The sequence below is a fragment of the Sycon ciliatum genome, chromosome 5, assembly GCF_964019385.1.
Source record: "Sycon ciliatum chromosome 5, ocSycCili1.1, whole genome shotgun sequence".
Taxonomy (NCBI): domain Eukaryota; kingdom Metazoa; phylum Porifera; class Calcarea; order Leucosolenida; family Sycettidae; genus Sycon; species Sycon ciliatum.
In genome coordinates, this window is record NC_088647.1 from 18,161,464 (window position 1) to 18,231,674 (window position 70,211).

Sequence of the window (70,211 nt, forward strand, 5' to 3'; positions counted from 1 at the left end):
TTAAAAAATTAATTAATAAAAAATAATTTTAAATAAAGTTTAAAAAAAAGCATTAGTACAGTGCATGCACTGGCCATCGCGGCATCGGTACTCTCAGTCTGTTCTGTGGCAACCTGTTCACCGCTACACTGACACTGTCTAGTACTAGCGCTCTATGACCCTGTTCAATGTTTGACCCTGCCAATCGCCACTCTGCTGCTTAGTGCATGCTGCTAGGCATCTCAGCACTCACCCGGTAACACAGTTGAAAAGAGGTGCAATCATGATTGTAATGTTATCACGCCCTTCTCTTCTAACTTTCGACCTAGTAGTACCTGGCGAACTTTGTACTGGCTTTCTACTGAACCTGCGGAAGTACAACAATCATCCTGTATTGGGACGATCCACCACATCACGACAGCCATGCCCAAGCAGCCCAAGGCTGGAAGGCACGGTAACCCATGATCTTTCCTGCTGCTGTTTGACAACACAACTGTTGCACCTAGGATGTTTTCGCTGCTGATCCGCTGTTTCCAGAAGACGGACAGAGTGCAGATTGTAAATGGCAGCCTACCCTACATATTAGGTTAGTGTTGTGTGATCGGTAGTGAGTCGTGTTAAAGGGGAAGTTAAGGCAAAAATTAAAATTTCACCAGTTGTAGTCTTCGGGGTGCTGAGTCGAATGGTCTTGGTCCGAGGAAGCTGAGACGCTTCCTTCCTACTTGAATCCCAATCGAACTCGCGCACTTCCACCGAAACTGGGTGACTGCGCCCTACTAGATGGGGATTTGTATGCAAAATGTCACTAAAAGCGCCATTGCGTTCTTATAAAAGCACGGATGACCGCGGTTGGCCCATATGTTGTAGTCTTTTGGACGCTGAGTCGACTGGTTTTGGTCCGAAAAGGCTGCGATGCAGCGTTCCTCCTTTATTCCCAATCGAACATGGTTGAAGAAGCGGTCACGTGCTCCTGGGTGCCCAAATCACCTGGTCACCACGCCAGCAGGCGACAACTTTCACACCAAGGTTCAACTCGAGTTCAACTCGAGTGACAGGACTGCACCCAAAAAAGGTCAAACAGGCTAGTAAGTTGTACCCTGCAGGCACGGTGACCAGGTGACTGGTGTACGCAGCAGCACGTGACCACTTGTTCGACCATGTTCGATTGGGAATAAAGGAGGAACGCTGCTTCGCAGCCTTTTCGGACCAAAACCAGTCGACTCAGCGTCCAAAAGACTACAACATATGGGCCAATCGCGGTCATCCGTGCTTTTATAAGAACGAAATGGCGCTTTTAGTGACATTTTGCATACAAATCCCCATCTAGTAGGGCGCAGTCACCCAGTTTCGGTGGAAGTGCGCGAGTTCGATTGGGATTCAAGTAGGAAGGAAGCGTCTCAGCTTCCTCGGACCAAGACCATTCGACTCAGCACCCCGAAGACTACAACTGGTGAAATTTTAATTTTTGCCTTAACTTCCCCTTTAAGTAAAACCTACATTGTGGATGCACAGGGCGAGTAGGAGCATCACGACTTTACTTCAAAGTTAAACGTACTTCGAAATACATTGCACAGGACTGAGTAGAGGCACGTTCACTCGGTGAACATTTCCTTAGCTTTGTGTGGGTTTCCTTGGTTGCAAAAATAGAACAATGACAACTATTCTAAAGATCATTCACAATCAGCAACACCAATCCATATCATGATACATAATTTATCATAAAATCCATGTAGCGGTAGGTGCAACCCTCACCAAAGCATTCAGATTCCAGCTTGCGTTCCACTCCTGTTGCCAGGTGACTGAACGTTTGTAATCGAGAATACAGTCAGTCATAAAAAAAGCAATTAAACCCTTCGTTGGTACTTCTGGTGGGAGACCGGTTAATACTAGTATACTGCAGATGCAAGGCCAACCATGAGTGTGCATTCAGGTTTCCATAGAGACGACAAAAGGGTTTCAGTGTACTGTATGATTCTTATGTAAGTGATGGAGCACCTGCGTGCTGAAAATTCAAGCTTCCATGCCAGGCTGCACTTGAAACTGACAGGCTGTACACAACGGGTGGCATGCGTACTGATATGGATGGTGCAGTGTTCAATGCAGACAACCACATGTACATGTGAACCCCATGTGTCCGCAGTGTCATAAATTGCTGCTTGAACTAAATTGGGAAATTCCAGGCGGTGTACACCAAGTACTGCTGTGTACCACAGCATGCTTTGTACACGTACGCACGCACGCACACACACACACACACACACACACACACACACACACACACACACACACACACACACACACACACACACACACACACAGATAACCCAAAAGGGAACACAGAACAATCCCCCTAGGGCATGCCCGCATAGAAGCACAGTCAGCAACGCCAATCATGGTTGTACCAATCAAAGCAAAGTGTCCGCTTTTGACTCTCGACAATTTCACAGGAACATGCGTGAGGCTGATATTTCCAAGTTCAATGACAAAAATGCAGCCTTGGACATACGCAGGCATCACATCACATTTTGCAGTGTAATAATTCTGTCTCCAGCTCAGAATACATGTACTGAGCATCGACCAGTGTACACATGCCACAGTGACCAGTGTAGATTTGATCGGCGCATTAGTCGTCTCCCACGCCGACGGTGGGTTTCGGCACTCCGCACAACACCTACGCTTTGGCCCTCAGATATACGGAACAATGGCACTTCGCACTTGGATAACATGATACACTCTCTTCAACATGCCACAACATGCCCCACACATCACCCTGATTATCCACACGAAGGGAGGGGGGGGGGGGGGGGGGGGGACAGAAGGTTTACTTGTCCATTACAGCAAGCTAGCTTTGAGTAGATTTCACTTACTATTCACGAGTAAGGGGAAATCCCCAAAAATTAATTAGTGTCATTTTTAAAACGTGATGGTAGTCAATATCGAATAGAGCAGCCAGCAGTTTATGTACACTGTTTACAATGCGAAATCAAATCTTGGGTAAATAACCAAGGATGTATGGTGTTAAGGCTCATAGTCATATCACTCTACAACCAACAGTTTAGGATTTATGTGGCAAACTGGTTGTGCAGCGGCCGTATAGTTCAGCTGTGTCCTCTGTTGAGGGATGCCCTCCGCAGCTGAATGACCGGTAAATTCAACCGTCAAACTATTTTAATATCAGAAACGATATTAGTGCAGGTCATAAAATTACAAATATCACAAAAAGATTATTGTTCATTCTTGTGATCATCGCAATAGCAGTTAGCAGTACGTTTGCACGGCGGCTAGTTGTGCCCGCTGTCAAATGGTGAGCCTAGGCGCTGGATCTAATCAGATTCGTCAGCAGAGCTCGACTCTGAGCTGGACGTAACCTAGAATTGGAGAGAGAATCGAGCAAAGTTCACACGGATATGAATACCTCACCATGAAGTCTTGTGAAGAGGAACTGATATCACATGTACAGATGTGCGTGTGGATGGCAAAAGAGCGCATGTGTAAGAACCTGAAGCCCCAATGCAGGCTTCTCATGGTCTCACTGTACCGTAAAACAAATGCTGAGAGAAACCATGTTTTTCAACTCACGTATACACAATGACCGGACCCGTTTCTTTCCTTGCATGGTTATGATCACTATGAAGCTGATTCTGAGCTCAGTCCACGGTGTTGGTTCTTTATTGGTTGCCATTCAAAGCTAGCATGTCAAGCACAGCCACTTCCATCACCCCCTCCCCCTCCCCCTCACTCCTTGACTTGCTGCACATCGTTGTCTTCAGTGTCTGCTCTAGAGTTTCAAACAAATCGGGTACACGTGTACCAGGCGCAACTCTTACAACCGGGTCAGAGCCGGATACTTTCAATAGTGTGTGTGTGGGGGGGGGGGGGGGGAGGAGGCTACTACTCCACGATGGACAGTGCAAGTATGATCAATGCAAGCCTGCACACACCTTCAACGTGTCACCGAGAAATCAGTGTGTAGACCTACCATCTCGAAGTACACAAAAAGTACTTGACATGACGTCATCATGTGTACTAAGCAGGGAGTAGTAAATATACGTGTAAGTGGTAATTTACCTGGTATTTTACTACTCCTGATACTGAGTGTACCCCTGACCGGTTCACAAGCGACCCAGTGTTCTTATTTGAAACTGTTCAAAGTACCCCCAACCGGGTCGCTGACCCACCTGACTCGACACTTGTCTTTCAATACACTAAATTCTCCTCTCAGATTTACCGAAGAGGACGAGGTACTTTAGTGTGGTACGATCAGCCATGTGAAGTACAATTTGCACGTGGGGGAGGGGGTGTCAAGCCGAAAATTTTGGAAAATTAGAGCCCAGATCAGTGTGTTTTATTGATTCACAGGGAACCTGGGGCAAATAGTGGTACGGTCAATACCGCAGTGACCGTACCGTGTATGACGCCTCTGCTCTCCCTCTCCCTCTCCTTCTCTCTCTCTCTCTCTCTCTCTCTCTCTCTCTCTCTCTCTCTCTCTCTCACACACACACACACACACACACACACACACACACACACACACACACACACATACACAACTCGCCCGCTCAGGTGCATGAACATTGCCACAGCATTGTATGCATCTTTCAGTACATAATTCTGATGCCCCTTCACAGAACCTGCACATTGCCAAGTACAGTTACCTGACAAAATGCACAATAACCTCTGCACTTAGTGCCTGATAGATACTACAGGCAGACATCGCATAACCGCACACATCCATTTTCCACAAAAATATCCGGATAGGCGAGGGAACCGGATAATCGAACACACATACTGTATGTATGCATGGCATATGCTGTAAATCGGTAACCAACGATTTTCTTCCGGGTGGCGGGGGATCCGGATAAAAGAGGACCGGATAAGCGAGGTCTGACTGCAACAGCTATAGACCATGGGCATGCTTACCAGGAGCTTGGTAGCTTGCGTGGCCTTGGAAAAAATACCTACAGAAAACCCGAAAGCACACGGAATAAGTATTTTGAATCAGATTTCTGCAAAGAAAGCCTGTGTTTCGGTTTAAAATCTTTTCTGCCACCTCCAGTAAAATAAGAAACCTAGAATGTGAAATACCACGGGAGGTTGGCAGTGGATTACTTGTAGGAAAGTTTATATGTGCGGGGGATCAGTCGGTGACTTTGGTACTGGGAATCATTCGGTGAATTTTGTACTGGGAATCATTCGGTGACTTTTGTACTGAGGATCATTCGGTGGCTGTGGTATCACACAGGTGATGGCCAATACTGGAAGGCTTGGTGAAAATGTAATCGATCATAGCAAATAGTCTAGCAAGCTTGTGCCTGCGGCGGTTCGAGCGAGTGCTTCACAGTTCGCAATATTCAGCTGAATAAAATGCTGCAAATCAGGAATATTTTGTATTTTTCAAATGCCGAGGCTTCGTACGAAATCTGTATTAAACCCACATTTTTGCAAAGAAGGTATACCGTTAGTGAGCACTTTACACAGACAAAGATAATATGCACGCGAACGGGCCTTCATGAAAACAGAAGACATGTTTCGCATACAAAATCTTTTCTGATTTGCTGGTTTGCTAAACGCTTACCTTTGACTTCTTCCTGACTTGCTGGAATATCATCTTGAACACTTTTATCATCATCATCATCAGAGCTGTCTGAGGACGAGAATAGCTTTCGTCCTGCATCCGTGGGTTTCGCCATCTGAATTCGTTGCATGAGAGGCGAAGCACGCGCGTCTGGCAACGGTGAGGGCGAGGGCTTGCGTATCCGGGAGCTTGGGCTTGGCTCAATGAACAGAGCTCTGCCGCGGATGGGCAGCGGTGACTCCCTGTCGCTACCAGCAGCTTTGTCTGATGCTGTGCTGAGACGATTGAACCGTGCGGGAAGAGTAGCAGAACGGGCTCTTGCATCCGCACTGTCAGAAACTTCATCTTCTTGCGTCGGTCCGCCACCGGTCTGCTCCGCGTTGTCAGAATCATGAATGCTCTTCGTTTCCCCATCACTATCCTCAATCGTTAGCAGTACCATCGAGTCGACAGTTTTGGGTGGAACGTCCGGAGAGTCATTGGCAGCGGCAACACAAGGACTCCCTCCGTCTGTGTCTTCAATTGCCCCTCGGTTTATCAATGAAGTTTCTTCGTCGCCAAATTCCTCATGGCCGCTTGACATCATCATTCTGAGTTCGCTGTGGTCCATGTCTTTGCCTTGCTTCTTGTCCGGCCTGTGACCCACGGTGTTGCTACGAATTTTGCTGAGCAAGCGCATGGGAACAGCGTACGGGGTATCCGTGTGACCGGCCTTGTCTGTCGATTTCCCCGGACGTGGACTGGGAGGCATACGAGTTCTCTGTAGGAAAGAGAGAGAGAGAGAGAGAGAGAGAGAGAGAGAGAGAGAGTGAGAGAGTGAGAGAGAGAGAGAGAGGAGGAGGGAGAGAGAGAGAGAGAGAGAGAGAGAGAGAGAGAAAGAGAGAGAGAGAGAGAGGAGGAGGGAGAGAGAGAGAGAGAGAGAGAGAGAGAGAGAGAGAGTGAGAGAGAGAGAGAGAGGGAGGGAGAGAGAGAGAGGGGAGGGAGGAAGAGAGAAAGAGAGAGCGGGGGGGGGGGGGGGGGAGAGAGAGGAACGATAAATAACAAATCAGTTCACATGTCATTGGAATCATTTATGGGCCAACACTGGTAGGGTAGTTCTTCATTGACTACAGTTAGCTAGGAACATTCTGATGAAGATGTTTGTTGGATTTGTCCAGTCACAGCTACTAGTATCAGTCATAGTAACAAGGCCCAAGGTATAACAAGAGAGGCAGAGAGAAAGAGACACAGAGAAAGACAGGCTGACAGATAGACAGGCAGACAGATAAACAGACGGAGAGGCAGATAACGTTAGTGTGTGTCTGAGAGAGAAACAGACAGAGACAGAGTAAGACAGAGAAAACAGACACAGAGAGAGAGAAAGAGGGAGAGAGAGAAAGAAAGCACGAAAGAGAGAAAGAGAGAAAGAGACACAGAAAGAAAGAGAGAAAAGAGACAGACAGATCATAGACGGAGAGAGAGACAGACAGACAGACAAAGACACAGTGCCAGAGATGAAGATAGAGACAGAGACACACAGAACCAGAGGAAGGAAGAAGTGTGCGTATATGAGTGTGGAGGGGGACAGGGAAGAGAATAACGAGAAATACCATGAGATAATGCTCAGAACAAAATAGAACTATCTTCAAGTAAAAACATAATTGTACCAAAATATCATGAAAAACCCACATTCAATCCAGCTATTTCGTACTGCCTTTGATTTTCAATCTAATTAGTTTTTCAAATATCGTAAATCATCCATAAATTATACTTTTGAAGTTTACCTGTGGGTTTGGTAATGTGCCTGCTCTCTGTAATGCGTCTTTTTTGGCTGCCTCAGACACGGCTTCATCTATGTTGATTTCACGCGATGACGACTTGGCACGGTCATCCTGTGTCAGGCCCGGCATGTCCTCTCTGGGTGGCAGTGCCGGGGAGCCATCGTTTGTAGTGAACGAGGTGGCCGACGCTGCTGCAGCGGCGGCCGAGGCGTGAATCTCTTCGGCTTCGTCATCGCGGAACGCACGATTCTGCCAGGAGGCCTGTCGTAGCATATCGGCGGCCCACTCGCGACACTTGCTATCGGTACTGTTGACGGCTAGGTCGACGGCAGTGAATCCATCCTGTGTAGATAGATACATTGGGAAATAGAACATGAGCAATGCTATTAAATCACTATTATTTGAAATCGTTTGGCGTCAAAATCTTATTGTTTTGATTATATTATGAACCAATGTAATCATGGATAATAAGGAGAATGACAAATTGGTACTAGTTACGACTAACTACTTACGTTGGCTGGCAGTTAGTCGTAAATTTATACCATTTTGTCCTTCTCCTTTTTATTTATATTTTACTCTGCAAAGTCAAATGGGAAAATAGCCCAGTAGTACGAAGAGTAAGAGAAAAACCGGCAACCGGCAAACCACACGTCAGTCGAACCACCAAGAAACTAGTCTCTCTTAATGCTGCAACTGCAAGTAGCAAACCACACGTCACGTATGCAAGCTAACATTGCAATGATCATGGGCGCGCGCGGGCAGTAACCGTAATTGGCGCGTAATAACTTCATGCTATGAAGTAATGATCATTCGTGAATACAGACAATTTTCACGTTAGCGCACAGTTAGTACAGACAAGCAAACAAGTAAACATGTCTAAGAATGTCCACAATGCACACAGCAAGGAACAACAGCACACTTCACACTGAGATGTCACCTCAGGACAGTCGTATTGATTATTACAAGAGTGAAGGGGGGGGGGTGACATTGTATGACTCTCATGGTAACATGTGTCAGTATGGAGGGGTCAAAGAGCAGTAGCAAGGCAGAATATTAAACTAGATCTCTATCATGGCCAGCAATTGAGGACATCTGAGAGTTGTAATTTTTGTACTCCTCCGAGGTGTGATTTTTGGCGTGCTGGGCCAAGCACAAGGAAGCCATCTGCAAAAAAACTGCAGAAAATGGTTGTTGTTTGATCCTTTGGTGTAATCTTTGTTTCTAGTCGAAGCTAGTTGCTGTTTGGAGCAGAAACGCTGAAATTGACTATTTTCTGCATGTACTCATACATGTACTCATGTACTCAGGCATGCAGTCTCACTCGTATTTTAGCTCTTTTTCTGGAATGGATGCTGCTCTGCGCTCGTGGAGCAGCTGAAAAGGACCACTGGTATGTCTGGTTCCTGGTTTGAAAGTGGAGAGTCGACTTTTGTGCCTTGAAAAAGGAGTAGAGAGCGATAGAGGTACGTCTGTTGCTTATTTTTGAGTGCTCCTCGTACATTTTTGATCGTGATAGAAATTCTCAGACCAAAGTCAGACCAAAGTCAGCGCGATGATGGTCGTACAATTTTCTTGTGGATTTTTTAGTTGTTTCATCTCGTATCTATGTCAGTATCGTGATGGTGAAGTGGAGAGGGTGATTTTCTTCCTCTAGGCTTCGTTCGGCCGACTTTGCTTCGTCCTCGTTGAAAAGTGATCCTGAAAAAAAGGTCGATTCGAAAAATTATGTTGATTTTCAATGTACGTGATGACATGCGATTGCTGGCTATGCTTTCGGTCATGCCTGGGGTATTGCGCTTGATAATTCAAGGCATTCACTCACATTATCTGTTGCTGACATATCAGCTCCGTGTGCCTTCAGTATGACCAGACACTGTAGCTGACTGCACGTACAGGCAACATAGGAGGAGTACACACAACATGATATCTGTCAATCTAAGATGCATACTACTGCCGCGCCGACCCGGCCTTTAAAGTTACTCTGCATTACTGACAAATGTGACACTTCAAAACTGTGGTATGATCTTTTCAACGCGCTCATGTGGACTCTGCACACTGAAATGTACTTTGCTGCCAAGGTTCAAGTCTTTCCGACCTTCAGTGTTCAGCTTTTCACACTCTGATGTATTGCGTATAACGACAGCATGTATTCCTGTAAAAGCCAGTGTGAGGGTAAGTCTTCTATTCAAATCAGGCATGGTTACTTTTTTTTTAATTCACACAACATTTTGGCAGTTTAAAAAAAAAATTTGGCTATACTAGTATTCGGCACCGACCCACAAAGCCGAAATTAAAACGCTGATGAAATGTCTAACATCAGGTTTGGTGATGTATTAACCCCGTGCCGAAAATAAATCGCTTCCCAAACGTCGAAAATCGTGAAATGCTGAAATTTTGCTGCGTCGAAATTTTGTATATTTACAGTACTCAAATCTGTGGACAGGAACTGTTTCGCTCTGTTAGAGCTCCTCGGCACAGCTCAGAGGGCCGAAGCGCAGCTCTCCGCAATGAAATACGTTTCCGTGAAGCAAAGCATTTTTATAAAGAGCTGCAAACCGCGCCAAGAGTGCTCGAAATGCTCCAAGTATTTACAGTACTGTAAAATGTCAGTCAACACAAGCCACTGGATTAGGACTGTGATAAAGATAGTACGTCTTGAGACTCTGCTTGTACTCAAAACAGGTTGGTAATACTTCTCAAGTACGAGGTAGGCTTTCACACAGGACAATGTGGTATGCTGTGTGAATGCCTGTAGTTCATCAGCTCATGCCATGAAGGAGTATGATCACTATGCGCAGTGCGACTGAAGAGCTCACGGGTGCTTGGTACACAGAGGCCACTCGCTCCTTTAGGACAGTCCTATGTGGCTAAGTATATGTTATCGCATGGTTGCAAGGGCCTTATGGCATATTATTGCCCCGAGAGGTTAGCCCGAGGGCCGTAGGCCCGAGGGCTAACCTCGAGGGGCAATAATATGCCATAAGGCCCGCAGCAACCATGCGATAACAAATTTATCACATGGCCCACAGAGCAGACCATTGGGCTGCTGTTGAAACTATCCCAAATGCCAACACATTATGACCACAATGTATATTGATGTGCTATCATTATCAAAACAGGAAAAATGAAGATATTTCTCCTACACCCTAACAAAAAGTCTGCTACAGGCCATCAGAGAGTATACAGTACTGAAAGACGGAGACAGAAAAAAGTGCCGGCACGGCATCGTCATGGCAATAGACATGGCAACCACAATAAAACACAGCAGAATCATAATTTCAGTTGAAAAGAGTGCTACCACTCAAGAGTTTCTTCATGTTTACATGTGTATCAGGAAGGTGTCAAATACAGTACTGCAAGTATTTGACGACTCCCTGGTGTGTAATTCTGAGGACAATTTTTCTTCTTTTTATCAGCTCCAGATAGCTGTATTTTTCATTGCAAAACATTCCTGAATTGTTGTGTTTGTTGTTCAAGCAAAGGTGAAGGCAGAGGACAGATGACCCTGGTAAGAGTTATGCGTGGCACATGAAGACCACACACAGGCAGTGACTTTTCGAGGATCTGAAAACGCACGATGCTGAGTTGAATTTATTTGTGTTATTTCAAATAATTGTTTGTGATCACAGTACCACATGTGCACATCGAGCAGAAATGAATCTTATCCACAAGCTTACCGACGGTCAGGCTGCCAACATGACTGAACAAATGATCCCTGCAAGCACCACACGGCAGACGTCCGAGGCCATGTCCATTGCCGGGACGTCCATCTCCAAAAACAATTCCATCTTCGTCTCAATGATACACTGCGACACGTCGTAGAGTCGTACAGTCTACAGAGTCGTCGTAGACTCGTAGTACAGTCTAGTCACGCGATCACTGAAATAAACTATTTTTTTGCGGGCAAATAAACTATTTTTTTGCGGGCAATATCGCATATTATTGCCCGCGGCGCGAAAGGTGCTGATTCGCTGGAGTACGGGCAACAATCACGTGCCATGTGATAATACTGTAATAATGCATGACTGTGGTCCCAGGAGGCCTTACTCTATGTGCACCCTGTTCCCCCATCATGTGGGCTCCAAAATTGATCATTTCACGCTGAAGCCACAGTGCTGTTGCTGTTCCAGTGTTACACACAGTGATGCCACCAATGCGACGCACTGGGCGAGAAACTTTGATTGGGAAAAACCGACAACAGGTGCAGTGCAACCTCCTTGGACCAAGACGGGGGCTCAGTACCGAAAATCTAAATGCCATGCGTGCAAAAAAAAACAATCACAGTTGGCTTGAGACTCAATTAGACTGAGTTTTCAGTGCCCGTAGGAACGCCATGTGCGTGTGCGCAAGTACAACACATTTTGCGGTCAAGAGATGCAGAGCAGAGCAAAGAATAGTACTGTGTACATTTTTGCTTCAAGTTTCTCCCGGGCGTTCAGTTGAAACTCACCCGTTATCTGCTGCATCATGAGCTGGTGTTCCGCCGTCCAAGTCGGTTGTGTTCCGCGCCTGCTCGCCAATTTTGGGCAACGAGAGGATCCACTCGAGTAGCTCAGCATGGCCCATAGCTGTACCCGAAGATAACACATTGACGCACGTACAAACAGAGCACAGCCAGTCATTACACCATGGACCTGGACAAATCAGTAATAGGTGTATGTGATATTCCTACCAAATTGTGTGTGTGTGTGTGTGCGTGCGTGCGTGCGTGCATGCGTGTGTGTGTGTGTGTGTGTGTGTGTATGTGCATGCGCGCACTCGTGTGTGTGTGTGTGTGTGTATTTGTGTGTGTGTATGTGCATGCGCGCGCACTCGTATGTGTGTGTGTGTATGTGTGTGTCTGTATGTGCATGCGCGTACACTCGTATGTATGTGTGTGTGTGTGTGTGTGTGTGTAGTAGTAGTAGTGTGTGTGTGTGTGTGTTTGATCTTTTGAGGCTCTGTCTAGTTCCCGTCTTCTACTTACTTGGAGCTCTCCCTAAGTTAGTTCTCGCCCCCCCAGGGCTCTCCTAGCCTTGCTAGGAGAGCCCCTGGCGTCCAGATAGAAATACAGGTCGGAGAGGCTCACGGCGCGTCTTCCAGGACAATTTAAATTTTGATATTGTCACTGGCGCGCCGCTCTCCGTCCTCCATCCGCAGTGGGCTAGCTACCCCTCGGATGTCGCCTCTACCATCCTCAGCTTTTCAGCAACCAGAAAACGGGCGACGTTGTCGCAGGCAGGATCCCCCCAGCAGAAGCGATTCTCTACTAAAATTCGCTTCGTGGAATGTCAGAACTCTCGTGAATGCTGACGGCCCAATCGAAACTGCTGCGTCTGGACATAGAGTAGTCGAGGACAGGAAGATCAATACCGTCATAAATGAGCTGAAGAGACTCGACATCGAAGTGGCTGGACTTCAGGAATCGAAGTGGTTTGGAGCTGAGATCTACAATGTCGCGGATTCGATCGTGTTGTCGTCTGGACGTCCCGTACCATCTGAAAATTTCAAACGCGGAGAAGGAGTCTGCATCGTCCTGAGAGGCCGTGCACGAAACGCTTTCTCGGCAGGAGGAAACCAATGGACGGCGGTATCGTCGAGAATTGCACAATGCAAGTTGAAGTTCGTCCACCACGGAAACAAAAACACCTGGATCAATGTGATTGCATGCTACGCTCCAACTTTCAGATCAAGTAGGGAGTCCAAAAATGAATTTTTTGCATCCCTGCAAGCGAGCGTAAACTCAGTGCCACCAAGTCAACAATTGATTATCCTTGGCGACTTCAATGCACGGGTTGGTCTCATCCAGAGTGCTGATCCATGGTATGGGACTTGTGGAGATAATGGGATAGGGGAAACGAACCACGCTGGACTGGAACTGCTCCAGTTCTTGACATGCAACAGCCTCACTGTGTGCAACACCTGGTTTGCCAAGAAGCGTATCCACAAGTATACATGGCAGCACCCACGGTCGAAGAAGTGGCACTGTATCGATTATGCCATTGTCAGGCGGCAAGATCTGCTAGCCTGCACAGACTGCCGCGTTATCCCTAGTGCGGAGTGTAGTACCGACCACAATCTTGTATGCTTATCGTTCTGTCTGTCGTACACCGTCAACTTTCGCACCGGAGTAGCACGGCGTTCACGCTTTAATATCCAAGCTCTCATGACCCGCCCTGGTATGACCGACGAACAATCTAATGCCGTGCAGGCTACTCGGCTCCAATTCGCCTCCGGTGTGCAACACCATCTGCAATCGTCTGGGCCAGCTGATACCGTTGATGCCAAGTGGTCGGCATACAAATCTGCCTTGACCTCCAGCGCTGAGGCACACCTGGGCAAACCCGTTCGACTACAACCAGACTGGTTCCTAGCAGCAGCAGACATCCTCCAACCTCTTTTTGCTGAGCGCACACGCCTCCATCAACAGTGGCGTCAATCAGAGCTGCCAGCGGACCACCGCCGCTTCCTCGATGTCCGAGGTAGATGTCGTACCGCAGTTGGTGCAGCGAAGAGTGCATGGTTGGAGCAGAGAGCTAGCACTGTGGAGCGTGGCAAATTTAGTGGTAAGCACGTTTGGTCCGCCATCCGAGACATTCAACGGTGCTATTCGGGACTCCGATCCGTCACCATCCATCCGGTCCGTAATGCTGAGGGCATAGTTTGCACGTCTTTGGAGGAGCAGGAAGACTGCTGGTCCACTCACTTCTCGAACTTGCTCAATGTCCCCAGTACCTTCAATGCCTCCACCGTTGCTAACATCCCTCAACGTGAGCCTGACGAGTCTCTGGCAGTCACACCAACAATGGAAGACCTTGTCGTCGCCATCAGACACCTTGCAAATGGCAAAGCTGGAGGTTCCTCGCGTATAGTCCCCGAGCTTGTGAAAGCAGGTGGCCATGATTCCCTGGACGCATTGCTGGATCTCGTCCAACTTGCTTGGACGACGGCCACTGTTCCGCAGGAATGGCGCGATGCCGAGTTGGTTCCTGTTCCCAAGAAGGGCGACCTGTCCAAATGTGATAATTGGCGGGGTATTGCCCTTCTTGATGTTGTTGGCAAGGTGTGTGGCCGCATGATTCAAGATCGCCTGCAGTTGTTGGCTGAGTCGGAACTCCCAGAGTCCCAGAGCGGCTTTCGGCCAGGCAGGGGCTGTGTTGATGCCATCTTCTCGCTCCGCCAGCTAATCGAGAAAGCATACGAACATCGTCAGCAGCTCTTCTGTGTGTTTGTGGATTTGAAAAAGGCGTACGATTCTGTACCACGCGCTGCTCTCTGGGTGGCCTTGGGCCGACTTGGGGTCCCGCAACAGCTAGTGGCCCTGATTAAGGCTTTCCACACCTCTACCTCTGCCTCGGTCCGAGTTGGCAACTCCACCTCTGATGAGTTCCCTGTGGTTAATGGTCTCCGACAAGGATGTGTCATGGCACCCGTTCTCTTTAACCTGTACTTCGGGGCGGTTGTTGAGACATGGCGTGCCCGGCTAAAGGATGCAGGTCGTAGTCACTCTGTCAGCATCCAGTTTTCCATCGATGGCCAACTCTACCCCCGCTCATCATCGCGCAGGGCTGGCGAGTCACTGTCTGTTAGTGACCTGGAGTATGCTGATGATGCCGTTCTCGTGTCTGAATGCCGTAGTGATGCTGAGTTTGGTGTGGAGCTCTTCTGTAGTGTTGCCCGAGAATTTGGACTAACTGTGAGCATCGCCAAGACGAAGATCATGACGGCGGGCCATGGGGTCTCTGCTGAAGACTCGGCTGACATCGTTCTCCCCCTTGGCACTATCGAAGCCGTGCCGAAGTTCACCTACCTAGGATCCATAGTGACCCCTGACAGTCGTTCTTCATCCGACATCAAGCGCCGTATTGCCGAAGCCTCAAAGGCCTTCGGAGCCCTCCAGAAGGTATTCACTGACAGATCTCTGTCCCTCTCTAGTAAACGCCACCTGTACATGGCCTGCGTTTCCTCAATATTACTGTATGGCGGAGAGTGTTGGACCCCACTCCAACGGGATATCAGAAGTTTGGATAAATTCCACCATCAATGCATCCGGACTGTCCTCAGCATCACCAAGCCTCGTCAGTGGTCCGAGCGGCTGTCATCCACAGACCTGCGGAACCGTTGGGGAGACCCAGTACTGATGTCTACACGCCTCCGCAATCGGCGTCTGGAATGGACTGGGCACGTTGCGCGTATGGATGAGGATCGCACCCCCCTCCAACTCCTCTTTGGGTGGCTGCCTGTGCCTCGGCCGTTTTGTGGTCCCCGGCGACGGTGGAAAGACACGGTGATGACCGACCTCAAGGTTGCACTGCAACAGCCATCTCAGTGGTTCATCCTTGCTCAGGACCGCCAACAGTGGAGGGAAGTACGGGTTGCCCCTCAGTCGAGCTCCACCATGCCCAAGTCTGTGCATTGCGCAGTGTGTGACCGGAACTTCTCACGGGTCTCGGATAGGACGCGGCACAAGTGCACCACTCAGAGACGGCTTCCCATCCAGCTCCAGCGTGGGTCAGTGCAATGCCAGAACTGCCAGAGGTGGTTCCGCAGCAAGGGTGGCTACTCTGTTCATCGATGCCAGCCTGTCACGAGTTCTCCTACACCAACAGTCAGTCTGTCTGTGCCACTTTCAGCTTGTTGCCAGCAGCACTGCCCAACATGTCAGCGATGCTTCCGTTCTGCGGCCGGGTTCAAGCGTCACAACTGCAATCGTGGTGCGAGACCATCTGCTGCTGAGAGAGCAGCTCTGCCCCTCAGCTGCCCACGTTGTAAACACAATTTCCGCCGGCAGCAGGACCTAGCCAGACATTCGCGGTCCTGCTTGTGATCCGTGTCCCGTTTTCTGGTCCCCTTTCCATAGGGGTGACACTTGCCCCTCTGGGCAGTCATGCTGCTAGTAGTAGTAGTAGTAGTGTGTGTGTGTGTGTGTGTGTGTGTGTGTGTGTACAATATATGAAGTGTACAAAGCATGATGCTTATGGAGACCTACCAGCAGCGAAGTGAACCGGTGTTGCACCGTCCTGTGTTTTCGCCAGCACGACCTCCTCTCCCTGAGTTGTCACCAACCACTGTGCACGCAAAGTAACAACACCACAGGAAGCCTATGAAGAAGCAACAGATGACATCCAAAATTACGTATGAACGCTTCAGCTGTTTTTCTCTCTGTATAAAGTTAACGAACGGTCGCAAACATTTACTTCAAGCAGGAACAGAGTGAGTAGAGAGATTTCGAATTTGCCATTACAGTCGTCCCTCTCTAATCCGGCACTTGTTTATCCGGAACCCTTGCCAACCGGCGCACTTTCTGACGAAACCGATTTTTTTCGTTCAATTCCTACATCTTGATCCGGCACTTGAATTCCGCCTCCGGCAGTGACTTTTTGAAACGAATCGCTCAAACTGCACGTAGTTTGATTTCATAATCCGGCAGTCGTAAATCGCGTACCGTACAGGTGCACTCCTTGCCAGGCCAGGCTAGGCTTGTCCAGGAGACAACGGCAGTCAACCATACTTTCTTATTTTAGCAAGGAGTAGTGTCCTGCCAATTTTCAGGTGTGTGTGTGTGTGTGCGTGTGTGTGCAAGAGTACATGTGAACATGTTCTCTGTTTTACTTTATCACTTTATCACTGTGTATATTCCCGGAGAACAATTGAGAACATATGATACATGGATGCAATTTGGTAGGGCCGGGTCAGAGGGCAGGATTTCTTAATCCAGCACCCTCGTTAATCCAGCAGAAAACGCCGTAGCAAAAGGTGCCGGATTAGAGAGGGAATGTATCTTCAGTGCCAAAAAATCACATGCTTGAAGTTTCAACTAAATTTTACACGATTGGCTCCTCAATAGTCCTTTCAGACTACGTAATGTGAATCCAAGCTGCATAAGCCTTTTGACAATTACGACTCGAAGCCTGACTATCAAATTTATAGTCCAAAGAGAGTTTGGATTCTTCATTATGTACACTGGGTGAAGTGAGCACTGCCTGGAATTCCGTGAAACCTGGCCAAAAACGTCTTCCCAACCTTTTTCCGATTTTTTTCAAAATTTGATTGAAAAACCAAGGCACATTCTTTCCCGAAATAGACCACAAACCAGTCAGTGCACACATTCCTCACGTTAACCCTCTGCGTGCTGAGTACAAGTTAACTCGCGCTTTATGCATGACCTGATCCACTACGTAAGAGTTAACTCGCAAAAAAATCCGCGCGATATATCCCAGTGCATAGACCAGTGTACAAACTTTCGTTACTTCGTCAAACATGAACGCATCGCGACAATCAATACACCGTTGGAAAGGCCTTGACCTCATCTTTCCGGGGATAGGATAAGAATTCATCGAGCGGGAATTAGATGAACACGGAAATCACGGGCCAGAGGGAACGCGAATATTTTGTTCATGATTTCTTTTTGTTGAGGAGCGTGCCAGGGGATTTCCCTTTGGCACGGCGCATGCGTGACATCAAATGAAGCGCTTGGATCTCAGCTTTGCAGCGCAGGTTTAATCGTGAAAATCGGTTGAATTTGGGCAACAATCCGAACAAGAATGTAAAATTGAGTTGTTGTGCCGTTCCGAGGCACGGTGGAGTAGTTTGGAGAGGACGTGGAAGTGGCCCTGATGTGTCTAGGGAGCTGAGAGCTGCCAGGATGGATTCGTTTGGTCCTGATCTTTCCAACGAGCCCAGGATGATGAAAATCCATCATGGTGGAGTAAAATGAGAATAAATTTCGTTCGGAGCTGTGAGTGCATACTCCACCAAGAGAGTCAGTGCGCTGGAAAGCCAGTGGAGGATTGGAGAAAAGGTAATAACATAAACTACTGTCGACTCCTAATCTAACGAACACCGTTGTGCAGGAGAAATAGTTCTTTATAGTCCAAGTTCGCACCTACACTGTGGGTTCAAACTGGGACATCATGGACAAATTCAGGACAACGGTTCGCTGTATCACCAAAATTTGTTACAATTATGCGAGTTTGTTATCAGTGGAGCTGGCTGTACCTGTACAACATGCAGGTGTCCCCCCTGTGCAGCGCAGTGCACCGTCGTCATGCCATCGTCACAGCGCGAAATCGCATCCGCCTTCACGTTCTCCACCATGTGCCGCATGCACTCCAGCCTGCCTTCTTGAGCGGCAAAGTACACAGGTGTTGTACCTGTAGGTCAACACAATCATCCATCACAGCATAGCAAACAACACAATCACCCACCACAGCATAGCAAACAACACAATCATCCACCACAGCATAGCAAACAACACAATCACCCACCACAGCATAGCAAACAACACAATCACCCACCACAGCATAGCAAACAACACAATCATCCACCACAGCATAGCAAACAACACAATCACCCACCACAGCATAGCAAACAACACAATCATCCACCACAGCATAGCAAACAACACAATCATCCACCACAGCATAGCAAACAACACAATCATCCACCACAGCATAGCAAACAACACAACCATCCACCACAACATAGCAAACAACACAATCATCCACCACAGCGTAGCAAACAACACAATCATCCACCACAGCATAGCAAACAACACAATCATCCACCACAGCATAGCAAACAACACAATCACCCACCACAGCATAGCAAACAACACAATCATCCACCACAGCATAGCAAACAACACAATCATCCACCACAGCATAGCAAACAACACAATCACCCACCACAGCATAGCAAACAACACAATCACCCACCACAGCATAGCAAACAACACAATCATCCACCACAGCATAGCAAACAACACAATCACCCACCACAGCATAGCAAACAACACAATCATCCACCACAGCATAGCAAACAACACAATCATCCACCACAGCATAGCAAACAACACAATCATCCACCACAGCATAGCAAACAACACAACCATCCACCACAACATAGCAAACAACACAATCATCCACCACAGCGTAGCAAACAACACAATCATCCACCACAGCATAGCAAACAACACAATCATCCACCACAGCATAGCAAACAACACAATCACCCACCACAGCATAGCAAACAACACAATCATCCACCACAGCACAGCAAACAACACAATCATCCACCACAGCATAGCAAACAACACAATCATCCACCACAGCATAGCAAACAACACAACCATCCACCACAACATAGCAAACAACACAATCATCCACCACAGCGTAGCAAACAACACAATCATCCACCACAGCATAGCAAACAACACAATCATCCACCACAGCATAGCAAACAACACAATCATCCACCACAGCATAGCAAACTTGCAACACAATCATCCACCACAGCATAGCAAACAACACAATCATCCACCACAGCATAGCAAACAACACAATCATCCACCACAGCGTAGCAAACAACACAATCATCCACCACAGCATAGCAAACAACACAATCATCCACCACAGCATAGCAAACAACACAATCATCCACCACAGCATAGCAAACAACACAATCATCCACCACAGCATAGCAAACTTGCAACACAATCATCCACCACAGCATAGCAAACAACACAATCATCCACCACAGCGTAGCAAACAACACAATCATCCACCACAACATAGCAAACAACACAATCATCCACCACAGCATAGCAAACAACACAATCATCCACCACAGCATAGCAAACAACACAATCATCCACCACAGCATAGCAAACAACATAATCATCCACCACAGCATAGCAAACAACACAATCATCCGCCACAGCATAGCAAACAACACAATCATCCACCACAGCATAGCAAACAACACAATCATCCACCACAGCATAGCAAACTTGCAACACAATCATCCACCACAGCATAGCAAACAATACAATCATCCACCATAGCATAGCAAACAACACAATCATCCACCACAGCATAGCAAACAACACCATCATCCACCACAGCATAGCAAACAACACAATCATCCACCACAGCATAGCAAACATCACAATCAGCCATCAAAGCATGACAAACAGCATAAGCCGTAGAAGTGGCTGCCATCACCACCAATTACAATCCTGTTTATGCAACAATTCCCAATGAGACAACCAGACGCAGGACGATGTGCAGAATGACGATCTGAACATGACAGTGAGCACCGTGCATCATTACCTGCAGAGTCCACATAAAACACGCCTCGCTTGTCCTTCTTTGTGAGCAGCTCCAAGATATTCAGATGGCCTAAGGGTATGGAGGTGACATGGAACAAGGACAACACACGACATGGCTCAGTTAGAGTATGACACACTACAACACCGCTTGGCAGAAAATGCTGGGAGAACACCGGCAGAATTTTGTACTTTTGCTAGTAGGCTTATGCATATTTGGTATGTGGATAAAGAAGAAGAGCAACATTCGAAGGAGTGCTCATCATCAGCTCTATATGGTTCTGCCATTTTTTTTGCTTTTGAAGCAGAATCTACCAATTTCTCGAGCATTATCCACAAAAGCCCATGCTACAAGCGAGTTCACAACATACAATTGCACATGTCCAGTACGGGCGTGACAAATTCCTTTGGGAGAATAGTTTACCTGGCAGTTTCCTTACCAGAGGCTGCAGCAATGTGCACCGCCGTGATGCCCGAACGGCTTGGGTGTATGACACACGTCTTGCCGAGGACTTTCAGTATCCACGCGACCGTGTCGGTGCGATTCTTCAGCGCTGCCAGATGAATGGCCGATAGGCCGCCGCTATCGATGTCCTCGGACAGCGATGCCTTGACCTTGGGCTCGAACTCGAGGAGCATTTCCAGGCACTTTAGACGTCCTTGAGCTGCTCCCACCAGCACAGGTGTCTCCCCGCCAGTCGCCTTCTGTCGGCTCTGGTTGGGACAGTGTGTGAGGATCCAGCTGCAGGCACAAGAGTACAGTATTTTCCGGTGTATAAGCCGCACTGGAGTATAAGCCACACTGGAGTATAAGCCGCACTGGAGTGTAAGCCGCACTGGAGTGTAAGCCGCACTGGAGTATAAGCCGTGCCCCCACCCCGTTTTTTTGCCGCGAAATACAGACATCTACCCTATTTTATGACTGTTATTTTGATCATCGGAGTATAAGCCGCACCCCCATTCTTGTACTGGGTGAATTTTGAGTGTTGAAAGTGCGGCTTATAATCCGGAGAATACGGTAGGTGTTGTGAATCAGTCATGTGCTCTACAACCTACATTCCATAATTTCACAACAAAAAACTTGTTACAGAAGTTATCAAAATGTCTTGCTATTCCAAACAATACAAAACCCTTCAAGAATTTTAAAATGTCACACTCAATGCTGACCAACTAATGGAGAAAATTGTAACATGGAGAAATGTAGGCACAAGTTATGCAATCGAGTCCACCAACTATAGTCCATTCAGAAAAGAGCGCTGGCTCTGGAGAGCTCCCGTATTTGGCGATTTTGTGGCACACTGTGCAGTGCCGCAAGATTCGAAACTTGAAAAAGGGTCCAAAAAAGGTACCTCAAGTGGGGTTCGAACCGCAAATGTACTGTTATGCAAGTGGTGTGAACGGCCTGGAAGATTTTCCCAATTCAGTGCGTTGGGGGCAAAACCTGGCCGAAATCCTATTCTTGTCATGGCTTGCTCTTTGGTGAAATAGACTTCAAAAACACAATTGGAAGAGCATTTCATTGGGGGATTGCCAAAAACATTGAGACGAAAACTCAAAATTTGACCCGTTTATGGCCAAAAACTAGGATATCATCTTTTTCTGAATGGACTGTAAACCAGATGTTGAACAGTCAGACGTGCACAATCGAGCACAAAACTGACTAGGATCTCAATGTTACAATGTTTTCCTTGGCTCACCATCTCAGTTCTTATCGCACAACTAATGGAGGGATAACAATAATGGTTTACAAGTCGGAATGTTGTGGGCTTTACGGTGACCTGAGAGTGGTGCATGAAAGTCTCCAGTGTCATGTATTGTTAGTATGAGGAACAGCAATGTAAGTGTATACCTGCTTGGAATTCGGGCGCATTGACTTTGATGCTTCCTTCATAGTTTCCTTATGTTCTCTCATCCCCCCCCCCCCTCCCTGAGGGTGCGTGCAGGTTTCCGGAAGGCTGAGGCCACTGGTCAGCCGAGTCCGCTGCACCTCTGCCGCACAGCTGCTATCTGCAGCCCATATCCGCACTAACTGCCCTTCTTTGTCTGTGCTTTCCCTTCTCTCCCCTCTATTCTTGCTCCCTGAGCTACGTCTCTGTGTGTATTTCGGAAAATTGCAGTGAGTGCAAATGCCCATGTAGAGGCGACGGTTCGATACCGGAACGGCCTGACAGCCAAATTTGTATATACCCAAACCGATCATCAGCGTTGATTGTTCACTTGAAATATGCTTGTGGAAGGCAACTGGCATGTTGAAGTTTGCTCCGAGGCCAGAGTCAATCGAACTGAGCCACTCCTTTGTGTTGACCCATTGCCTCCAAGTTGCCCAATGTTTCGCTCCAAATCAGAGGTGGCTCCAAATCGGACAGATTTTAGAGTGCCCGTCAAATTCACTCTGGGTCTGACATTAGGTAATTGCTATCGCTCCACGACGGCCAGTACAGAGTAACAATAAGCCTTGTGTGTGCTTCCATTAGTTTTGATTGGTATGCAGTGCTTTATTGGCGAGAGCCGAGCCGCTGTTTACCTGCGACAAGAAGTTGATTTTTCGAAAGTCGTAAAACTCAAGTCGCAGTGCGAAGCAACACGTCAAAAACTCACCTGCTTGGTATGGCGCTTCTGGTCGTCGCAGAGCCATGAAATTTTGGCTCGCAGTATAACACATCGTAGTCTCACTGAGACATATGTCTTCTAATCAAAATACCAAGAGAAAAAGTGAATATTGAGTCCGTTCCGGTTTGCAACCTATGTCCTATTTGAAACCGTTGCCTCTACCATAATCTTATTATGTGAGAGGTTCACTTAGATGATGTACTTGAGAATCATGTACTAGACAGTGTGAATCTAGGTCCAGTCAAGGCCATAGTTCATCTACAAGAAGTGACTGTGTTGGGTTCATACAATGAAACTGATGAACATCTACGTTTCATGCTTTCCTGTTGCGTTCATGACTACAAATCAGGCTCGTTGGAACCGGTCCGGTTGTTTAGGTTATCATCGGACCAACTTGTTGGCAACCAATGCATGTTCACTGCTGAGGAGGTTTTTTTATCCGCTATAGCACAAACTGTATGAAAGGCTGTGGTTTAGCCGGACCAATCAAAGACTGCTTCCAGCGGTCCTGCAAATATAGACCACTGTGCTATACCCGCAGCTGCTTCTGCTGCTACTGCCCATAAGTATGATAACTATTATTGTGTGTGCGCTGATAGAACTGATGTGAGGCAGACATCAGTGCAGTACATGATTGTACTGCGAGCAGAGTAGGAGGAGAATGGCAACGAGCTTGTGCAGCACCACTCCGTGACCGTGCTGCGATATACATGATGTCACATTGTGTATCCAGACCTGGCTGAGGGAAGCTATCTCGCAAGCACCTTGTGACAATGGACGCAAGGCTTACGTCACGCTGTTTTACTGCCAGAAGTCAGTCGTCTTCATTATATTATAAGGAGGCAGATATGCCTGTTTGTTGTACGACTTTAAATAAATCCAACCAACCAACGCTATAATTGTAAGCCTTGGGCGAGTCCATTTCGACATTGAATGGCCCTTTGTGGAAAACCTCAATGAAGAGAACATTCTCCCCCAACCTCCTTTCAGTGCTTTTTCACAAAAAGCTAACAAGAAAGTGCCGCAACTCCGACACCGACTAACCTGACTGCCTTGATTCGATTTTGGCGAATGGCCAGCAGCAGCGGGGTGGCTCCATTTCGGTCAACGCTATCAAGCTTCTCGGGTTCTTCCCTCTCCAGCCAGGCTAGGCAACCAACATGGCCGTAATAGGCAGCTCTGTGCGCTATGAGCGCACTGGCTCGACACTGTGCGCATCCGTCGCCTTCGAGGTCAGCATCTCCCAGGAGCTGCGTAGCGGATCCAGGGCGCTTACTGCGGAACGAACCCCGCAGCCGAGAGAGAAAGCTGTTGCTGCGCTCCATTCAAAAGTGTTCAGCGGCAAGCTATCCCAGTCTCGGCCAATCTTTTGACCTCCGTTGGCGGAATGGTCACCTTCGCGATGCTGTTCGCGCGCACCGTAGTTTCTGTTGATGTTGCAAGTGCCAGACATAAACAGAACTCACACCTTCTGCCCAAAGGCGTGCGGCCCTTTCCCGGGCAGTGGGCTTGTGCTGAATGTCGACCAACCCTCTGGCACTGGTCTGTTGAGGGGTGTGCTACGCTGCTAGCCCTAGCAGACCAAATCACACGGTGTGTGCATTAGAAGAAGCTGGCTATTTGAGCTGAGGAGGTTGAAGAGGAAATGTTTGAAAAATGATGTTCTCGGTCATCAGAATCTACAGGCTAGCTCTCTATGAGTATCACTATCAGATTATGACTACCGGTATGAGTACGAGACAGATCCGAATGTGCTTTGTGGCGCCACGACACGTTATGCATGTTATAGAAGTCAGCCTGCCAAGCGAAATCTACGCTGCACGCCCAAGTCTGGAGTGCTCGCCTCTTTTTTCCGATACATGACAGACTCAGTAGATCTAGCATGCCGAGATCTCATGTCCTCGACAGGTCAGGAATACACGGAGTCGGTACACAAATATTGAGACGGATCTGAGTAGTGATTCAATTGTTTATGAGCAGTGTACAGTGTAGCGAGCATGTACATGATGTAGGTGTCCACCCCAACACGTAACAGTAAACACGGCCACCGAGACTCCACGCACACACAGCAGCAGCATCAAAACAAAAACAAAACAAAAAAATATAATCATGCTTGAACTGCCCGAGCAGGCGATTGACCATCTTGCAGCTAGCACTGCAGCAGCGCCACTGTCCGTGCACGAATTCAATGCCGATGATCGTACCCCGAACAAGTCCTATTCAGGTCCTGTAGTACTGCACAGTCGGGTACATTCTACACTGCGGATCGAGTGTGAAAACGTTTCAACTCAACATATAGGCAGTATTGAATTCTAACTGACCTTTCGATTCGTAATGCCCAGCGGACCCCAGTTCAAATCTATATGTAGCATGCCTGGCCCTCCAACTTTCATCCGTCTTACCGGTACAGTAAAACCTGCCAAGGCGACCAATCGGACAAGGCGACCACCTGTCCTAGGAGACCACTGGAACCAGGACCAAGGGATGCTATTTCCAGTCAATTGACCCTGGATAAGGCGATCACCTGGTAACAGAGACCACATTTTCCTGGATAAGGCGATCACCTGGTAACAGAGACCACGTTTTGAAGGTCCCTTGAGCGGTCGTCTTAGACAGGTTTCACTGTACATTACAATTTACACCCTCATTGGACGGACCCCTCCATTCTCGTTTTGCTATCTCCAGCTCACACTTTGGAACTGTTGTCATTAGACCAATTTTAACGGACCGATTCAGGGCACTTTTAGCAGCATAGACGTATTCTGGATATGCTGCGGGTCACAACAATCATGAATAATGACTTACCACATGGACAAGATACATGTACATGTGTACATGTGCACTGTAGGTAGGGACCCAGGAATACGGGAAGGGCTGCTCCGAGATGTTCACTCACACATTGCAATCAGTGGTTTTTTTACTACAAAGTTAATGGTGAAGTGGTACACCCCCTTTTTTAAACGAAGTTTACCCTAAGAGCAGCGTGTCAAATTGTCAGACCTGAAGGACCCGCAGGCATGGTGATCCAGCGCAATTTTACAATGTAATCTCTAAGCAATTATATACAATGTAATAGCGTGACTATTTCAAAGCTATGTACATGTACATGTACAATAGTACATGTGTACGAGTACATGTATACCCAATGCTGTAGACAGCTACAATTATGTACATGTAGCTGTTCCGGCCATCTAGGCCTCGTCAGTACAGCTACGAGCTTTTAAAAGTAAGCCGAGCTACCGCCCGTAGGGACCGGCGGATTCTGCTCGAAAAGGTGGCGGATTCTGCTCGAAAAGCAGTGAAATTGGGAGAACCATACAAACCGTATGGCGGGCAATTCCTCGAATTCTGCTCCACTTCTTTATACACATACCAAACATGCTTGAAACTTACCAGAAAAGTACCGAATTCTGCCAATTTTTCTGCCGGCAGAATCTGCCGGGCCCTAGCTACCGGCGATGGCACACATACATGACTGCGTATACATACATGTACATGTATGTAGCGATACATTGTACATTGGATAACTTTACATACCTGTTTTAATAAGAATTCTTTGCAGGTTTGATGAGTGGACGGTTTGACAAGCTTCTCGTATGCTCCAGATGTAGCAGCGGTCTTGAGTAGGTCGCAGCGGAAACACGACTCCAACGTTAGGAGCAGCCACCCTCTTCTAGTATAACCGCCCGAGGCCATAACATCTCATAAAATACAAAGAAGCTACATTGTAGGGGAAACAATTATCGCACTGGATAGGGTAAGAGGCGCAACGATAACTAGCCCTTGGCGGGTAGTGTTCGAACAATCGGTGGATTCCCTACAGACAATGGCATTATCCCAGAATCGTTTTCCCGAGCGTTTTCAAATCCTTCTCATCAGCGGCATTTCAGGCAAGTTGACAAAAGAGAATGACAATCTGACATGAAAGTAATACGAGTGCGATAGTAAATTCCTGTTGTCACCGTGGTAGATTACCGCGGACAGTGAGAAACTAATGTAAATGCACTAGTTGAGGCACACCACTCCCGATACGAACATAATTACATGTATGCAGACAGAGACAACACAAACATACTCACGGTGCAATTGGTTGTTGACTAACATTTTCTTTGCTTGATATAAATTTCACGTGTCACCTGCTTTTTCTTTCCCTAGTCTGCCTCTATTTGTACAACCATTTTAACTTAGTCTGTTTCCATGAACTTCTCACCATTCGCAATGATCTATCGCCTACTGCACCTACATGTATGGCTGTCATTCCCTGTTTCAAATCCTTCTGATGATAAGGATTCATATAAACACTTCAGAATAATACGATGGTACTTGTTGGTGCGCCTCTTGCTCTATTCATTGCGATTATTTTTTTCTCGTGTCCATCCCGAATGGGACACACGACGGCATAATTGACGGTGAGCATGTGTGCGTGTGAGAGTGGGACTATTGCGATTGCTTGTGTATTATCTCTTCGTAAATAACACAAACGTTTATGCCCAATACCATGATGGCAATAGAATAGAAGATTCTTTGTTTCACACATGAAGCGACCATTAGACAGCTGTATGGGCGAAACTATGAGTCCAAGCTTCACAGCATGGTGCCCATATGTGTTTGTGTATGAGGCACTAGGCCACTGTGTATTTCTAATTTTCTATTTGGAAACTCTCGTGAGCTGCAATGTTACATCATCGTATCCAAAGCGCGGCTGCGGATGAAGATTCTCAAACGAATCCATGGGACATTGAGACTTCACGCCAAGCATGTCGACCCAGTAGCTGGTGATCATTCTGCGGTAACCAATTCCAGCAACAAAAGCGCATCAGGTCACCATCTTATGCGATGATCTACAACTGTGTCTCCCAGGATCCGCAAGAGTCGATGGTTCAGACATAATTTCCGCAGCGAATCTAGCCCCCGCCGGTCCAGCTAATGCGCAGATGTGTTAATGTTGGCGGACCATAGCATAGCTGCTAGGAGCAATACGGTGCGTACTAATAATTGCGATTACTATGTGAATCGGACCAACGGAAGGATGCGGATGGAGACAACAAATCGATGGCAGTGGGGTGCAACACTATCGACCACCACTGCTCACAGTGGGGAAATCTTTCTTGCAAACCATCTGATTATGATTTACTTGACACATGCTCCATCCAATCGACGGATGCTTTGTGCCTCCGTCTGCTCGATAATTACCCACATTTTATTGGCAACGCAGACCTTGAGTTCGGCGACAACATTCTCTCTGGCACCCTCAAAGTCGTCCATGCAGGCTCCATGTGACGGTGTTGTGGATGTAGTTTGAAGCGATCTCAAGATGAAGGCCGTATTGCAAGGACGCACACAGGTGATAGAATGGTATTTGGAGTGTAGTATTTGAGGAGCAGCACCATTCGTACTATAATTATACCACCGCCTGGATCCAAAATATATTGGAGACGACCTTGTTATGTGCAATACTGTAAGAACGTGTGAACGGATCTACAGGTACTTTGAGATACATGTAACTACATGTGCATTGAAGATCTTTCACGCTATGGAGTCGTGATTCGTGTGGTTGGTTTGTGCGCTTGTAGGACAGCCTGAGCAGCAAGGGTTGAGAACATGCACTCAGTCGCTGGGTCCCCTAGCCTTGGTTTATTTTAATTAAATGTGATGTATCTGGTCACTGTTGCGTTGCTTTGTTACAGACCATGTACATGAATGATACCTTCATGATGAACGTGTCATTCATGTACATGTACTGTAACACAAGCAACACAACCGTGACCAAAATACCTCACGTCTGTGTAATAGTCTATCCACTCTGCCCCAGAGAAAATGCACTACATAGGGTCCGGCGGATTCTGCCGGCAGAAAAATTGGCAGAATTCGGTACTTTTTCTGGTAAGTTTTGGAGCAGAATTCGAGGAATTGCCCGCCATAAGGTTTGTATGGTTCTGCCAATTTCACTGCTTTTCGAGCAGAATCTGCCACCTTTTCGAGCAGAATCCGCCGGTCCGTAGCACAGTGCACTACATGTCCTCGCAAAGAGGAAGATCACAGACATGTATTTGTGTATTGTAACACCCTGCGTGTATAGCCTCTAGGATGCCATGTTCAGTGAAGGGACTATTCAGAAATACAGTACTACATACACGTTCATTATACATGTAGCCTAGCCTACGGGCGGCAGGGACGAGGTCCCGCCTGAACTGATACAAGGGAACCTTAATCCATAGCCATCGTCATAGGAGCTGGCGAGCCAGTCTGTGTTACAAAGAATGGATACGGCATGCACTGGGCGCAGGACAATAGCTCCAAACTTACTTAGTTAGCAGGATATTGTTGGAGCCGTCCACCTCCGAGCCACAGCCTGCGCACACAGTGACACGCATTCAGTGTAGCATGTCGCTACAAGGCGAGAATGCACTGCGTACCATCCATGCCATCTGTAGCGCAGGGAGCCATTTCAATGATAGCTATTTGTTCGTCTGATTCATCATCATCTGATCATCAGTGCTATGGAAGGTCACCATGCTTGACCATCTTCCCCCGTGATGGACTGAACATAAAGCGGATATGCGAACAAATCGCTGCAACATCTTCTGTTGGGCAACAGCACGCTGCCCATTGCCATAGCAGGTGAGGAGCTCGTCGTTTGCGGCTACAGATGCGCAGGGTACCTACCCCACCATCGGCTAGCTCACTCGCATGTCCTCTCCAACACATCCAGACCTTATAGCACAGCTCACACGCTGCACGCTTTCCAGTTCTGGCGAGCCTCGTATAAGACCTTACAGCACGAAAAGGAAGGTTTCACTTTGTCAAAGTGCTGTACACCTGTCCTGAGCGTTAACGTTGCGCCTCTGAGTTATACGTGCACCTACACGTGCAGTTTGAGACCCAATGGATCCTTTTGCCAGCTGAACCAACCTTATTATAGTAGTCGGATTGTGAGCGGTCTCACTCACCTGCAGTATTTTCAGTTGGAGGAGGATCTATCTGATTGTGCTATCGTAGCAGGTGAGTTCTGTTGTGTTCGCCCCTATAGTATACTTTTAAAAGTTTGGGGCACTAGTACAAAATCTGTCTTTGAAGGTCGACAAAACGTGCGTTCAGTGACAGTCCATACCCCACTTGAGTACAGGATAGGACGTGCGTGGTTGTGTGTAAACTCTTGATACCGCAGGAAAATACATCAAACTTGGCGCTACACGCAATCGTGATAACTGAACAGAGGTCTAGACTTTGCATTGTGCCCGGAAACCTTTCATCGAAGTAAATTATCGGATATGGTTGGTTGGATAGCTCACCAATGAACAAGCCTTAGCGTGTGGCATAGGCAATAGTGTGGAATTATCGGGACGCATTTTCACTGTCACAGACCGGTCCTGGATTCATGCTAAGCTTATTCACTTCGCCTTACTGTAGTGAAACATATTATTAATGTGCAAAAACATTTTCAGACTGGACAGGTATCCATTCCACCTTTCTGCAAGAGACGCGTCCCCATCATAGAATTCGGGATCAGTTCTTTGAATATTTCCGTAGTTTTGCGGCCGCGCATTCGGTTTGGTTATTCGGCTAATGTTCACCTAGAAATCAATGAGTCGCTTCTATATACAGCCACGAGTCCACGACCCTCGAGTTGTCGGGGTAAGATGTCTATGTATAGTGGTTTCCACTCTGCCTCTGCTGTGGGGTTGACCGAAATACCTTATAAAGTCAATCAGACAACACTAGAAACTTCACTGTGTTCCGTCAGGTGTCATTGAGCGTATTTGTGTCTCCGACCGCCTTCACCATTACCGGGTCAAATTTACGAGATGGTAAGTCACCGTGCACCTTTGAGTGCTATGTAGCTCGTTCGCTGTGGTGTAGGGCACGGTCATCGCTAACCGAGTTCACCATGGCTCACAGGACACGGGTTATTCCAACATGGCATTGCGCAATGAGGTGCATGCTGGCAGAGCATACATGTACGTGTTATGTCCCTACTGGCCCTAGCCTAGCCACAGGCAACAGTCGTGTCACATGACTACGTACATTGTAGCTGTGTCGTTGCACAACTGATATACGCGTACCGGTTGCAGAGATTCGACCAATGGATAGCTTTAGCAAATGGATGGAGGATCTTGATCTGTATACGCCTGTTTACCCTTCCGTCCTTTCCACGCTCTCGTTCTGTCCATGCAGGTGTATCATGTGTACATGTATGTATGTACAATTCATGTACATATTTGAGTACACCGAATCCTGCCTTTGAGTTTGAGTTTCCCCTCAGTAACACAATCATGATGTAGATGTACATGGGCCAGTAACACACGGCACCGGCCAAAACTACGTGTCAGACTAGTATTACATGTATACACATATCCTGTTGCATAACGTCATAACACAATATACATGTGTAGCGTGGCCCAAGTGGTTGGAGTGGGCACACAACAACAACAACAACAACAACAACAACAACAACAACAACAACAACAACAACAACAACAACAACAACAACAACAACAACAACAACAACAACAACCAACAAGTCTCACCAGAGCAAGGAGAAGTTACTTGTAGCCTTGACGAATGAAGAATGAATCGTGCTTGTTAGAACCAGAGCTCGTATGTGCAAAGACTCAAGAGTGTCCATATTTCACCTACATGACGTATTTTTCAGTCTTTCACCGAGCTACATGTACTAGTAGCATCATGTATATTGACACAGGTGCATACTAGATGGAAGAATCTGCATCCTCTGACAGTTATTATGTACTTCAGCAGCGCAAAGCAAGTCTTCAGGAAGTACATAATAATAGGTAGCCTTCCACGACGCAGCTCGCGACAGCAAGATCAACCGGCTAGAATTTCCGCATTGTAGATATCACAATGTACACTCAGGGCCTGTGTGTACGCGCATGCTCACAAAGCCTCACATTCACCACGACTAATATTGTCTGCGGAATAATCCAGTATGGCCTTTTCGCCACTCGCCCAGAGGCATACTAACTTCATTGGGACACGTTTCTGTTTAGTGGCTGAAACACATGGGATCTAGACCAGTCGAAACCGTAATGTGTGACAATGGTAATCCCAGCAGGAGGAACTGTTAGTAAATGTACATGCGTGTGTGTTTGTCATTTCCTGCATCTTAAACCCCCTGACAAAACAATCCATTGGCAAAGCATTGTGGGGTTGTGCTTATTGCCTATGGCGTTCAAGTACAACGACACTCAACGAACGTAGGCTTATCAGGTATCACCATCGTTTACTACTGTACTTGCAAATGAAAGTATTAGTTCCAAGCGTAGATCCACAGGTCGAATTCGTGCATCGGAAGTGCTCCTTCCGTTTGATCGCCCAGTCTGGATAATATTGTGGCGGTCATTTACCATGCATGCTCACACAGCGTTACTAAGTAGCATGGTGCATGCATGTACATGTATGGCCTTTTTTGTTGATTTTCATGTAAAGTGGAACCTCGATAATAAGAACACTGATAAGACAAACTACGTTACTTTCGCTTCAGAAGAACTAGCACTCATTACTCTATTGGATAAAATGGTTATACGATATGGATAAGAAGAACTCCTGTTCTTGCGAACAAATACCATCTGTCCCTTGGTGTTCGTCCTTAAGAGATTTGACTGTGTTAAATCGTATTGACCCACTTTAGCAGGTGACGGCTGTCCATACACCCGCTCACCCATGATCTAGGGACGTAGATCTACTGTCATTGAGTTGTTGTCATTGAAATAGCCTCTGTGGATCTACTAGCCTGTATACATGTGGCCAGTGTAGGCAATGCGTTCAGCAGGACTGCAGTACTGATACACATAATGTAGGTTAGTTGAACGCGTCGTGTAGAGAGTGACAGCTGTGAAATGAGCCGTACCCTGAACCCGGCTCGATGAACGGCGGTACTGTACGGCTGACCTTGAAACCGAAAGCTGTCAAACAAAGACGACACTCGGCAGTCATGCACCCTACATACCCTGCAGCTTGCAGGTCTACACACGTATCGGTATCTCGCGTAGCTGCTCTTCGGGTTCTGCTGCGTTGTAAAAAGTAAAGCTCGCATGCACATCCTCGATACCGCCGGCTGTTGAGAAACACAACCAGCTTAGATTAAGTAACACGTTAGTTAGAGAAGTTTTGCTCGTGCCAGGCAACCACGTTGTCTGAGTATCATACGACAGGGTGGCAGATGCAGCGCCTTACGGCGAGGTGATCTGTCTCATAACCGAATGCCCGAAAAGGGGGCGAACCTCGTTAGCTACATCCATGTCACACCAAGACGAAGTAGTGAGTGGGATGGCGAATATGCGGGTCTGGCCGAACCCATGCGAAATGCTTTTGCAACAGCTGGTCAGACCAACGTCGTTGACGCTGCCGAGTTTACTCTCTGACCAGCGACGACAAGACTCTTTTCGTTTGAGTGTAGCCTAATGTAGGGTCAACAGAACAGGCGGTGGGAACGTAACGCTGAAAGCAAGCATAACATCAAGAATTCCAAGGCTGAGGGGGTCGGGGTAGTGTGGCGCATATTATTCCTTTTGGCAGTTTGCCAACAACCAGCTCCCACGCCGTTTAGTCTTGAGCAGTAGTGCCAACACGCCCTGCCCCAACTTGACTTGTAGATCTACTAGTACCATTTGCCAAACTCGCCTTCTCTTTCATTTGTGGGTAGATGACCGCTGAAGTCGCTGCCTCTATTTCGCAGAAGGCAGGTTATTCATAAGTCTACCGAGTGCAACGAACAGCAAGCCTCTCATGCTCAGGTCAGGGTCAGGGTCAGGGTCAGGGTTCAGATTATTTGACAAGTACCATAGGCATAGGGTTTACAAGCGTGAAGTGCAGTCGTCCGGGAACATTGCATCTGGAAGAATGATTTTTCATGCAAGGTGAGACGATCCCGGGGTGTCCCGGGCGCTCGGATATGAATGTAACGTTAGATCGTGTTCAGAAGTATCAAGTACAATACGGTATACCAATATCGTTTTAATTCCCGTAGCTATGCAAAAGACGTTACTTCAGTAACGTCTGGCGCTAGCCAGGGTCCACAGCTTAAATTTTTGCTGTGATAGCAATGAATATCGCTATGGCGTCAAACCGCTCATACGCGCTTCTCTCATGGAGTTTGTACATGTGTACGCCTTCGTTGCTTGGGGCTTGTTCTTCAGTGCACCCAGTTTCTGCACTACGGACTCAAAGTACTGGTCAGAAAGGCGACGAGTTTAAACCTGTTGTGTGCTCTGTACTGTATGCAGTGCTGCCAAATAATTTTCGCCCAAAATCGGACACCCTTCACAGCCAAGGCTGGCCACATGGTGCGAATTAATTATTTTTCTCCTCGGCAAATTTTTTACAGAGAATTCAAAATATCGCCTAAAACACCATGAAAATTCGCTTCGTTGCCATGGTAACCCCAGAGTTGTCATGAATTTTGTAATGATGAGTGTGGTCGCACACTGACTCTGTACAGACTGTCAGTGTACATGCCATCCAGCCTGATCCAGGCATGTTACTTTGCACTTCCACAGCCAAGCGCTAGCCTTTTTAGAAGCAAATGTACAGTGATTTTGTGCCTTCAGTTGCGCTGAAAAGTGAAAGTACAGGACTTCTGCATAGGAAAGTAATGATCTCTGACATTTTGGCTGCTTTTCGGACGTTTCCCTTTTCGGACCGGTTTTCGGAAGAGCCTTCAAAAATCGGACACTGTCCGAAAATCGGACGGTTTGGCAGCACTGTGTATGTACTCTCCCAAACAAAAATAAATACCCGTGGCCGAAAATCAACATATTTTTTACGTTTAAAAATACTGGTGCATAATTATTGTCCCGTAATGTCTCTCACAAAATTCTCTTTGCTGTGCATGTGTGTGTGTGTGTGTGTGTGTGTGTGTGTGTGTGTGTGTGTGTGTGTGTGTGTGTGTGTATGTGTGTGTGTGTGTGTGCATGTATGGGTATGTCTGTGTGCTTGCGTGGATGTGATCTGGCATGCACCTACGAATATATCCAGTTCCTGTCTCTCTGGAGTATAGAACATCGACCAATTCCAAAAGACTGCATGATGACACGCACGGCCCCAGGACAGCAGCGTGGGCTCCATGCACTATCACGAACAGTGCCGCTTGCCTTGTTCACGATGCTGGTGATGTACTCAGTGGACCCGGCCATGGCACAGCCACCCGCTCCGCCATCGCCTGTTGGTACGGCGGCCGGTCGCTATCTACCCTTGCCGGATCGCCGGCTTCTCAAGCAGAAGCTGCCAGGGGGCTTGCGACAGTTGTACACGTTCACCGTACCGGCCGGTGGCAATGTCAGCATAACAGTGTTCCCGTGTCAGGTAGGCAGCAGAGAATCATGACAACACAATGTTACAAGTAACTATGATGCACTCATACCTCGCTTACCCGGACAGTCCGGGACTGGGCACTGCCCGTGATTTTGAAATGTCCGTAACTCCGAATCACAAACATTTTGATGGGGAATGGCCATAGATGTGGCACATGACGTCACTATTTACACAAAAAGTGAGAAAAAAGTAGTAATATTTCCACTGAAACTCACCCACATAGTGCCTGGTAGTGGTATACCAAAGTACCCGTGACTTCGGGGTCCGGATAACCGAGGTATGAGTGAATAGGCATTGTGTACTATTTCAGGCCCACAGTTTTGGACGCACCCTATTTCCCCCTTAGTATTTCCCAGATAAGACATGACACCATCAGGTACATGCTAGCTGATGGTATCCAGGGGCGTCGGAAGGTATTTTAGTGTGGTACGGTCGGTTTACTCTTGGGGGAGGGATGGCAGAGCTGAACATTTTGGAATTTTAGAGTCCAGATCAATGCATTAATTTTTATTGATTCACGGGGTACCCGGGGCAAAGAGTGGTACGGTCAATACCGTAGTGACCGTACCGTATCCGACGCCCCTGGTATCATTGTGTGACTGGAATGATGAATTAAAATTCTTGTTTACTCGCTGTACTCTGCCAACGAGAAATGAAACAATTTTTTCATCCTTACCGCATCGTGTGACAATCTCACTATGCATGATAATGTGGGCTTTAGGACAAGGTCAGTCGCGCCGTCAAGTGGATGACCAATCAGCTACTTCAAAAGTACGTTCCCGCCAAAGGCCGAATCGGAGTTTTTGTGCTAGACAGCGGCACTTCCAATCTGTATACTCGTATATGCCTCCACAACGTGTACAGCAGGGAGTACTAAAAAACAGTTGTTTAGTACTTCCTGGTGTTTTTTAATTTTTTTAAAAAGCTTTTCTTTAATATTATTTATTTCTTACGAAAGTCCACTATATTCCCGAATTTGTGCGAGGTGTATAATTATGGCGTCAGAACTGAACTGTGCCTGTATGTTGTTGCCCGTGTTTGCAGGGCCACGTCAGCTGGAACATCACCTATGTGGGTGCGCGCGTGTTCAGCCATCCCCGCTACCCAACTGGCAAGCGGCGGAAGAAGCGCTGCTGTGTGACGGGCGGAGTGACCACCAACTTCAATTTTAACATAGCCGGTGAGGGTCTGAACAGGCTTGAAGCTGGTAAACTGTAATTTAACTACTTCACATACAGTGCATACTCTGGTGCCTTTGTGCAGATGTACGAAAGTCTGTACTAGGGCCGTAGTTGTGTACCTGTCCTGCTGGGTGTTCGTTACGTGCTATACATGTAATGCGCATTTTACCAATTTTGCCCAATTGTCCATGGCAGACAATAGATGATATGCCAAATAACGTGCAACTAGACTTGGGAGGGCATTGCAGAGTAGTTGCATACAAAGTTCAAAGTTGTACGGTACCTGTGACTGGTATTCCTGCAGAGCTCAGGGTCTACCATGTACACATTGTAGTATGTGTATGCACCTTGTGTGCGATGCCCTCTCAAGTCTAGTTGCACGTTATTTGGCATATCATCTATTGCTTTTGCAGCTTCATCATTGTATTAGAGAAAGACGAACAGGTTACTATTTGACAACTGAAAAGGTACTTCTTGTGCTTTTTGCCATTGCCTGCCGCAACAGGTCTTGCTTCGGGCTTGGGGACTAGCATGGGAGACGGCGCTATAACGTACTTTCTGGAGGACACCAGCGGCGGTACCTACTACATCTCATTGACAAACAACAGCCCAATGCTGGCGAGCTATGAGATGTACGCCACGCTGCGCCCGGCCATCAGTCCGTACGTGCAGCTGCCCAACGACCCGCAGGCCAAGGTGACGGCAATACGCGACACTGAGCTAGAGCTAGCATGGATGCCGGTAAGAATACGCTTTCACAATCACAAGGGTACCCCGTAAGGAGACCATAGGCCTGTGGGGACTGCCCTAGAGAATTGTGAATATGAATATGAATATCATCACAGCTCAGATGGAAAACATGATAGTCGACTATATCCTGGAAGTCTCCACTTACCGTACATCCCCGATTATAAGTTGCATCCAATTATATGTCATACTGCCATTCTAAGGTCAACGTCAAAAAGTTCAAGTGTGCTATTTTGAGGAAAGATCACGCTGAAATGCGTGTCGCCCTCCCTTCTTCAACCTTGGGGTTTATTGTAAAAACGGGTGACATATATTTGGGGGAATGAAGAACATAATTTCATTCTTGGAACACCGCGTACCTTGTGTGTGACCACACGCTCAGCTTACTCAGCGAAATGAGTTGTCCGTATGATGGCCTGGGTAAGAAGCAGGCACAGTGAGGGTCCTGAGCTGGTAGCTCTCTCTCGTATCACATAGTGCGGTATGCTATATCCAGTGATCTGCAGTAGACTACATGTTTGCACTGCTGTTACGCTGTACTGGTGCAGTTCTTCAGTAACGGTTCATCATGCAGTGCTATGCCCGGGCTGTTCTGTCTTCCCGTGTGGCTGTAGGTACGTGCCGAGCCCTGGGGTGGAAAGGACGTAGTTTACTGCGTCGAGTATCACAAGACTGATGATCGGGTCGACAGCGATGTCCGCAGCAGCACGTGCGCGGCGCACCGCTACCGCCCCGGCACAAAGAAAAACAATTGCGTGCCCGGTACCAGCTTTGTGCTGAAAAACCTCGCGCCCAGCACGCAGTACAGCATCGACGTGTTTGCCCGCAATCTGCGCAAGCACACGGAGACAGCGTACCTGTCCGTGACGGCGTCGACCGCGGAAGGGTCTGCAACGCCGCTGAGCAACGTTGCGGAGCGAGTAACCACGCTTCTGCCGATGGAAACACGAGTGTTCCGGATGAGAGCGAATCAACAAAGCGCTACCCTTTCCGGCGTTTCGCCGTGCACTGGGAACTTGAAGTGGAGCATTCTGGATGCGTCGGGTAACAGCATTCAAGATTACGGATTTGGCACTTCACCTGGCATGCAGCTACCGGCGGAGATGGTTGCACGACCGCAGAACTTCGTCAACAACCTGCCATCGGTGGACCGCCAGTACTCCTCCCAGTTGCAGCGGGGCACCGAGTTCAGCATCGCAGTTAGCAACGTCAACGCACACGGGCCGAGTTCGTTCGAAATGTACACCGCCGTCAACCAGCACATGTCGAACTATCCGCAAATGCCACGGGACCGCCAGATCACGCCCGGCCAGGTCACCGCCAGCAGCGTCAGTCTGAAGTGGCGGCCGGTGCTGAACCCGGTGAACGTCACCTACTGCGTGCACGTGTTCCCGCACAACCAGGCCGTGCGCAACGGCGTTGTGCACAGCGCCTGCGGCATCTCCACGGCCAAGCGGCGGCGCATGATAGCGCAGGGCCAGTGCTCGCCGCACATCTACCGCACGGTGAGCGGCCTGCTCGCCAGCGTCTGGTACGACGTCAGCGTGGTGGCCAAGAACAGGTTCACGCTCCACCAGCAGGCATACTCCGGACTGATGGTCCTAACCGGTCGTCATCCGTCCAACTCGCAGCCCGGGTTGCAGCCCGGGTTGCAGCCCGGGTTTCAAGCCGGGTTTCAGCCCGCATTGAATAATGTGAACAATGTGAGGCGCTTGCAGTATTCCTCCGCACTGCCGGCAGCATCGCACGTTGCCATGGAAATATCCATTGTAGTGAGCACACTACTTGCCTTGCTTAACCAGCAGTATTGAAACATCTATCGAGACGTGTAAGATGGTATGGTGGAGATGCCTTGATGGCGGCACACCAATCGTATAAAACTATCACTTGAGACTAGAGTTCGAGAGGCGACTGAAAATCGAAGCCTAGAAACGTGTTCTGATCTGCTGCCCAGGACGGTTGCTTGACGACACTTTTAGTCTTTCGAGTCCCCCCCCCCCCCTTAATGCTTGTGGATAATGGAGTGCCTCGGATATTATCATAACACTTCAGTAGAAAGCAATCCGAATACAACGCACTATGTGATATGAAGCTGAGACCATATGGTCGGCAAAGCTGCCCCTGCCCCTGCCATTCAATATGATTGTACCATCGTTGCCTTGCTGCTTCGTGCCATCTAATGTTGTGTGGTTATTTCTAAAACAAAACGTGTATACCAGCCGTCTTAATTTGAAGACCCCGACTTGCATTGCATTATACCAGCCATTTGCCCCTTACCCGTTACAGTACCTCAGCTATAAAATACAGACTGTAATTTCCAGGGTGCGAAGACACCAAAGTTGATTTTAATGTAGTATACGGTCACTGGACTGCAGATTTTAATTTTTAAAGTCATACTGGGGTTTCACTGTGCTTGGTATAATCAAGAGTACATAACCCCCCAGAGTGTGCAACGCCTGATCTAGCTCTGCATAGGGTCTTGGTTGGTCGAGCGGAATCGGACCTTTGCGTCATAATACCGTACACATCTGAGGGGAACCCGGGGAGTCGCGGGTACTCTCGGATCAAAAACAACGGTGCCCTGCCTCGAGACCGGCCTTGCGCTGGTGTGGAGTGTACGCATGACATCAGAAGATCCGATTCCGCTCGACCAAGACCCTATGCAGAACTGGATCGGCGTTACACACTCTGGGGGGGGGGGGGGGGGGGGGTTATGTACTCTTGGTATAATAAATAATAAAGGTTAATGAAAAGTGGACGTTGTTAACTTTCCACGCAAAGCAAAATATTTGGTGTCATTTTATTTTCACTTATGAAATGAATATCCTTGGGAAATTTGTCTGGTTTGCATTTATTCACTTGAAGTAGACAGGTCATATAGGGTAATGCTCCTGCCAGGTACTGGGTATAGAGGAGAGAGAGAGATACAGTTGAGTTGCAAGATGAAGACACATGCACACACATACACGATTTGGCCCTGATCTTGCTGCTCTTCGCCTTCGTGTGGACCCCATGGGAGTAGCGGACATGGAACACACAAAGCAAATAGCCATGGAGAGGTCGATCGATGTTTCATGGGGTCCGATGTAAAAACATTGCCTTGAATGAGGAAACATAATTTCTGAGGTGGATAGGTCCTGCAGTACATTAAAAACTGGGTTCGCAGCCACCAACCCCCATCCCCCCCCCCCCCCCCCTCCTCCCTACCCGGTGCAGGTATAAAAAGGGTCTAGAAGCGGCTGGTCATCTAAACCCAGGTATGCAACCAGTGACTTTTGCCATTTTTGGACAACACCACTTGTTTCACTTTTGCACAGCTACAAGTCACAGTTTGGTATGTAACGTAAATGCAAGGCTTGACAGCAGGGAGTCGTATTTTACGACTCCCTGCTTGACGTGTACACAACCATGCACATCAGGGAGTCGTAAAATACCCGACTCCCTGATGCACATGTATGTCGATGACAGCATAATCGTGATGATAGGTGACTGGCTCGAAACATCAATAATTTCACTTCAATAAAAGAATTTTCAGTTCAACACAGATCAGAGTGTATAGCAACTGAATGGAGCGGTTGTCAGTTGGCAAACCCTCTTTTCTTTCTAGAACATCCATGAAAAAAAGGTCACTAAAAATTGAAAAAAATCCTGGTGGGTGCTTAGCCCCCCCCCCCCCCCCCTTCCCAATCTGTACTCTCTTGTACCATCATCCTTCAATGCGACGGACCCCACGATAGGCGGTCAGCCTTTGGGTCATCCTAATAAAGTTATTATTATTATTATTAGACCATAGAACGCTAAAACCAGTGCTACAGTTATCATTACAAGACCGCAAGAAAAATTGTTGTCAACGTGAGTAGCGTAGGCACGAAATTGGTCAAAAGGCTAGCAAATGATCAACCGTATGAAAGACTAAAATGATTTAAAATTTAAGAAAATCCACGGCTCGCGTGAGTCTCGGTGAGACTGACTAGATAATTGATAACTAATCACTAAAATAAATAGATCCGTATACCTTCAGTTGGCAAGTAGTCAAACGTCCGTAATTGTTTCAATCGTGCTTCCTCTGCGGGCAGAATCCTACCACTGTATGTGAGTTGCCAGGTGGCATAGAGGAGCTGCTGATGCATGCTCTGCTGCCTTGGCTTTCTCAGCCTGAGCAGTATCCTGCTTCATAAAGTCTAGAGTTCTGGGCTTCTTGCCCTCCACGCAGAGTTCCAGCCATGCTACGGCATAGGAAAGCAGAGGCACAAAAGACAGTATTTCTAACATATCTCCAGTAATAAGACTGCAATAGCCATGCAGTGAAAGCAATAGGCTATGGCGAGGCATTGCAGTTGTAGTTGCACACACACACACACACACACACAAACACACACGCACATGCATACACACACACACACACATACACACAAACACACACACACACAAACACACACACACACACACACACACAATGTTTTCATCATCAATTTTCTCATTAACTTCGGCAGTTCCGCAGGAATTGTGTGTGTGTGTGTGTGTGTGTGTGTGTGTGTTCAAGTCAGTGCCTGGTTTCAGACGTCACAAGTGCGACCGTGGCCATCGAGCAACCAAGTCTGATAGAGCGTCGTATGGTGTTCGCTGTTCTCGCTGCAGCCGTCAGTTCCGTCGACAGAGTGACCTGAGTCGTCATCTCCGTTTCTGCTCCTGACAATGACTCTGGCTCCTTTCGGAGTGGTGTGGCCCTTGTGGCAACCAAGCTACAGTAGTAGTAGTAGTAGTGTGTGTGTGTGTGTGTGTGTGTGCGTGTGTGTGTGTGTGTGTGTGTGTGTGTGTGGAGCTACCGGAACGTTGGTACCGGCGGAGGGATGTTGTGCCGTGCATTGTGACAGGTGTGGTCGCTGCTTTCGCGGTGTCCGGGGACGGGGCAGGCATCGCTGTTCAAGGGTGGCGCATATACCAACAGCAGAGGAGCGCTCAGCCTTCCAGCACGTGTGCATATGCGGCAAGTGGATGCGACTACCCGTGCACCTGGAGCGTCATCGAGCGTCGTGTCCTCTCTCTCTCTCTTCTCAAGTTTCCCAGTGATGGGATCACGTGACCCTTTTGCGGCAGTGACTCTACAGGACAGGACAGGACAGGTGTGTGTGTGTGTGTATGTGTGTGTGTGTGTGTGTGTGTGCGCGTGTGCCAACCTGTCGGAAGGCTACCTTCTTCTTGCCAAAGCATTTGGAAGTTGGACTAGTTTCGGCTCCACAATCCAGTGTGTCGTTACTATAAGGCCAAGTAAAAAAAAAGATTGTTGATCGTCAGAATTTTCCGAAAAATCGGGGCGGACGGGAGGGTTTTATTTTTATTTTATAACTTTTTTTAATATCTGCATCGACCGGACGTCTTGAAATCGTAGCATGTATTACATCTATGGGGTTATGGGTGTACTACCATTGTTGGTTGTGGCTGCTACCAGTCTGCTTGGGCACACTCCAAAAACTTTGAACATGTGCAGATGACTCTGTGATACAATTTACTGCTGCCATGCGGCGGGCACGCACACACACACTTCATACCTCAGACATGCCCATCGCGGAAGCGATGATAGCGAACAGCTATGGTAGACATAGCAACTTGTGCTGGGATTACACCATTCAACAGCTTGCAAGGCTGATGAACACACACATACACTCACACACTCACACACCTTCCTTCCTTCTTCTTCACAACACACACACACACACACACACACACACACACACACACACACACACACACACACACACACACACACACACACACACACACACACAGACACACACACACACACACATACACTCGCGTGCATGAGTACGGGTTCATCGGGATATCGATCAACAACAGCTTCGGACGCGGTACGCGGTGGCTGCGTAGTTTCCATGAATGCAGGCGTAGATATCAGGTGGTACACTTTACAGGCTACAGTGCCATGTATTGTAGTTGCCAGATTTCACACAAGTACACTGTGATCACACTGCACTGCGTGATGTCGCTACGGTAAAAGCATGTTGAAGCTGTACATGAGAGCTCGCGTACGTGCGTACTTCTAAAAAAGTTCGCGTTTCGCTAAACACACGAGTTTTCTACCGTTGATCACGAAAATAAAAAATAAAATAAATCCCGGGACGGACTGAAAAATCGGGGCGGGCGCTGACGATCAATAATCAATTATTTTTACCAAGAGTACATAACCCCCCAGAGTGTGCAACTCCACTATGGGTGCTGTCCCGACAGAATTTCACGTTGACGTCATTTTGATGATGCAATGCGCACTGTACACGGATTATCAGACGAATCCGGAACCTGTGGTTGACCGAAGCCGATCGATCCTGTACAAATTATTGGAAAGAAAAACGTGTGATGCGTTGACACCCGTACACATGTTGTAAATCACTGGTGCAAGGAGCATTGCGTCATAAATAATGACGTCAACTTGAAATTCTGTCGGGACAGCAGGGTATGTGGGAGTTGCACACTCTGGGGGGTTATGTACTCTTGTTTTTACTTGGCCTAATAGCTTTCATGGCTGAGGTTGTTGGTATGTCTGTTGGCTCTGGGTTCCTAGTACAGGTCCTCCCTCGTTAGTAGATAATCTCTGGGCCATCGAAAAAGTTATCTTATAACGAGACTTATCTTGTAGCAGGACTTGCAGCTAAAGGTAAAATAGGCACTACTTCGTACTCACCCTCGATACAACATAAATTTTCGATGCTTCAACTCGTTATAAGATAATTGAAAATCTCCAACATAACTCTTCCTTGGATCCAAAGGATCGTCCATATTCACGAATACATAGACATACTACGTTTCCTCTTTCTGCTTTATCCTACGTGTTTTGGCCTTGGTCCTGCATGGTCAATATTATCTTATACTGAGGGTTTGGCACTCCAGGGACCTGGGCAAAGGGTCGTTATAACGGATTTTATGTACTAACGGATTATGTTGTAACCGGACCTGTAAACAGTTGTATAGACCACGTTTCGCCAGGGGATTTCAGATTTCTATTTACTAACGGGCTTTATGTACTAACCGGACTCGTTATAACGAGGGAGGACCTGTACTCAGTAGCCGAGGCTGGTTGGTAAAGTAACTCCAATTTCACTTCAAGGTACCAGTGCATCTAGTGTCTGCTTCTATCAAAGCAGCGTGCTGTCTATACTGGTTACCCAGCAAGTGTAGGGTGTGCATAGGTAACTGTCTTGGCCGTTTTATGCCAATGTACTCCGTGTGGTGTAGACCAGATGTGCATTGGTGGTCGATTCACATGGCTTCGCCAGTTGTGTGGATTAGACAGTTATCTGGCGCAAGTCTTGATCTGTCTCATTCAGATCTTGTTCGCTATCGTTGCTATAAGAGAAAATCTGTGGGTGCACATGCACATCCAGCGCATTTGCAGATTTGCGTGCTTCTCTTGCGACGGGCGTATACATGGTACATGGTACATGGTGTGTGTGTGCGTGTGTGTGTGTGTGTGTGTGTGTGTGTGTGTGTGTGTGTCAGGGAGAGAGAGAGAGAGAGAGAGAGAGAGAGAGAGAGAGAGTAGCATAGCAAACATTGAACATACCTTCCTTTCGTCGACCAAATCCTGGAGCATGAGACGTATTCTTGCTGACACGGCCTTGTTGCCAGCGTGCTTCATAATTTTCTCGATATAATGAAAGTAGTTATCGATGCGACTCTACAATGGAGAGCAAGAATCGAGAATGTAGTGAGTAAATCATTGGTGAAATAAGAGAGCGGAGAATTTAGTGATATTTTTCAACTGCACGTAGCGGACATAAAGCGCAATCCTAGCGGAAAGGTGTTGGCTGCATCAGGTTGTTTAAGGAGTCCGTCATTGGTACAACTTTTAGAGTAGCGAACTTTACCGACACTTTGGACAGTGAGCACTAGTACTAGTACAGTACTCTTCGAGTCTGCAGGCAGTGAAGCATTATTATTATTATTTTTTTTTTTCTTTCTACAAAATCCACATATCTCCAGACACTGGGGTGAATGATGGAGTGTGGTGGTGGGGCCCATTAAGCTCCGCCGACCAGAGGTCTCGGCTTCATAGCTCCATGGACGCACCAAAGGGATATTGGGTAGGGAGGATTCAATTGAAAAAGAAAACAGAAGAAAGAAAATGGAAAGATTGTATTGCTCAGTGAGCAAGAGTGGAGCACTCGTCAGACAGTGGATCACACTTCGGACAGTGGTGCGCTCTGCTTGGTTATGGCGAGTTTTCGGCTGATGCAATTTTGCTCAAACTTCTCCCCTCTTTGATGTCTCTTTGGATAGGAATACTGCTGTGAGAGGAGTGAATATGGCCCAGATACAATGTGAGTGCGTAATCTTGGAATACTTCACAGATTAATAATGAATGCATTCGGGGAAAAAAGCCAAATACACAACTGTTACCAGAAATTTCCACAGTATATTGTAAATACTTTCAGTCAAATACGAATCATCACAATCTCCAAAACACCCCATGCTACATACTGTACAGGCAAACAATTTCGTCGGTCAATAATTTCGTCCAACTCCAAAGAAAGGGAGTTCATCTGGTTGTAAATTCCGTCCATGGATCATAAGAGTGTACTGAAAAGCTGGACAAATCGACATTAGTCCGGCATTTAATTTAGTCCAAAAGCTCCCTGGACGAAAAAGACGAAATTAATTCCAGACGAATATTTCTGCTTACACAGTAGTGGCAGAGTCTTGCAGAACAACAGCACACGGTGTAGCACTCGCCTGTGAAATCTGAGCGCACGTTTGAAAACTGCACGTCATGAGTTGCATGATAGACAATGAGTGGCCGAAGCGGGGCTGTATAACTGCCGGGCAACAGGCGCGTCGCTTGGCTCACACGGCAAGCATGTCAGCACTCAGATTTCACAGGCATGAATTAAGGCGCAACACACAGTTAGCATCCTTACACGAGCCCTTTCATGGTCGAGCAAGTGTCCTGTGCACTCAAATAGTTTGCACATCAGTTCCAGCGATACTTTGTCTTCAGCACTCTGCAGCAACTTGACCAAACATTCGTGAACAACTGGCTGAGTTACTATTTGCAGCTTGAAGAGTTCGCCGATGAGTTGAATGTTGCCGAGCCACCGCTTCTTGACCTCGCTGACCTCATGTTCGTAATCAGCAGTCCTCTGCTTCAACTCTTCACTCTGCATACAATCAAAACAATTATCAGACAACAGTAAAGTATTCATTGCTTTGAGGCGGAAAGATGCAAATGGGAAAAGTCTGAAGAAGAACAAATTGACTGTCACCACCAGGACTCGAACCAGGGACCTTCGCTTGAGGCCAGCGATGCTCTAACCACTGAGCTATGGTGTAGCGGTCATCCCAGTAGAGACCGTTCAACATTTTCTCCAGACTTCGAAACTCAGCCAACAGCAAAGTTTCCTTATCGTCCCCAAACTCCAACACATCCACTTACAAAGGTACGAAAAGTTGGAAAGAACCTACTAGCATGGACGCAGGGAGTTATTGCACCTACACCTACATTTTCCCCAATCTGTATTGTGAAGTGCTGCGGCTCAAACACCTCCGATAACTGTAGGGTGTCATAACATCCGATGTAAAAACAAATATGGACTCGGATAGAGAGCCAAGGATTAATTTTTACAAAAGAAAAGGACCAAGGAACTACAAGTTACGCTATGATGTCCACTAACACCACCAGTTACTAAACAATCAGCTCGTGTGATAACATTGCACGAAAACTGACCGACGGTACTGACGTTCTACAACTAACTGCCTAACAGCTCTAGCACATCTTGGATGCACACTCCAACAGTAACTGGTGGTGTTAGTGGACATTATAGCGTAACTTGTAGTTCCTTGGTCCTTTTCTTTTGTATAAAAACAAATAAGCCCTGTTTTCTACATACCGTCAGTTTCTTTTCATCTCCGAGGTGCTTCTTCTTCAGATCTTCAAGGACCACATCCTTCCTTTCCTCAAAATCTTTCTGGCATTTGGATAGCATAACCTTGCGCAACGTCACTGTATTGCCTGCATCAGCCGGCACTTGCAAAGTCTACAATAAACCAACCAGAAAGAAAAGCACTGAAGCAGTTCTCGGGACAGGAGTAGTTCTCGGGACAGGAGTAGTTCAACCTGACACCAATACAACACTACGTGTACAAGTATAATGATTTCTAACTTAAAGAACTTACTTGTACACGCTTGCAAATACGAGCATAGAGCTTGCAATAAGTTGGCTCACATATTGCCTGCGGTGAACACATACATACACACATGCACGCACGCAAACACCCACAGAAGGAGAGAGAGAGAGAGAGAGAGAGAGACAGAGTTGCAGATAGATAGATAGATAGAGAGAGAGAGAGAGAGAGAGAGAGAGAGAGAGAGAGAGAGAGAGAGAGAGAGACAGAGTCGCAGATCCGCCTCTATCACTAATCCTCATCCGAACACAGTATTTTTTTTCGATATTAAAGTGGTTGTCAGACATTCATGTTGAAAAGAAATGGATCTGCCGTCAGAAGGATACATACGCAGCGGAAAAAAGCTAATTTCTGCAACCTGTGCAAACAGCAGGAGCCCTTTCTGCGTGACATAAGGGACTTCGTAGATGGGATCCCAAAAGGAACTCTCAGGAAGGATAATGTTGTCATCAAAAACAGGGTTTCTCTAAGGATCGAAGCAGTGCTAATCAAAAATCAAAGACGGCTACACAATTGGATCTTTGAATAGCCAAAACTGCTACACAAAATTACATTCTATTCACCCTTGTGTAGTATGGATTCGTTTATTGGTTCGATGATAAACGGAACATTACGATAGTAGTTGATTTGGTGTTCCTTTCACCATTGCCAAAGTCTCGCCCCACCGTGATTCCTTGCCTGGGAAAGGAAACTCATTTCACAGCTTCCATCAAGGGAGTTTTAGTGACTTGGAAGACATTTAAAGGGATTTCCCAGTGACATTTCAAGAGCAGGAAGGGGACTGAATACATTGCTTGAATCGTTTGAATCTCACGAGCTCGTTGCAGTTTGAGTCATAGTTCTACGTGGAAAGAGCCCAAATGGAAGAACAAATTGTTGTGCATGGTTTCGATGCTAAACTAGAGTACGATAGGGACACGGTTCACGGGTTTAGGGGTGTCCTTGGTGTGCCATCTGCTCTGGAAGCAAGAATAAGATGACGAGCAGGAAGAGAGCTTTCCCAGTAAGCCATAACTGTGAAATTCCGCAGTGATACAAAATTTGTGAATAATCGATGTGGAGAAAATATCCGTAAAATAGCTATGAACTTTTTCCTACCTTGTTGCTTGACATGAGCGCGAGTTTAATTTTGTTCATAGATGCAAACTTGACTCATCAGGCAATCTTCTCCTTGGCTGTCTTCACACGGAGCTTGACTCGGGAAGATGAAGTAGAAGACACCAATGCACTGACACGCTAGCGCTTGCTGGCAAGGGCAAGTCTTCCAGCACGGCCACCAAGTCCGTTCAGCAACGCACGTCGCCAGCCAGGGACCCCTCTACTGAAGGGAGCACGTCCGCAGCTGTGGGCACGGTCGGCAATGGTGGAGCCGTGCTGCTCCAGACGGCTAACGCTACAGTCTGCTCCCCAGCAGACCCAACCCGCACCGCCACCGTCAAAGTAGCTATGGACGGCGGCAGCCAGACATCCTTCGTGGCGTACGAAGTGAAACAGCAGCTGGGTGTACCAACCCCTCAGGATGAGTTGATCTGCCTGAATCTGTTTGGTTCTCGCGAGGGCAGTGCTGCCAGCTGTGTGCAGTTCGTCCGTCTTCGCGTTCAATGTACCGACGGCGGGGTGATCGACTTGGACTGTGTTGTGTCCAACGCTATGTGCCCACCCGTCCACAACCAGCATCCGCAGCTAGCCGCCCGGCAGCACGCGGCGCTCGAGGGTTTACCCCTGGCGGATGACAGCGCAGGCACTATCCAGATTGACGTCCTCATCGGTGCAGACTATTATTGGAAGATTGCCACCGGTGATGTGCGGCGGAATAAGGATGGGCCGACAGCGGTAGGCACACGGCTCGGGTGGGTCCTGTCAGGGCCATCAGCCATTCCCTTGTCCAGCCACACCATGGTCCGTCCACCCAGTCTCACATGCTAGCTGCAACATTGTCCCCTCGGAGGTCGACGTGGATAAGCAGCTTCTCCATGCCGTCCAGACGTTCTGGACCTTGGAATCCCTCGGAATAACGACCAACGAGCAAGAGGTGATGGAGACGTTTCTCCACTCCATCCAGCATGATGGACGCCGGTACATGGTCAATCTTCCATGGAGGGAGATGCACCTTGAATCGTTTGAATCTCACGAGCTCGTTGCAGTTTGAGTCACAGTTCTACGTGGTAAGAGCCCAAATGGAAGAACAAATTGTTGTGCATGGTTTCGATGCTAAACTAGTGTACGATAGGGACACGGTTCACGGGTTTAGGGTGTCCTTGGTGTGCCATCTGCTCTGGAAGCAAGAATAAGATGACGAGCAGGAAGAGAGCTTTCCCAGTAAGCCAGAACTGTGAAATTCCGCCGAGATACAAAATTTGTGAATAATCGATGAGGTGAAAATATCCGTAAAATAGCTATGAACTTTTCCTACTTAAGTACACCAATGCAGCTGTACTTATGGTTGATGCATATAGTGGTAACACACACACCTGGCAATATGGCGGTAAATACACGCCTGCCCATACATGCTCTCTAGGAACTAAGGATGCAAAGTTATTCTGGCACAGAGCTCTCCTTCTCACCACCACCATCATCAATTCGCGCCTGGCGCCTAGTTGATGCATGGCTGGTGGTATCCGACATAGCAGGCTGGTACACCAGGTAGCGCATGGCACATAGCAGATGACACAGCAACGGCATACATGTAGCTCGATTGCAACGTACGTTTCGTCCCCGCTGGACTCATCAGGCAATCTTCTTCTTGGCTGTCTTCACACGGAGCTTGACTCGGGAGAATGAAGTCGAAGACACCATTGCAGCTGTACTTATGGTTGATAAATATGGTGGTAAACACACACCTGGCAATATGGTGGTAAATACACGGCTGCCCACGCACGCTCTCTAGGCTGCAAAGTTAATCGAACTACATGTATGTCGTTGCTGTGTCATCTGCTATGTGCCATGCGCTACCTGATGTACCAGTCTGCTATGTCGGATACCACCAGCCATGCATCGACCAGGCGCCAGGCGCGAACTGATGATGGTGATGGTGAGAAGGAGAGCTCTGTGCCAGAATAATTTTGCAACCTGGAGAGCGTGTGCGGGCAGGCATGTATTTAGCGCCATATTGCCGGGTGTGTGTTTACCACCATCTGTATCAACCATAGATACAAACTTGTGATAATTTGTTTGCTGCGATCTCCACAATTGAGCTGATGCACTGAATCACATTGCGCCGACACTCTCGTCTAAATGCACTGTGACCCTGAATGGGCTAACATCTGGTCAGCCCAGACCAGGTCCCCACACCGTCTGGCCTATACTGAAAGTTGAAACAACACCTGCCCATAGAGACGCGCTCTGTGTGCACGCACCCTGGGAATGGTTAGTTGCTACTGCTGTGGACATGCGAAGACCCAGTGCAAGTGCAATGGCCAGGGCCTAGGGTCCAGTGCCATGACTGTGTAGGAGTCGCCCTCGTACCTATCACTGTGTAGAGAGCGCATGCAGCAAACACATCTAAATGCTGAATGTGTATCACATGTACACATACCCGGAGCGGAGCGAGGTGTTCCATTTCGGCTGGATAGATACACGTACAGTCAACTTCGCTTAGAACGACACTCGGCGGGGCATCAGAAAAGTGTCCTTATTCGCGAAGTGTCGTTATACCCGAAGTCTCATTATATGTGTTACAGCTGGATGGGACTTTGCTCTGGGCATAGAAATGCTGTCGTTATTCGCGAATTGTCGTTATATCCGCAGTCGTTATTAGCGAAGTTGACTGGACACATGGAAAAGCAGAGCACATTTTCCGAACCCTGACCAGGATTTGTAGACATAGTACCGCATACATACACATGGCTACAAGGTCAGCGTATCCGGCTGCGGACACATTTTCTCAGATTGCAATGTTCGCAACAGTACATGCAGAGGTTCGAATGCAGCAGTGCATGAGACTGCATGCAGATGTTTGACTGAAAACAGCACATTGCAGCATACGGCGAACAGGGATTTGGCTATATACTCTATGCAGTCCACGACGGCATACAGAGGTTTGACTGCGCAGTCAGTGGATGACTGCATTCCGATGCTTAGTTGCATACAGTACATGACTGCATATAGATACTGGACTGCATACAGGACATGACTGCATACAGAGGTTGGACTGTATACAGTAATGACTGCATACAGATACTAGACTGTATACAGGACATGACTGTATACAGCACACGACTGCATACAGAGTTTGGACTGTATACAGGACATGACTGCATACAGAGTTTGGACTGTATACAGGACATGACTGCATACAGAGGTTGAACTGTATACAGCAAGTGGATAACTGCACACAGTGGTACAACTGTAGTAGTGCACAGCTGCATACAGCACAATACTGCAGAACATAATTAATTTCCTGTAATACAGTAGTAACCATTGGAAGTACTTTGAAGCATTGTTGCCCTACCTTGTTGTAGATGATCTCTACCAAACCGTTCACCAGCTCTTCTGAGTTTATTGGCAACTCATAAATCTCCGCAGCAAGTGCCTTGAAATTACGTGGAGTCAAATTGTTCAGGATCGTCGTTGCCTGAGCGAGTACAATCTGAAACAAGATCAAGATCAGAATTGATGTTTTGACCAAGAGAACAGCGAGCAACAAACTATACAATCTCATTAACTGTCGCAAACTGCTAAACAGCAAGGCGCGCCTGAAAAAAGACCAGGAACTAAGCCTTTGGTGACGGGAAGGCACTGATAAGAACTCGAAAGGAGCCCACCCCAATGCGCCGCCCTGGTATCCGAAGGTCAGTTTTCTGGAAGAAACAGGTCAAAGATGAAGTTGGTCAACTTTGGTCAATCGAAAAGCAACGTGAAGAAAAAATTAAAAAAAGAAGCCAGGTTTGATTCAAATCGGAAATGTGGCCGTGCCTGATGATGTTTGGGGTCATTATAGATAATACTTCGAAGTAGATATCGACTCTTTGAGCCTCGCCGCATGCGCATCACCTGATTAGGAAATCGGGACAGAGCGGGTTCATTCGGAACTCAATAAGGTCAAATCCTCGATTTCCCAACAGGGCGATAGAGAACGAGAGAGAGAGAGAGAGAGAGAGAGAGAGAGAGAGAGAGAGAGAGAGAGAGAGAGAGAGAGAGAGAGAGAGAGGAGGAGGAGGAGGAGGAGGAGGAGGAGGGGTACATTTTCATCGAACCTTACCTTGACATGCTGCTTCAATGTGCTGCTATCAGTCTCAGTGGATGTTACCATGAGTTGCTGTGGACTGCCTTGCAAGTGCCTGTTGCCAATCATAGCTGAGACACTGTAGCGACCAGCTTGTATTCGACCAAGACCAACCTCTATACGTCCAGGTAATGATTCAAAGACGTGACTCACAACTGGAAAATGATCCTCGTCAATATTTTCTATGGAAATCTGCAGTCCGATGTTGTGGAGTTCATCCTGACTGAAATGCCATGCACTGGTATTGGTAGCACTGGCACTGCCAGCATCAGCAGCAGGTGATGGCATCATCTCAACTCTGAGCATGACATCATCATGAGTCATTGCTTTGTTTGGACAATCCAGTACAGCATGATCAGCTACATCCAGTACAGTACCAGACTTGCCAATGTCATTCAGTAGTTGTGCGGCGTCAGTGCTGGCAAACACAAGCCCACTGGACACATACGGAACTCTATTTTCTTCGGCCACTCTTACCGCTTTGTTAAGTGACTCGTCGATCCATGTCCATATACGGAGCAGGTCAACATCGTCTGTGATATATTTCATAATATTTGCAGCAGTCTCTTCTGGCGACACGCACTCTTGAAGTCGACTTTGTTGTTTCTCCAATGACAGAATCTTCTTAGACCGCATGTCATCCAGCTCAGCAAGGAGTTCATTCTGACGTTTCTCAACTGAGTCGATCAACAGTTTGGAGAATTCCGTGACTTTTGCTGAGGCCTGCTCTGTTTGGTCGTTTAGCTTCCGAATGTTTGTTTGAACATTGTTCAATGCTTGGGTTATAACACCATCACATGTTGATGAACTGCTGGCAAGCTTATCTGCTAGCATATCCCGAGTCTTTTGACCAGCACTGGCTATGTCCAAGACTTGATGATCTTTCTTGAGTGAATGTGCCTGCTTGCACTTTGGACACAGCAACTGGTTACACTGTACGCAGAATCCATCAACGAACTCACTTGTATGCAGTACACACCTGTGCTGTGTAGCAGCAGATCTGCTGGTCGATCCTGCAGCAGACGAGCCTGGCGTCTCTTGGGATAATGGCTTGACCACATGTCCCTTTGTGGTTTTGTTCAGCGGATGAACACCAGCGTGAGCATCGCACAATTTCACATGGCAGTTGTCACAACTGCTTGTCGCCAAGGTATCATCTCCACACTCTTCACATACTATTGGTGTGTTCTGTCTCTTGTCACCTGCAACCGAATCTCCATCGACCACAGCATTCGGAAGGGAACATAATGGCTCAAGGCCAAAACGTAACTCGGTTCTAGAAAAACATTGTGGACATTGGATAGAACCGTCAAAGGCTATGTTGTTTCGCAAGCAGGGCACACACAACGTATGCAGGCAGGAGACAAACTTCAGGATTGTGCTCGATGAGCCGCAGCACTTGCAGTTGAGAGACGACATCTACATATACTACTGGTGTCCCTTTGCGACGTGAGCCTTAGCAGAAATACTGGTATTATCGTAAGTCAGTCTGAGAGAAATGGAAGGAGATAAAAATATACCATAGTATTTTACAAGAAATCAAATCAAATCAAGCTTCTATTTTGCAAATTTTATAATAGTTGTCGTACCGTACAATTACGTACGCGCAAAAAATATTTCAGGTTTTGTACGGTATGAGTGGTATTAATAAACAGTATTTATTGGTTTCTGAAAATACATGTACTACAAAAAGTAGGCTCCTTTTTAGGGGGAAAAGTGCAGTGCTGCATGGAAAAGTGCAGTGGTAAAATTTTATTGAGTCAAAGCAATTTTTTAAAATGAGTGGGAATCAAAGGTCAATATATTGACCTTTATAAGGGCAATAAATCATTGAAGATCAATTATTGTGCACTCATAACAACATCAAAAATGAAGAAAGCGGAAGTTAAGTTCTTTGTGACATTGAAATTGTGGGCGCAGGTTATGCGATCGAGTCCACCAACTAAACCAGTTGGTGGACTCGATCGCATAACCTGTGTCCACAATTTCCATGTTACAAAGTTTTTCCTTGGCTCACCAGTAGCCCTTTCCTCAGGGCTCCCTAGTAGGCATCGGCGGCTAATCCGGCAGCGGCTCATTTATTTTACTGATAATGCTTTTAGCACTGCTCGTTATTTCAGCAAATAATGCTAGTTTGAATGCTCGTTCTGCACTTTAATGCACGTAACCGAAGTGAGAATTCAACGGTGGGTAAAAAGGATCGTAAAGAACGTCATAAATTCAAAATCGGCTGCAGCATATGACAGTGTCTGGCAAATATAAAAGTACGTACATGCATTCCTTTCGGGGTTTCAATATCATAATCATTTTTTCTCTTGAATGACTGTGAATGCAAATGTATTGGGGTAAACAAAATCAAGCCTGACTACCGATTATGTTCTGCCTCTCGTTGTGCAGTAGGGACCCAGCTCAGTTGTAAGCTCACAACTCCCTACTCAGTTTCCCTGTACTGCAGCATTAGCGATGTGACCTTCCAATTCCACATTGCTGCTGGTATGACATTGTCGACTTGGGGAGAAGAATACTCATTCAGGAGCTGAAGATGAGGATCACGGTGGGATGGTGAGCACAATCATTTACAGCCGCGAGGCTTCTGCCAATTGAGGTCATCTTCAGTGACAGCCTTCTGCCAATTGAGGTCATCTTGATCTTTCGCCATGGCAGATGATCAACACTATTGGAAACATCAGCTGCAGGAGACTTGTAAGCGGCTTGGCGAGGCTTCTTCCGTCTATATGTTCAGTACTCCTCTACTGCTTCCATGAGACTGATCAAGTCGATTGATGGATCTTAGCTTTCACCTTCTGCTGCTTACTGCGGCAATATCGCTCCGAAGCATTTCAAAAGGCGTTTTGCATTTTTGGCATCACTTTGGCATCACTACAAGCTGTTAAACTTCACTAAACAACTTTCCAGTAGAGATGGTCAGAAACTTTTGAGGGAACTCCGTAACCGTCTAACGACAAGGCTGCTACGCACAACCTTCGTAGATTGTCCTTGACCCACTCTTGTCCACGTTAGCGTTGGCTTTCAGCTCCGCTGAATTGATCTTGAGCGCGATATTCAAGCTCCTTTCGATTTTTGCAATTTTTCTGGTTCAGTTTCATCCGACTGTTCCGACGCTGACACATTTTCAACCATTTTATAAATGACTAGTCGCCATCACGACTACCTCCGCCATCCATACCTCCATACCTGGCCGCTCCCGCTATATCACGGACACTAGAACTAAAGTGGAAGCTTCGAAGGAAGATCGACTAAAGGTGACTAATATCACTTTTCTCGAAATAGCCATATGTGCGGTGAAGATTACAGTTTCGGACTATGTGTACGACAGTAGGAGTGAAACCTAGAAGGTAGCTGACTAGTACATGTACAAGAACCACGTGGCTTGCAACAATTACCCTCTAGCTCTATTACCGCCATGGCTGGCTATATCGCCCACATCACCATTTCATTGGCTAGTGCCACGTGATTGTGAATAAATAATAATAATAATAATTTATGTAGCATTTTTGACCGGCGCCGCGGCGCAACAACACATCTAATCACACTAGCTGTTGCGAGATTTTCGCCTTTTGCGTTTTGGATAACCATGGGCATGGCATGTTAATGTTGAACTACGGGTACACAATATTATGTAGAGTGTAGGAGTGCTGGGTATAGCTAGCTAGATGAGAATAGATGGGGACCAGGATTCAGATGACGCTGGAGACATCACGCCTCAGACGGCTGCGGACTGCGCGTGTGACGAGTTTTCGCTCGTCTGCTACATAGTGCTAGTTCAGTACCAAGTAGTTGGCATCAAAAGCACCCATAATGCCAGTTTGCTGCGATTATGCCACTTTAATGCTCGGCAGTGCTAGTTTACTAAAACAAGCATAATAATTCTACTTATATTAGCCGCCGATGCCTACTCCCTAGTAAACCGGCCTCTTGTACGGGCAGAAGTGACACAATGATAGTATTACAATAAAAACATGGGCATGGACCATACCAGAAAAGCAATGATGGCGAGGCACAGCGACTCAGCGAGTCGAGCGGATGACTCAGCCACCTCCGGGCGCGAAACTGCGAATACAGCCGTCGTGCACCACGCAGGCAAGCCACTAGGCATACATTATTATTATGCGGGTAATGCCGGCAGAAAAATTGGCAGAATTCGGTACTTTTTCTGGTAAGTTTCATGCATGTTTGGTATGTGGATAAAGAAATGGAGCAGAATTCGAGGAATTGCCCGCCATAAGGTTTGTATGGTTCTGCCATTTTCACTGCTTTTCGAGCAGAATCTGCCACCTTTTCGAGCATTTTCCGCACACCCCTACAAGCCACGCTGGCACGAAGAAGGGCAAAGCTGAACCTGCAGCGGATCCATGCCATCACTGCAGAGTATGGCTCACCAAATTTGTGGGAGACCATTGCAGCTTTTCTCTTGAGGAGAGCGGAGGCAGCTCGACCAATACCACCGGTTGCTGCGAAAACCACAGGCATGAAGGTTCCGTGCTCGATCTCCTTGATGCGCTGTTCATATCACCTCCGTTTTTCTCGTTCATGAGACATGACGCTGGTAGCAAGCGGTGATGGAAGAGGATCGATTTGAGGGACCAAAGGGGTTGAAAACCGGAAAATCGAGAAAGACTCTCTCAAATCGACCTCCCCAAACACCACTTACCGCAACATCAAGTCGAGCCTGGTCTTCTGTGGAGGCAGTCTTGTAGTGGAGCTGCTCACCAGATAGCGGTTGCAAGTGTGGCTCGATGGTGACACTATTCGGGACACGTTTCAATAGCGAGGCAGTGATGTCCCGCACCTCATTGTGTCGAAGTGAGGGGAAACCTCCGGTGCTTCATGTCAGGGCATGGGCTACTGTGAAACTGGCTCCACAGACACAGGTTGATGGTAAACAAGAAGGCCGCCAGCCATAGCGCAATGCCCAACCACCACGGAACTCGCTTTTGGATAGCACAGATCCATGAAGGGATAGCGGACGATATGCGAGCCAGTTTTCAACTTCGCTTTTTGCACTTGCTGTATTTCTCCCTAAAACCATGATTAGCTACATGTCGTAAGTATAACAAGGTTTATCTAATACTGGTATTGTACTAGTATTGGGTTATATAATGCACATGTATATACATGTAGCTAATAATTATGGTTTCAGGGAGAAAATAACAAAAACTTTGATAAATACAGAGCAGGGGTCGTCTCTTGGGGACTCTCTGACTCGGGTCCGAACGGTCAAGGCGACGGTTCGTGCCGAGAAGCGGAGTGCAGCCAAGTCCCCTCCCCCCCCCCCCCCCCCCCGAGAAGCGGAATGCAGCAGGATCCATGTCTGACGCACTTCGCTTGGATCACTGGGAGCTGGCCCCTGTTCTCGACCTGGCCTCAGAAAAGGGTGCATCCAGCTGGCTGACCTGCCGCCCCCTCACTCAGCCGCCATGGTTTCACCCTCACCAAGGGAGACTTCCGGGATGGCCTGTGCCTCCGGTACGGCTGGACACCTCCTCCACTCCCAAGCCACCGCGTGTGCAGTAAGCCGCTGAATGTCAGTCACGCCCTGTCGTGCCCGTTTGGTGGCTTCCCGACGCTGCGCCATACCAATGTGAGGGACATCACCGCCAAAGCTCTGAGGCAGGTCGCTCATAACTTGACGGTTGAACCTCATCTCCAGCCCGTCACCGGAGAGGTCTTCCACCATCGCACATGCAGCTGTCACGGAGGAGCAGGCTCGGTCGGACGTTGCGGTTAGTGGTTTGTGGGGTGGCCGATTCCAGCGCATCTTTATCGATGTACGGGTGTTCAACCCTTTTGCGTCTTGGAATCGTGCCACCTCCCTCGCTCCTAGCTAAAGACGCCATGAACAGGAAAAGCGCCGGAAGTGTGATGAGCGAGTACGCGAAGTCGAGCATGCCTCCTTCGTCCCCGTTCTGATTTCTGCCTCTGGTGGCTATGGCAAGCATACCAATGCGCTTTTCTCGCGGATCGCCTCTCTCCTGGCTGAGAAGAGCAAGGAGCCACACGCGCAGATTATCTCCTTGCTGCGCTGCCGCCTTTGGTTTGCTCTGGTTCGTTGTGGTGCCATGTGCCTGCGTGGCTCAAGGAGCATGTTTGCTCCTGCCGTGCCGGAGTCCTCTGCAGTGCTAGTGGTGGCCGAGGCACGCATTCAGTGAACCTGCAGTGATCCTATCGAGTCTGTATAATCATGACTATAACATTTCTTTTATGAAATTGTGTTGTGAAAAATGGAGAAGGACAAAATGTTACGAGTTATGACAAACTGTCCACCAACGTAACCAGATCTTATACAGTCAACGAGTGCGACAAAATGGCACAAAACTGACAAGGAGTACTGAGACATTAGGCGACCTGACACCTAGCTCCAACACTTCTCCAAGGCGTAAACCAACAACCTTCCAACTTGGAAGGCTCAGGTTCGGAAAGGTCCAAGAGGGGAAGGAAAGCGCAACGAAGAAGAGCACGAGCTACGCTCCACGGCAACAAAGAATGCCGAAAGTTACTGGATGATGACGAAACTACAGTAAGACTATTGGACATATCGGCCTTACTACAACTCGACGACGCAAAGCAACAGACCACCCAACTCGGGAGGCTCAAGTTTATGACATAGAAAGGGGAAGCTAAGCGAAGACGAATTGTGACAAACTGAAACGTCAACGTCATCCTACTGAACTCCACTATCATGTAAATATGATGTGTTGATGCTTCAAAAAGGGGTTATTTTGCCCATACAAAAAGGCTCAGGCAAGCTGTTTGTAAAAACAAAAACAAAAACAAAGTACGTAACAGTCTGTCCTTTTGTTCACGTGTGATATTTTCGTTTTTTCTCAGCAGTACACATTGCAAAATATAGGGGTTCTGCGACCCCCCCCCCCCCCCTCCACCTGGGGCATGGGCTCCGGTGTTTCCCCCCTGTAAAGTGCTAGAAGAAACACCATACTTGGCCTGCATCCTCACTTTGCAGAGAATAATGCCATTAATGGCGTGTTACCTTTGCCCCGTTTAAATGCGTTTCGGCTAGCGTGTTTCTGTGGCATAGCGGACTGAAGAAAAGGAAACGTGTTTCGCAATATTTGTATGATGCCATTCTATAATTCAGTGATAGTATATTCTAGGGCTCAAACGGTCACGGTTTTACCCCTAACGGTTAACTTCTAAGCTAACGGTCGGTTTAACGGTTAAGACTATACTCATTCAAAAAAATGTACCCTATTCAGTACAGCGCACACATGTACATTCTCTTGCATGCTCATTCATACATACTCTCACACCAAGAGACCAGATATGACCGAGTTGACAGCCCAGAAATTGCGTACGCGTGCGACAGCCTGCGAAAGTGCACACTTTGCAACGACCTGATACTTGAAAAATCGACTGAAAGATAACTGCGTAACCATGGTAACCGTTATCTTTATCGGTTAACCTTTAATTCTTCATAACCGGTCTGCAACCAGTTAATCGGACTAACCGTTTGAGCCCTAGTAGATTCCAATTCCGTTTTGCTTTAGTGTAGCCCTGATTTTGACTGACTTATTAAATTTTATTTTCTACCCTTCCTCTCTCCGTATTTCTGCCCCCCCTCTCTCTCTCCCTCATTCCCTCAGTCGCCCACATGCATCAAAGGAGGCGAAACCGCCTGTTTGTGGTGTTGTTGTTATTGTTGATGTTGTTGTTGTTGAAGAACTTCTACAACAACATCAACAACACCAACACTCTACAACAACATCAACAACAACAAGAACAACAGCCTTTTCCTGCTTCTTCTCCGTGATGTGCATAGTTGCACCTCCCCCCCCCCCCATACACACATACTCTGCATAGAGGTGACATACATGTACATGTACATGTGACTCGTATCTTCTTGGCGCTACACTCTGCGTAAATATACTGCTACCAGTGTGTGGCTTCCACTGTATCCATTTTTTTTAATACTAAAGAATCACACACCCAACTCACAAGGAAGAAAAAAACAAGAAAATGACAAGAACGGAGAGCACAGAAGGAAGGGAAATACCAAGAAAGATAATGGTCTCCGCCTCAATACCAACAGCACACATCAAAGATAGGGTGAAATGGAGAAGAAAAAAAGGAAGCAATGACAAGGAGGATTGAGAGGTTCTGAGAAGTGTAGAAAGAGAAGAGATAGAAGGCAAGGAGTGAAGCAGTGTTAGGCGGCAAGAGCAGTGCTGAACAACAGTCCTGCTCAATGGGGATAGCCAACGAAATATGAGAAGTTGGGCCATATGAGTGGTATTTATAATAGATGCGGATTCCACACGGTCTTGGTTAATGAACTGTCTCGGCTCTTGAGGTTACTCAGTGAGCCTGAGGAGCGTGATATTCGATCCATAAATACAAATACAATACAAATACAAAGTGTCATCCACCACCGTATTGGACATCGTCACGTGCAGAACATTGAAGGCATCACACTCTGTATATGAGACGACAGGCTGGTGCTGCAGTTGAGCGTCACTAAAAGCGGTGATAACGTCCGAGCATCTCGAAAACGCAAGTGAAGTAAATTAGTTATGGAAAACACTGACTGTAGAAATCCTTGCACGGAAACAGTCAAAACCCAGCACTGAGGTTTAAATGTCAGCATTGCAGACCTATGAAATAAACCGTGAAGGAACCAGAAACTTATACACAATGATAGCATAGATGCACCAGTCTGCCCTACGCTACTCCACCATGCACAGTCGTAACATTATGACATTTGACGACTCCTTGCTCTTTGTAAACGTATAGCCCAGGCCCTAGGGAGGTTTAAATTGCCTCCCTGATATACCTTAGCTCACAATCGACATAACGTTGATGGCCTGCCATGAAAGCTCGAGCCAATTCTTTTGATTTTGTTTTATTCTTGTCAATATTGAATTATGCACAATCTCGTCTTCTCTTTTCCTCCATGCGCTCTCAGCCGGCTACCCTTAGCAGCCATTACACACACCAACAATTCAACAAAAGAAGTTACGGCTACTTCAAGTACTGTTACTGATGATATTCCTTCTGACAGCTGCGCATGGAGGAGAAGAGGTGGAGAGACTGTTGCATTGTTGAACAGCCGAATATATCGAATGGACCCGTTCACAACTTTATTTTATATTCAATTATTTTCGTGTTTTACGACATACAAGAGAAGTAGAGTTGACCTATGTCATAGAATACAAAACATCACTGAAACGAATGAAAAACCAATGAATAGTTTCAATATTCACTGGTTGAGGAAATGGGAAAGGGGAAAATCTGAAGAAAAAAGTGACGGTCACTACCAGGACTCGAACGAGGGACCTTCGCTTGAGGCCAGCGAGGCTCTACCCACTGAGCTATGTTGTAGTAGTCATTCAATAATTTCAATTCTTTCAAAACACCACCAATGTCAATAAGCAAGTATCTGAAGAAGCAAGCCTGAATTCTGGTGGAATTTTATGAGCAAGGCTCAATCTCCTTCCAGTCCAGATGTTCCACATGGGAGTGTATAAACCACCCATAAAGCCGGGTTTGCAACTTCCCAATCGTGACAGCGCCACTGAGACACTACACACATTTCCAATCACTCTGTCTCCAGCGATACTGACTCTCGGACGCCTCCATATGGAAAAAGAAAGTCTATTGGGCTGGTGCATGACACACACACAAATACACACGCACACACACACACACACACCTCAGACCTCAGACCTGCCCATCGCGGAAGCGATGATAGCGAAGAGCTATGTTAGACATAGCAACTTGTGCTGGGATTACACCATTCAACAGCTTGCAAGGCTGATGAATTGAGCGCCACTAATTTTAGCCTGGTATCCACCACACGGCTGATTGAAGTGGATTTTTCTGGCCAGTGAATCCCACACACACACCATTGACCATTTGACGCCCATTGCCGGAGGCGATGCTAGCGATACTACAGCAGAAGCCATAGCAGCTTGTGCACCATTCAACAGCTTGCAAGGCTGAAGAATTGACCGCCACTATTCAGCCTCGTCTACATCATACAGCTATGCAGTGGCTTTTTCTGGCAGTGAATCCCTACTTTTGATCTTTGGTTTTTCCCGCACACACATCACGCCACATACTCCGGCATGCACTGGCTATTGGTAACCACCCAGGAGAATGAAAGAAAAGTCAGGAGGAAGAAGGGCTGAGGCTTCATGCAGCTTCATCTGTGAAAAGAATTCGGGTGGACGCACCCATTCCCATAGCGCTGCACCTCACATCCGAACCAGTTCCGTTATTTTTACAACGTTTCAGGAGGAGTCTGAGAAAGAGAAGAAAGACGTGTGTGACCATAAACGTCGGGAATCGAACCCGCAACTTATCGATTTGAAATCGCTGCACATTCCACTGCACCATATGGGACACACACACATACACACACACACACACACACACACACACACACACACACACACACACACGCACACACACACACACACACACTTGTACTTACTTGTACTTGTTGCTCACTACCAAAACTGGTCACGTGGGTCTCCCCGGGAGAGGGGAGAGAGACTCAAAAGGAATCTTGAAAAGATGATTCAACTGGCTATTGAACCGCCCAACGGCCGACACCCCCTGAAATCCCCAAAACTCTGGGTGGACTTGAAAATGATCCCACTCATGGGCTCACCACACCTCAGTAAGTGGGTGAGGACAAGGTGCAGAAAAAGGATTGACGGCATCAGGGTATCCGTCCTGGGATCCAACTGCAGTTACCCCTGCCCCCAGTGAAGGTAATACTTTCTACTAGTGTGGGTGGCTAAATCAGAGTGGATCTGATCTAAGCGTCACTAGCATCCTTGATTACACAAGAGTTAATCTAGCCAGAAGCAGTCCATGGTTAACAGGTATGTATACTTCAAATAGAAAGTAACCTGAAACCAACAAAGGTGGCAGATACAACAATACACCTTCAAGCAGCCGAGCCTGTTGGCAACAGAGACCCAACACAATCAGGCATAAGTGTACCCACCAACCAGACACACACACACACACACACACACACACACACACACACACACACACACACACACACACACACACACACACACACACACACACACACACACACACACACACACACACACACACACACACACACACACACACACACACACACACACACACACACACACACACACACACACACACACACACACACACACCACACACACACACACACACACACACACACACACACACACACACACACACACACACACACACACACACACACACACACACACACACACACACACACACACACACACACACACACACACACACACACACACACACACACACACACACACACACACACACACACACACACACACACACACACACACACACACACACACACACACACACACACACACACACACACACACACACACACACACACACACACACACACACACACACACACACACACACACACACACACACACACACACACACACACACACACACACACACACACACACACACACACACACACACACACACACACACACACACACACACACACACACACACACACACACACACACACACACACACACACACACACACACACACACACACACACACACACACACACACACACACACACACACACACACACACACACACACACACACACACACACACACACACACACACACACACACACACACACACACACACACACACACACACACACACACACACACACACACACACACACACACACACACACACACACACACACACACACACACACACACACACACACACACACACACACACACACACACACACACACACACACACACACACACACACACACACACACACACACACACACACACACACACACACACACACACACACACACACACACACACACACACACACACACACACACACACACACACACACACACACACACACACACACACACACACACACACACACACACACACACACACACACACACACACACACACACACACACACACACACACACACACACACACACACACACACACACACACACACACACACACACACACACACACACACACACACACACACACACACACACACACACACACACACACACACACACACACACACACACACACACACACACACACACACACACACACACACACACACACACACACACACACACACACACACACACTAGGACACTACTGGCTATTCATAGACCCCCCTCACATATTCACACCTGGATTTAATCTACACAGTGTTCGCATGCCATCACCATACTATTACCCGGTCCAAAAGAAAAATGTACGATATATTTTCTTCAAGTCTAGTTCTCTGGAACTTCAACCTGATGATAGATCAGGCTCGAAGCTTAATGAAATGTCAGTTATTCACATGCAGCAATGGGACCATTTGGGATGCGGAGAAGTTTCGTGTAATGACTATGATTGCGTCAGGTGCTGTGTTGGAGTTGACGGACAATTTAACACTGCTTTGTTTTGCAAATATGCTCTCGGAAAAGGACTAAATGCACAATTAGAGTGATTTGGGGTGTTTTACCTCATCAGTGTTGTCTGCCCCTGTGCGGGGTTTCTTGATGATACTCCGAGAGGAACTCCTGTATGATGCACGGATGTGCGGTACTGGTCGACCGGCTGCCGGTCTAGGAATAGCTGTAGCGTGAGGTGTCTTTCGTCGCTGCTGTGGGTGCTTTATCAGCGTTTGCGCCTGCGCTCCTGCCTCTGCGGCCGCTCCTGCTGCAGCTGCGTTGGTGGCTGGTACTGTTGCTGCTGCTGCTGCATTGGATGCTGCTACCGCTGTATTAGTTTCTGGTGCTGCTGCTGCATTGGTTGCTGCTGCCGCTGTATTAGTTCCCGGTGCCGCTGCTGCATTGGTTGCTGCTGCCGCTGTAGTTCCCGGTGCTGCTGCTGCATTGGTTGCTGCTGCTGCTGTATTAGTTCCTGCTGCTGCTGCTGCATTGGTTGCTGCTGCTGCTGTAGTAGTTCCTGCTGCTGCTGCTGCTGCATTGGTTGCTGCTGCTGCTGCTGTATTAGTTCCTGGTGCTGCTGCTGCTGCTGCATTGGTTGCTGCTGCTGCTGTATTAGTTCCTGGTGCTGCTGCTGCTGCATTGGTTGCTGCTGCTGTATTAGTTCCTGGTGCTGCTGCTGCTGCATTGGTTGCTGCTGCTGCTGTATTAGTTCCTGGTGCTGCTGCTGCTGCATTGGTTGCTGCTGCTGCTGCTGTATTGCTGCTGCTGTATTAGTTCCTGGTGCTGCTGCTGCTGCATTGGTTGCTGCTGCTGCTGCTGTATTAGTCCCTGGTGCTGCTGCTGCTGCATTGGTTGCTGCTGCTGCTGTATTAGTTCCTGGTGCTGCTGCTGCTGCATTGGTTGCTGCTGCTGCTGTAACAGATTCACTGTTACTACTAACACTAGGAATAGGATACACTTATCACCTGCTATTATCACGCTGCTGCTGTTAGGTGTTATGTCCATCATTGCTTGTTCATGTATATAAGAATGCATTATGGCAAGGATCATTGCTTATTCCAAGAATGACTACTGAAGTTAGTTGGACTGTTACACTGGTAGCAAGAGGATGGTTTTTCTTTTCGTCATGTTCGGGCTATGCGCAGTGGCCGCATTAGTCGCCTACGGTATATTCGAGATTCAGAAGCGTCTGAATCACCTTATCGCACTCGGTCAGTGCGATGGACCAGATCAAACGCCAAGACGTGCTCAAGCTCCCAGCGGAGAGAGGCCACGCATGCGCCATGTTAAGTCTCCGCCTGTGTTTCGTGGAGATACAAGAGAGTTCAAGGAGTGGGCCTTCGCCATCGAACTCGCCATGAAGTCCCTGCAGCTGGACAACGCGGAGGAGCGCTTGAGCTACGCGGCGAGTTTTCTGGAGGGCAACGCTCGTCTTTGGTTTATCGCCTCTCAGGAGGCAAACACGCTGTTTGCCGACTGGCCAGACCTGAAGAGCAAGCTGGGAGAAGTGTACGGCCCGGTTTATGACAGGGAACAGGCGCGCATCGACTTATTCGCTCTTCACCAAGATGAGACTCTTGACGAATACATCAACAAATTTTCGCGGCTTAGCTTACAAGTTCCCGAGCTTGATGACCACTCCAGAGCTATCTTGTTCACGCGTGGGCTGGCTCAGGGCCTAAGCGGTGAGGTACTTAGGGAGCATCCGCAACATTTGGCCCAAGCCATACGAGCTGCGGTCTCAGCAGACCAGTCGATGCGGCTAGCCCAAGCAAGCTACGCCAAGGCAGTGCGCGCACCAGGGCATCAGAGGCGCCAGCCTGGACCCTGGTCAAGCCAACCAACACCATCCGGTGGGAGAGAAACCAGGGAGCCAGAGGGTCGTTCAAGGCTGTGTTTCACCTGCAGGAAACCCGGCCATATTGCCAGATTCTGTCCAGAAGGAGGGAGGAACGCCACAAGCAAGCCTTCTTTAAACGATGGACGCCAGTAAGGAAGGGAGTGCGACTACTGGCGAACACGAGAGCACCCAGGAATAGGCCACGAATCAAAGTTCAGAACAAATTCAGCCCCTTAGCAAATGAGGAACCACGCCTCGAGGAGACCGAAATTCAAGCCTCGCCTGTCAAGCATTCGTCACCTGATACTGTTGGCCGGCCTAATGAAGTAACCGCCAGCACAGGGAGCATTTCCGCCGACAACGAACACGACCTAATGCGCGTCCAGGGCAAGATAAATGGACGTCGCGTTACCATGCTACTGGATTCTGGGTCAACCCACGACTTCATTTCAACTGACCTTGTCAAGAAGCACAACATCTCCACAACAACCGGTAGCGACGTCCTGAACGTCACACTTGCTGATGGATCGGTCCGCTCACAGCCTATTACGAAAACGGACAGCTTGAAGACCGTAGTCGGCGACTTTAGCGAGCACCAACAGTTCCTAGTATTCCCTATGACGCGGTATGACGTGATCCTCGGCAAACCATGGCTGACCCGGACGAACCCACAGATCAATTTTCGTACAAATGAAATCAAGCTGGAGGGTGGATCCATCATCTGTCAACCGAGTGAAAGTGATGGCACGGACAAATCCAACCCACCGATCGAGACGTTCCTCATCTCAGGGAAGCAGGCTAGGCATGCAATGAGAGGTGGCGCAGAAGGAATCCTAGCGTATGTGACAGCAGATCCGGACGAGCCACAGACGGTGGATAGTCCGGGTAGGGAGGATCAGAAGGATTTCAAGGACCTGCTGAAGGAGTTCGGGGACGTCTTTCCCGATGAGCTTCCAAACAAGCTGCCACCCAGAAGAGGCGCAGATCACGAGATAAAAACGGAAGAAGGAGCTAAACCGCCATCTCGTGCAGCATATCGTTTACCAAAACCAGAGATGGATGAGCTTCAAGCTCAGCTCACCGAGCTGCTCCGTAGAGGATTCATCCAGCCCAGCAAATCCCCATACGGAGCCCCTGTGTTCTTCGTAAAGAAAGCGGATGGAACACTTCGAATGGTATGCGACTGGCGTGAGCTAAACCGCATAACCATTAAGAACAAGGCATGCCTACCGAATATTGACGACCTCTTTGATACCGTCCAAGGCAGTGCGTATTTCACCAAGCTAGATCTGAGGTCCGGTTACAATCAGATTCGAATAGAAGAAGCAGATATTCCGAAGACAGCAATAAATACCCCATTCGGTCACTTTCAGTTCACAGTGATGGGTTTCGGCCTAACAAATGCCCCGGCAACATTCCAAACCTTGATGAACAGTGTCCTCCAGCCATACCTGCGTAAATTCGTTGTGGTGTTTCTAGACGAAATCCTCATATTCAGCAAATCATGGGAGGAGCACCTCGATCATGTCAGAACCATCTTAAACGCCCTCAGGAGGAATGAGCTATATTGCAAACCGTCTAAATGTGAATTCGGCCGGACAGACGTTCTGTTTCTTGGGCACCGGATAGACGGCCAATGCATTTCTCCAGATCCAGAGAAGATCAAGGCCGTGCATAACTGGCCTGTCCCGACGACGGTCACGCACGTAAGACAGTTTCTGGGATTCGCTAATTACTTTCGAAGGTTCATTAACCATTTCTCGGCCATCTCCAAACCCCTGGAGGAACTGACAGGGAAACATGTGCGCTTCGAGTGGAATCAGACTCGACAGGAGGCATTTGAGCGATTGAAGTCTGCTCTGCTGGATGCACCAGTGTTGCGACTAGCAAACGTCAGTCAGGATTTCCGCGTTGAGACTGACGCAAGTGACTTTGCTGTGGCAGGAGTCTTGACGCAGCAAGCAGAGGACCAGTCCTGGCATCCTGTGGCTTACGTGAGCCGAAAGCTGTCTTCTGCCGAACGGAATTACACGGCCGCCGAGCGAGAAACTTTGGCTGTAGTGTACGCCCTGCAGTGCTGGCGAGTCTACCTATTTCGCCACTTTCAACTCTACACCGACAACATGGGAGTTGTCTACCTCAGGACCAAACCAAACTTAACCAAGAGAGAGGCTCGATGGATTGAATTCCTGGCCGACTATGACTACACGGTACATCACAAGCCAGGGAAGTGTAACATAGCAGACCCGTTGTCACGTCGACCAGACTTGGAACTGAATGGAATCGAGTTCTCTCTGGATGTGAATCAAGGCAGGGTATGATAGTGACCCAGAGCTTTCGCCAGTAATCAAGCGCTTGGTGGCTTGCAGCGAAGACGCCATGCATGAGCGATACGTCTGGAACAGTGTGGACCGGCGGCTGTACCTAGTAACATCGGGCGATGCTCGCCTCTGCATTCCTCGCGGTCCGGTACGGCTGCAACTGCTCAAACAGAATCAGGATTGCCTGACGGCCGGCCATCCGGGGAGAGACAGGACCTACCTGAAGCTGAGCAGATACTTCTATTGGCCAGGCATGAGAAGTACTGTGAAGGACTTCGTTAAATCTTGCGACCGGTGCCAACGCGTATTAAAAGGGTAGCCAGACCAAGGCAGGACTGTTGCAGTCCCTTCCAGTCCCCGAACAGCCCTGGACAGACATCAGCATGGATTTCATCATGGCACTGCCGCTGACCTGCCGAGGACATAGCGCCATTCTAACCTTTGTGGACCGTCTGACGAAGTATGTGCACCTGATCCCGACGACTGTTCATGTTGACTCTAAGGAGGCAGCCCGATTGTACGTGGATCATGTGTTTGCTGCCCATGGCTTGAGCAAAACGATAGTTTGTGATCGAGATCCGCGATTCACGTCGGCGTTCTTCAAGGAGGTTTTCAGTATTCTTGGCGTGGAGCTAAAAATGAGCACGGCCAACCACCCGCAGACCGATGGCATGACTGAGCGTGTGAACCGTGTCATTGAGGATACGCTAAGAGCTTTCGTCAACCATAGGCAAAACAATTGGGATGAACTCCTATCGCTATGTGAGTTTGCGATCAACAATGCCGATCAAGCGTCAACAGGTAACACGCCATTTTTCCTCAACCATGGATGCCATCCAGTTACTCCCTCGAGCTTAT

At 47.7% G+C, this 70,211-nt stretch overlaps 3 protein-coding genes across 4 annotated transcripts; 1 reads left to right on the forward strand and 2 right to left on the reverse strand.

Moving 5' to 3' along the window:
* Window positions 1-2,832: 2,832 nt before the first annotated feature.
* Window positions 2,833-24,714, reverse strand: LOC135817914 (espin-like). Its single transcript, XM_065331215.1, has 11 exons — window positions 24,056-24,714; window positions 20,842-21,143; window positions 20,406-20,474; window positions 18,292-18,446; window positions 16,283-16,361; window positions 11,765-11,882; window positions 9,137-9,197; window positions 7,318-7,656; window positions 5,555-6,314; window positions 4,900-4,937; window positions 2,833-3,347 (listed from the first exon to the last, which is right to left on the reverse strand). Exons 1-11 carry the CDS (start codon window positions 24,334-24,336, stop codon window positions 3,303-3,305), a joined length of 2,247 nt encoding a protein of 748 aa, XP_065187287.1. The 5' UTR covers window positions 24,337-24,714; the 3' UTR covers window positions 2,833-3,302.
* Window positions 24,715-29,423: 4,709 nt separating this feature from the next.
* On the forward strand, window positions 29,424-39,612 carry LOC135817915 (uncharacterized). Of its 2 annotated transcripts, none has more exons than XM_065331216.1 (5): window positions 29,424-30,013; window positions 35,006-35,332; window positions 36,386-36,521; window positions 37,028-37,263; window positions 37,884-39,612. In XM_065331216.1, exons 2-5 carry the CDS (start codon window positions 35,054-35,056, stop codon window positions 39,078-39,080), a joined length of 1,848 nt encoding a protein of 615 aa, XP_065187288.1. In that variant the 5' UTR covers window positions 29,424-30,013; window positions 35,006-35,053; the 3' UTR covers window positions 39,081-39,612. The 2 variants fall into 2 exon arrangements, with proteins under 2 accessions (XP_065187288.1, XP_065187289.1); XM_065331217.1 differs by lacking the exon at window positions 29,424-30,013 and adding an exon at window positions 33,298-33,888.
* A 1,345-nt stretch (window positions 39,613-40,957) lies between these two features.
* LOC135817916 (uncharacterized) lies at window positions 40,958-54,175 on the reverse strand. The gene is made up of 7 exons (XM_065331218.1): window positions 52,664-54,175; window positions 51,914-52,051; window positions 47,455-47,511; window positions 47,169-47,315; window positions 46,200-46,439; window positions 44,846-44,959; window positions 40,958-41,495 (listed from the first exon to the last, which is right to left on the reverse strand). Exons 1-7 carry the CDS (start codon window positions 54,104-54,106, stop codon window positions 41,451-41,453), a joined length of 2,184 nt encoding a protein of 727 aa, XP_065187290.1. The 5' UTR covers window positions 54,107-54,175; the 3' UTR covers window positions 40,958-41,450.
* Between the last annotated feature and the right edge of the window lie 16,036 nt (window positions 54,176-70,211).

Excerpts from the sequence above, each read along its gene's own strand:
- LOC135817914 (XM_065331215.1), bottom strand. The coding sequence starts at position 24,336 with ATGGAGCGCAGCAACAGCTTTCTCTCTCGGCTGCGGGGTTCGTTCCGC. Across the intron at positions 20,475-20,841 it reads GCACATTGCTGCAGCCTCTG|GCCATCTGAATATCTTGGAG; the intron begins GTAAGGAAACTG and ends CCATACCCTTAG. Across the intron at positions 7,657-9,136 it reads ATATGTCAGCAACAGATAAT|GATGGATTCACTGCCGTCGA; the intron begins GTGAGTGAATGC and ends CTATCTACACAG.
- LOC135817915 (XM_065331216.1), top strand. The coding sequence starts at position 35,054 with ATGATGACACGCACGGCCCCAGGACAGCAGCGTGGGCTCCATGCACTA. Across the intron at positions 36,522-37,027 it reads CTTCAATTTTAACATAGCCG|GTCTTGCTTCGGGCTTGGGG; the intron begins GTGAGGGTCTGA and ends CTGCCGCAACAG. Across the intron at positions 37,264-37,883 it reads TAGAGCTAGCATGGATGCCG|GTACGTGCCGAGCCCTGGGG; the intron begins GTAAGAATACGC and ends GTGTGGCTGTAG.
- LOC135817916 (XM_065331218.1), bottom strand. The coding sequence starts at position 54,106 with ATGTCGTCTCTCAACTGCAAGTGCTGCGGCTCATCGAGCACAATCCTG. Across the intron at positions 47,512-51,913 it reads TAGAGATCATCTACAACAAG|GCAATATGTGAGCCAACTTA; the intron begins GTAGGGCAACAA and ends TGTTCACCGCAG. Across the intron at positions 44,960-46,199 it reads TCGACCATGAAAGGGCTCGT|AGTCGCATCGATAACTACTT; the intron begins GTAAGGATGCTA and ends TCTCCATTGTAG.